The sequence below is a fragment of the Cibotium barometz genome, chromosome 51 (assembly GCF_041138505.1).
Source record: "Cibotium barometz isolate CiBa-2024 chromosome 51, ASM4113850v1, whole genome shotgun sequence".
Lineage (NCBI taxonomy): Eukaryota > Viridiplantae > Streptophyta > Polypodiopsida > Cyatheales > Cibotiaceae > Cibotium > Cibotium barometz.
In genome coordinates, this window is record NC_141096.1 from 11124 (window position 1) to 83212 (window position 72089).

The window sequence follows — 72089 nt, forward strand, 5'->3', positions numbered from 1 at the left end:
AAGTGTTGCTAAGGTGTTTGCTAAGCTATATGAATGCTCAATGTTTGATTTCCATAATCAAGTAAAGAGGGATTAATTCCTAATTTGCTTAATTAGTGTGTGTTAGTCATTGATTATGCAAAGCTTAGTGTTACATTAGAATCCCTGTGGGTTTAGTGAATGATTCCTAGAGTCATTTGTGGTCTTTTAGTTGTGTGTATCTCTATGTCTAATCAAGCTTAGTGTTCCATTAAGTGATTAGTGTGTATAGATGTGTGTGATCTTTTCATCAAGAAGCTTGTCTGCTTAGCTCATTTAGCATTAGAATCCGTAGAGCCTGACAAGCTCTATGTACTCCTTTATGCCCTAATCGGGTTCCATCCCTAGCATTGAACAATAATGTGTTAGTGCTTGAATAGCTATGCTATCAGACGTCCGTCGCGGCGAGCCGCTAACACCCACTAAGCAACCCAAGTTGTCCACACTCCAAGGTTCCAGTGTGACCAAGTATCTTTCTCCATGTCTCCCCATGTATGAGTCGCCTTGACAGTTGACCCACGGCCTTGGTTCAAAGGGTGTCTCTGTATCTATAAGCTTAACAACATATCTACCTCAAGGATCCTTAAAAATATGAGCATTTTGAGCATTAGTGGTTATGTACTTCAAAGCCATATATTGTCCTCTAATTCAAAAGTTGTGTCCACAAATGGATTTGAATTTGATGATTTTTTTCCTAGATCTGGCATTCCTGGGGCTTGTATGTCTCTAGATTGTTGAGACAAAGATGGCCTCGAATCCGATCTTTGTTGAGACGAAGATGGCCTCAAATCGAGCTCAAATCCGGTCTTTGTTGAAAATTGCCTTCCATTGACATCTCACTGTCTGTGTGCGAATTAAGGTCTGAGTATGAATCCTCGCAAATGGTTTCCAAGTTTCCCACTGACCTTGTCTCACTGCCTAGAGTTGAGGCAACATAAGATCTCGCTGAGGAGCCCAAGGTCCTTCCGGATCTTAAGTGCATAAAGGTTTTTTTTTAATAATAATAAATGTGCACGGATGCTCTCAACGAGTGTATGTGTCAGTTTTGCAAGGTACCAGTGTTGGTGCGTGAGGTCGTAGTCTGGATCCACATGCAAGTTGTGTTATGACAATTGTCTCAAATCCTCAAATCATCCCAAGTGATTTTGAACTTTTTCCCAAAAAATTTCTAAGTATGGAAGTTTCCACGTTTAAAACACCCCGTTCTCCCTCATTCGAACTCGGAATCACAAGACCCAAGAGTCCTTTTTGATGTTTTTGGGCATTCTGGAGCTATTGCTAACCTCAAAAATGTCAAAATACACTTAGAATTTGAAAAATAGCCCAAATCATTTCAAACGATTTTGCCCTCTATGAGAGGAGTTTGCACTTTGTTTCACTGGCTAAGCACGATTTTGCTTCCCTTGTGCACCCTTGTCTCAATTGCTATGTGAATTTTAGGACTTAATGCCTATGCCCATGCATAACTTGAAAAATTTTTGGCAGCATAACGGTACAAAAACACACTTGCACTTTATGCATGGAAATTTCAAAAGAATTTTGGTACCATAACAGCGCAAAATTGTAGGTGCGATCACTCCACGGTGTCACTCATGAGTGAGAGCGTAATTATGGCCAAAATGCCAAATATTTTTTGAGCAAGCTCAAGGGTGAAATGTGACACTGTACCTACTACCAAATGCAGTTTAGAGCCATCTACAGGCCTCGGCTAATGCCGGAATACAAGCAATAAATGTGTCCTCCAAAGGCCCTTACCTTTCTCCAGCGGATGTGTACCTACACCTGCAAAATAAGACCACTATGTCAACATACATCCATGCGCATGCTTTTACCTACTCTACTCTAAATACATAAACACAAAAATACATACATACATAAATACTTTTACCTACTCTACTCCTAAATACATAAACACAAAAATGTGAAAAGAAAGAGGATGCAGGAGTAATCTCACCGCCAATGAAGTATGGTAAAATGGCACTCTACTAACTCCATTTCTTCTCTTACCTACTCTAGCCTATCTAGCCTAAACAACGCCCTTGGGATCATACACCCAATGCCCGCACCTAATCCTATCTATCAATTTGCAACCAAATGGAGCTAATGAATTTGGGTAAGCGTACACGCTTGGCACTCGGCTAACCATAGGGTTTTCGATCCCCGACAGCGGCACCAATGGAAGACCCTCAAGTCCCCTGCGTTATAGTCAACGGGAAAGCAAGAGATCTCGACCAATGAGTTTTGCAGCTCTATCGTCCCACGGACTCTAACCCAGATTAGCATACGGAGGCAATCTCACAAGGAGATGATTCCACTAGCGCATACACTTACCTCTTCTCAACACATACATTCTCTAAACACATATACAAAGCATTTCAAGCAAACCTCTCAACATATGATGTATACAAATAAAGTATCACTCTCCTCTCAATCCCAATGCACACTAATCAATCCTTAAGCTACACTATTATGGGATTCACAACCATGTTTCATCTTCTTAAACATGTATCAACACTCAAACCGCACATGAATGGAGAGTGTGCCTTTACTACACATAAACTACATACACATTGGCAAGCATCTTATGCACATAATCCACACTAATGCAAGTAAATCAAATGGCATCAAATGGTCAAGAAAATCAGCACTTTCTATAATCTTTAATTCATGCACTCACTCAAACCCAAGAGCCATTCAAGATTCGCTCAAGCATTAAGGAGAAGAGAACTTGTGTCATTCACTTGAAGCATGCATGCTAGCTGCACATACACACACATAAAGAAAAGACTTAAGCTACATCAATGCATTCACAAGATTAACAAAGAGATTTCAGTAAATGAGAGGGTAAGAAGTGGTTCTATTAAGCATAGCTTCAAGCATGGAATGGCTTGAGCCTTCAACACATTACAATGATGGAGAATAGAGTGGAGATATGGACTCGGGACTCACCAAAATGTAATTGCTTAGCTCTCAATTTTCTCACAAGCTATGGAAGCTCAAAGCTCAAGAGTGCTCTCACAATAGCTCTCAATAGAATGCCCACACAAGTTCCTTCAATAATGAGCACTTTTCACTCTTATACAAGGCTTCCTATGTCCACACTTCACTTACTCTATGGCCAGCCAAAACCCACTAACTTATGGGTTCAAATATTTACAAGTTGGAACTCCAGTGAACCCATAATTATAGAAAATAAATGCCAAAGAATATATACAAATGGTAGGCATAGATGAGATTGACATAAAATCCTAAAAAACTGAGCAAAAATATTCTCGTTCCCACGGGCACATATCATTGCCCATGAGATTCCATGTCCATTGCTCTTGTTCTGGAAACCTCGGAACATAACTCTTTATAGAAGAGGTAAGGATGACATTCTTAGATGTTGCCCTCATGAACATGAGTATTTGTTGATTCTTCAAGAAGCATACATGGGGTAGCAAGTGGTCATTCCTCAAGCAAGACTATGAACAAGAAAGTTCTTCAATCTGGCTATTGGTGTCCTATGATTGTTAAACATGCAACACCTTTTTAAGAGGTTGTGATGAATGTCAACACTGTGATAAACCATAGAGGAAATACATGATGCCTTTGCATTCAAACCTTTGAAAAGTGGGCTCTTGATTCTTTTGGTCCCACTAGTCTAGCAACCAAGAACATATAAGCACACTACATCATAATTGCTATGGATTACATTACCAAGTGGGCATAAGAAAAAGCCACAAGGAAGGCAAATACTATGACAACTACTAGATTTCTTTTCGATAATATCATATCTTGCTTTGGGTGTCCATTTGAGATTGTGAGTGATAATGGTATACATTTTATCAATCATGTTATTAAGAACTCATAGCTACTTTCATGATTTCTCATTATAAGTCAACACCTTATTATCCTCAAGCTAATGGCCAAGCAGAGAGCACCAACAAGGTCTTGATTTGAATCTTGACTAAGATTGTTAATGTTCATTACACAGACTTGTACTTAAAGCTCACTGCAACTTTATGGGCTTATCACGTTGCATAAGAAGTTGCAACTAAATGCATGCTATTTAAGATGATGTATGGGCAAGAAGTAGTAATGCCTTGGGAATTTGTGATTCCAAGTCTTTGGGTCACTATTAGATAAGGTTGGGATGCAGCTAATCCATTGAGTGAATGGTTAGCAATTTCTGAAAGGTTAGGAGAAGAAAGGAAACTAGATGTATCTAGTATTCCCTTATTGAGAAGTATTGCAAGAAGGAATAGTTTGACAACATAAAGGTTAGAGACTGTAAGGTACTTATGTACAAAGTGTGTACCGAGAAGAAAAAGTTAAAATATGTAGGTAAAGGAATCATTGTCTCGAAAATGACACCTCAAAGATTTATTCGTACCACCAATGTGCTTGGTATTTTGAACACTATTATATAGTATGATCTAATGGGCACTTGGTCGAAATATTTCGGTCATGCCTATATGTACAATCAAAGAAAATATGATCTTGGGACATACCTGCATTCACGCGACCAAATGTACCATAGACTAATCAACCAAGAGTGTTAGTATGGCAAAAGTATTTTCTAACCCTAAACCTCAACACTCCATGAATAGTAAACTATATAGTACTAGAAAACTCTCATCGAGAGCCACATGGAGGATGCTTCGTCATTGACTATGCCTAACTCCTCCATTGCTCCACCACCCCCCACTAGACCTTCATCACCATCATCTTCCATCATCATCACACCTACCCATCACCATCATTCCATAAGCCACATCTCTAACTACTGGTTCTAAAGCCTCCACATCCCAATCTTCTCCAAAGAACCAACTTAATACACCATCACCCACCACCTCCACCATCACTACTAGTTTTAGCACTTCACCATCCATAGATCCTCTATAGAACCAACCACCATAGAAAAAAAAACCATCCAAAACCATCTCTATTCTTAAGTGGGTCCCAAATGTTACTCCATTCCCTGTGCTATGCAAGCCACCACTTCAAGGAGGAAACCTCGTCAATGAAAGCACACCAAATGCCCTCAACAAGCCAAAGTTACCTCTCATTGGATACCAAAGAAAATACTTCAAGCACAAGGCTTCTACCAAGGTAACAAAACTATTTGGGTGTCTAAACCTAGGAAGGCTTCACCTTTACAGACCCCATATCCATCATCAACTATCCCACCTACAAGGCTTGACAAAGGCAAGGCCATTATCATTGACTCTTCTCCACACCTATGCCAGAGTAAGTTTGGATCCCAAATGATTTAGAATAACACTAATTAGCTCGAGAATGGGGGAATCAAGTGAAGCTTCTACATCATCGGCAACTCTAAATCCTCTTCTAGAATCTTATGTAACCTAGACCTCAACCGACTCACAATTACTAGTACCTCCAGGCTTAGAACCACTGCTATAACCTTTATTACAAATTCACTCTTATGAGAGTAACTTACCACCCTTACACCTTGATGTCAGTAGTGTCAACCTCAATCTTAGACTCATCTACTAGTATCTAGTTGGTGGGTGTAAGCATGTTAACATGATACACTTTTTATGCTAACAAGCATATGCATGCAAACATAGACTATTCACACATCTCCCCCCAATTTTGAAAAAAGATAATTGATTTGCACATTTCTCATGTCAGTAGACATTCTTTTTTGCATGCCCCATGATGATGTGCTGTACCTTGAACTTTTACATTTTGAACTAGATGGTGCACTTGAAAGTTAAGCCATCATGAAGAGGAAGGAGAGGGGAGGGGTGGGGTTGCCAGGGAGTGGTGTTGCAACTCAAAGGCATGGGGCCAAGCAATGTACAAGAGCAAAGAGTGATCCAGAGGCTAGCAGTCCGAAGCCATCTCCAAAGAAAGCATCTCGGATAGGTACCAAGATGAAGGGTAGTGTGGGGAAGACCAGAGCAGTCTCTTCTACATGCTCTATTATGTAGTTCGCAAGCTCTCTCTCTCTCTCTCTCTCTCTCTCTCTCTCTCTCTCTCTCTCCATGTCTCTCTATGTTATATGGCATGCATGCATCTAACTGTGTTTAAGAACAATGTGTTGAATAAGCAATTTATTTGCATATCGTTGTCAATTTCATATGTGCTCATGCAAGGTTTGGAGTTGCATGTCTTCATTCGAAGGCACCAAAGTTTTTTTTCTGTCTCAAAGTAGGATGTGCCTCATGAAAGAAGATTTTATGAATGAATTCAAATGTCTCCCTCGGACATAGGCCAAATATCACCACATGGGCCTCCGAACTTTAGCCTTCTGTTTTTATATATACTAAGATTTATTATACTCATAATTGAGAGGCGTTACTTAATTTCTAAGGACTATGCAAAGCAATATAAATAGCCAAAGAAGTTAGCTGGAAAAAAAAAATCATTTCATTAGTTGGGGGAACATTCAAAGTGAAAAGGGAAGGGCAAAAAAAAAAAAAATTTGAAACCTTCATTTAAAAAAAAGTACATCCTCTCTCTCTCTCTCTCTCTCTCTCCACCCCCTTTTCTCTCTCTCTCTCTCTCTCTCTCTCTCTCTACAAGGCCAACAGGCGGACTGTTTTGAACAAATGCTTTAGTTACTCTGTTAGCAAAGTGCGATGAGCTTCAGAAAGCAGAGGCGTTACTTGACATGCATAACAACAACTATATTGTCCCATGGAAGAGCCAACAGCCTATGAACTGTTTCGAACCAATGCAGTGCGTGCATCCTCAAAGCCTGTGCTTCGATTGGAGCCATGGCGTAAAGCTTGTCCTTCCAACTAAAGTGACCTATGCCTATGCTTCGATTGGAGCCATGGCGATGATAGAGAGAGAGGCAAGAGGGCCAGAGAGAGAGAAGCTAGAGAGAGGAGAGGCTAGAGAGGAAAGTAGAGAGAGAGAGGCTAGAGAGAGAGAGCTCTAGAGAGAGAGAGAGAGAGAGAGAGAGAGAGAGAAACACCATTCAATTTATTTTTTTTCTTTTGTTGGTGTGGGTTAGCGTAAGTTAGAAGGGTTACGATGGGGGGTAGAAACAGCTTGATCCGCTGGCGGATTAAAAATTTGCCACCGTAGGAATTTTACTTGCAGCGCGAGTAAAATTTCTACGATGGCGGATTTTAATCCGCCACCAGGATCAAGAGCTAGGAAAAAAAGAGCGAGTATGTAGTACGTAAGTATGTCTGCTAAAACACTTGATCTTGCATTAAATCACAATTAAAAAGCAAAAAGCAAGCTTTTTGTTTTAAGCGAATAAAACAATTCTAAAAACGCAAGTTTCTGCTTTAAGCTTGTGTTTATTGTTTCTATTTTTAAATGTCAGTTATGGCAGCCTTTAAGGCAACCACGCCCCTCCAAGAAACCACCAGACATAACATTAGGTGGACAAAAGGTGCAGATTCGCAAGTCTTCATAGTGGAAAAAATGCCATTGTCAGCTGAGCAAATTGATGTTTCGCCTCCACGGAATCAGACTTTTCTTCTTGTGGAGCCTGGGGAATCAGAGTTGAGGCATGAGTTGAGGGCCTTACAGAAAAGAGTAGACGAACTGGAGGCAGACAGACGGCAAAGAAATGAAGAACTTTACAGGCCGCTATTTGCTACCAGAGAATTAGCAATTGTCAGTTTGCTGATGCGTCAGAGAGATAGGCTTGATGAACTTGTCTCCAAAGAGATAGAGGCTAAGGCAAATGAAGTGCAGAAAGATCTCAAATTCACAAATCGCAAGGAACGCAAGGAGGCCAAAAAAGCTTTTCTGAAGCAGTTTGGAGGAGAGCACACAATGTCGTACTTTCAACTCGCTAGAGCCAGCGAGAACAGTGACAAACAAGCGTTCTTTGAGGTCCTTGCAGCTGCAGAGCAAAAGTTTTTGGATGAATATGAATATGAGGGATTCAAGTATGATGAATCTATCAATGTAAGGGACAGTATGCGAGCACTAAGGTCTGCAAAAAAAATTCAAGGATCAAAATGCAGGTCATCTTTTTTACTACAACTACAGGGAGAAAGGGAGAGAGTCTGTGCAACAACAACGCAGGGCATGGAAGGTGCAAGCTTCTATCTTGTTAGACTTGCAGATTGTTGTGAACAAAGATTGGCTATTAGGAGATCATTTTAAAACCCTTGGGAATCCTAAAAGGGGGACTTTGGCACTAGAAATAGCAAAAAGAATTCAAGAGCTGGAGAATGAATCAGGATTCAACATAAATGAATTGGCTGAACAAATGCCTTAAGACTGTTCATTTGGTGCTTTTCAACAAAAATGTACATCTTGTACATACTTGCATGTCAATCATCAGCGTCAAGGTTCATTGACAGGTGTATGTAGCCTGGTCTTCTTGTGTACCAATTATGCAGATGCATGGTCTCCTTACACTGATATATTGGTCTTCTTGTGTACAAATTAATCATGTGCTTAGACTCCTCACATTGATATATATATCAGTTACTTGAAATGTATGTAGCTTGTTAAGTACAGTTTTTATTCAGTTCCCAATGAAATTAAAAATTTGTGTGAGGCTCTTGATTTTGTCAGCATGGACTCGGTCTACAAGACCTCGCAGCATACCCCCTAACCATTTTAAGTCATGGGCTTTGTCCCCTCGTTCCAATAATCAGTTCAGTCAATTTAAGTTATTGGTTTTTAAAAGTTTCAATAGTAATGTCATAGTAGCTTCAATTAACTAGCGTGTTATCAGCTATATTCAAGAGTCACTGTTGAATGGTTGTGTCAAAGTACATGGTTTTGTCAAGGCTTTCCATTGTGTGATTTTTTATTTCTGATTCCTAAGGTGCCAGGTTTTTTAGTGTAACAGTGAACATGATCATATGGCATTAATGTGTAATTTAAAGTGTGTTGTATTAAATTACAAGCTAATTGTCACAGAGATTAATAAGTGAAAGATAAACTTTTTGCTTAATCAAAATCATGTGTTGGTGGTGTTTTTGGAAGTGACCGATGTCTGGTTGTAAGGGTACTTGGAAGTTAGAATTGGGCATTTTTTGTTAATCACAACTGGTATGCTTCTATTAATCTCATCTTCAGTACGTGTATTCATTATTTGCACACTTTTGTGGATCCAAGAGTAGCAGTGCCATGGCATTATAGCTTTTACAGGTGTCGATTTCTTGAAGCTATCACAAGCAACCATTTTGAATAAAATAAGCCGCATGACAAACAAGTGCCTATCTAAGAAGCCTCCAGGGCCCGGGGCTTCGCAAAGATGATCTCAATGTTACAAAAAGATACTAATGGTCTGCATAGGTAAGCATGTGACAGTAGGGCACCCCCATCCTGTTTATGGTTTTGTTGGCACTGCCTGGACAATGGAGTGCGTTGTATTGATTCAACTTTGGCCTGCCGAGGGAGGTATTAGCGTTGGTACATTTTTTGGTTCTTTGAGATGGCACTCTCTCACTGGATGATGAGAGTTTCCATAATGGTGCCTCGATCTACTGTCTTTCTTGAGACTGGGACACGTCTCCTAGTTCTAGAGTCCTTGCATGATTTTACTGCGTACTGATTTTACTGGGCATGGATGGTTGGACAAGAGGGTAGCTCTGTAGAAAGAAGAGAGCTCCTCTACCTGGCCTTAAGGCTGTCTAAGTGTGCTTGCTGTCTGTGGACTCGATGTTGACAAAGAATGCTGCTAGCCCCTGCATCTCTCTCTCTTGCCACTGCAGCGGCAATGCAGGGGCAGGGCGGCTCTCAAGATTGGTAACTTCGATGTCCCGCAATGCGAATGCAGACATGACCTTGCAGAGATTGGTGGGCCCATTGGGCAGCGCAAGGGCGATGGTGGTCTTGCAAGGGATAAGCGGGTCTGGCGGGGATGAGGGCCATCGTGCCAGTTGTAGAAAGCGCGTGATGTTATGTGAGTGGTAGATACTACCCTTGTCGCCTCCTGACAGGCTGCTCATGTCTTTGGCCTTCACACAATTCGTTCTGGCATTCAAGATGCAAGATGGGCTCGATGGAACGAGAAGGGCGGCATTCGTGGTGTCTTCTTCTTCTTTGGCTCAGAGTCTCACAACAATGTGAGAGGGCTTGTGGATGGCCAATAAACCGGCGGAGATCTGAGATAGAGGCGCTGGGGTGGGCGAGAACGTAGTGATTTACAACTATGTGAAGACGATGGAGGTCGTAATTGTGATGTCACATTTCTTGTGGGATTTCGCCTGACTCAGGCACTAGAGGAAGCCATAGCTTGGGGTAGTATAGGAAGAGAATGTGGGTGCAAGACAGCCATTTAGAAGGCTATGGAGGATTTGGAAGAAAGGAATACGAATGAGAACAAACAGGAACAGCGAGGAGCTTGATCTGGACAAGTAGGGAATCTGATGAGAAATGATCTTGATATACAATGTGCTCAGTGCTCACTGTGTTTACGCCCACTTTGTGGATCCCCTTTCCCCGAAAACGCACATCCCTTCGAGTAAAATCACTATGCTGTTGCTAATTATGGCCACATGAGCAGCAGCACTTCTGAGGAGGAGGAGGATGGCTTTGTTTGCCATTGCTGCAGCAGAAGCTTTGGATCACGGGATGCCCCCACTTCGCACCTACTTCGACGTTGCGGATTTCTGAACCACAACACCCTCCATAACCACCTTCGTTCCAAACTTCACCATGCCGCAGACATACTTTGCCCCCCATGCGATTCTGGCTTCGTCACACCTGCTTCGCCGTTGCGAATTTCTGAACCACAACACCCTCCATAATGAAAAGATTTAGGGGGAGAGGGGAGAGCAAGAGCACACACAAGCTATCTACTTCCTCACTCAACAAGTAGAGAAGGCACAAGAGGTGGAAGGCTGAAATCTGTTTTCTTCTCCTTCTCACAAATGCATAATACAAAGAGATAAGAGTACATACTATATAGAAAGTACTCTACTACTAAAACACACACGGGCCATAGTGTGAACCCGACCATATGAGCTGGCGCTATAACTATGCCGTGATATTTGGCACATGAAGTACATCGGAGAGATACTTCATTTTTCCATCCTGCATACATAAGGGCACTTTGCCAACATTAGCTATGGGGTGCGCTGTATCATCCCCAGTCTCCACATACCCTGGTCTTTCCAAATTCTGCATATCTCTAAACCATTCACCATGGCTAGTCATATGGTTAGAGGCATTAGAGTCTACATACCATACATCTGAACCACTTGCAGATGCATCCGTGCCCACTGAATTTAGCATATGCTGCACAACAAACAGCTGCTCACTTTTATCTTCATCCTACTTGCTGGACGATGCATAGTTACCTTGCTGTAACTTGCCATTCTTCATATCATTCTGCTTTTTATAGCAGTCCTTTGACATGTGACCAAGCTTGCCACAATAATAGCATTCAATGCTATTTCCTGCATTTTGCCTTTGCCATGCACCTCGACCTCTTTGGCTCCCCCTGCCTCTAGACTGGCCTCTTCCACCTATGTGAGACTGAGAATCATTAGACTGTTGTTGTCCTTGATTCTGATTTCCTGATCTCCCTGAATTATTACCTCCTCGGCCACCTAACCGACCTCTGCCTCTACCTCTACCTGTATTTGAGTAGAAGGCCTGTTCCGTGCTCTTACTTGATGAGCCTTCATTTAGCCTCATCTCCTCACTGATCAGCAATGCAACCAGATCCTGAAAGTTAGGAAAATTTTCCCTAACACCAATAGAAGTCTGAAACGGCTTGTAATCACGTCCAAGCCCGTTCAAAGCAACGGAAACCATGTCATCATCATCTGTAGTGACTCCAATAGAGCCTAGGGAATCCACAACCCCCTTTATCTTCAGGGCATACTCATTTATGCTCAGGTTATTCTTCTTCACATTATGCAGCTCTTGCTTCAACTGCATCTTTCGTGCCTTGGTATTCGTGCTATACATGTTCACCAAGGTATCCCACGCCTCCTTAGGCGTCTCTGCATCCTGTATGTGGCCAATCATAGAGTCTGCAACACTAATTGAAAGCCAGTACATGACTTTCCTTGTCTTTTCATTCCATGCCTTATACTCCTTCAGCTCTTCTGTGGTCGGTGCATCTCCAAGCTCTGGTTCTTTCTCATCACCTGTGATGAAATCCCAGTAGCCCTTTCCCATAAGGAAATTAGTCATCCTAAATCTCCATGCCTGGAAATTATTCTGGTCCAGCTTCTCACTCACAATCTGAGAGATACTTTCAGACATTATGACCTGCACCAAACCAAATATGCACAGCAACTTTTGCTTGCAACCTGTGAAAACAGCTCACTTCTGTAATGAGCTCTGTAGCGATACTTGTTCCCAATCAGACTGTCACGGAATGTGACTAGAATGCATATATATGTATGTGGCAACACCTGTAGCACATGACACAGCAAATTTGTACTGCAACTCTGCACAGAACCAAAATTCGGGCATACACAGGCCGAATTCGTATTTTCACAGACTGTCTGCGAAAACCTTGCAAAGGCAAAACGGGCCCCGAAACGCGCCCGAAACGCAAATCTGGCCGCGAAAGATCTGTTCGGTCCTATGGTCACATACAGGATGCAGACTCTCCTACAACAGCGTGGAAGAACCTGGTCAAAATGTTTGAGATAAACACCAAAGCAAGGAAGTTGCAGCTAAAGTCAGAGTTGAATAACATCAAGCGTAATAACCTGTCCATTAATGACTATGCCTTAAAGATCAAGAGCATTGTTGAAGCTCTTGGGTCTATTAAGGTGACTATTGATGATGATGATTTGGTTGGTGCCTGCTTGGATGGTCTCGGTGATCAGTACAAATAGTTCAGGACATCCATCAACACAAGGGAGAACATCCCTTGTTTTACAGATCTGATTTCAATGCTTATTCTAGAGGAGAAGAACAAGGGTCTTGATACATCTTCTTCTCAGAGTAAGAACAGTTCAGAACAGGCCTTCTACTTCAACTCTAGTAGAGGTAGAGGTCGTGACAAAGGTCAAGGTGGTGGCCGATTTGGACAGAATCAGGGACATAATCAGTCTTATGATTCGCAGCAACAGCAGGCACACTCAGGTGGTAGAGGCCAGCACTCTCGAGGCAGGGGGAGCCAAAGAGGACGTGGCAGAGGTTCCAGACAGGATACATGTTACAGCAGTAATTCAGGTTACAGCAGTAACATTGAATGTTATAACTATGGTGAGAAAGGACATATCTCAAGAGAATATCCAAAGAAGAAGGCTGATAACAGAAATCATGGCAAAAGGCAGCAGAATAACTATGCGTCTTCTAGCAGACATGGTGAAGACAAATGTGAGCACTTATTTGTTATGCAGCACATGATGAATACAGTAACTGCAGATTATCCACAAAGAATGATGTATGGTATGTGGATTCGGGTGCCTCTAACCACATGACTTCTCGTGGAGAGTGGTTTAGAGAGCTGAAGGACCCAGAAACACTAGGTTATGTGGAAACAGGTGATGACACGGCTCATCCGATCGCTCACATTGGGCAAGTACCGCTGTCTATGCAGGATGGCAAAATGAAGTATTTGCAGAATGTACTTCACGTGCCCAATATAACAAAGAATTTGGTTTCAGTTGGGCAGATGATTGAGCAGGGTTTGCAGGTTCGCTTTAATCCTGATGGCTGCTATGTAGAGGACTACAAAGATGATTGCAGAGTTGTTGCAAAGGGAAAACGAGTGGGCAGAATGTTTACACTGGATGTGAACATGCCTGAGGTGAAAGCTACTATGTTTGCACAAGGTGTAGGAGTTGTGGCTGATGTAGACATTTGGCATAAGCGCATTGGCCATGTGAATGAGCAACGTTTAAGGTCTATGCAGTCAAAAGAGATTATTATAGGTTTGCCCAGATTTAAAGTGGGAGGTATGCACAAGGTATGTGAAGCATGCCAATTTGGAAAGCAGACAAAGAATGTTTTTCCACATGAGAAAAACATATGCAAGAAGCCACTTAAGGTAGTGCATTCAGATGTATGGGGCCGAGGAAGACTACGTCTATGCGTGGATGCAAGTATTATGTTTCCTTTATTGATGATCACACTTAAGGTAGTGCATTCAGATGTATGGGGCCGAGGAAGACTACGTCTATGTGTGGATGCAAGTATTATGTTTCCTTTATTGATGATCACACTAGCTCGGGGGGTGCACTACTAGAAAACCTTACGTATCACGTGCGTTCAAGAGGTAATAAAAGAATCCCTCAACTAAATTTTTTTACCTAATTAAACAACCCCTCTTAACTTATGAACTAACGGATTTTTTTCAAAAATTGAATTAAAAACCCCCTCCTGTTAATTTAATCCTGTTAAATTTTCTTAATTTATTTTATTGAAAAACCTCTCTTGTTGATCTCACGTGGTACACTAAATTTTCTAAGGTGCACCCCCCGAGCACACTAGGAAAGTGTGGGTTTACTTTATGAAGGAGAAGAGTGAGGTGTTCACTTACTTCAAGAATTTTTGGTCCATGGCTGAAAAGGAAACAGGTTTGCAGATTAAGCATCTGAGGTCAGATGGAGGGGGAGAGTATTTCTCCAATGAGTTCAGTGACTACTTACAGAAAAATCGGATTCAGAGGCAGTTTACATGTAGGTACACTCCGCAGCAAAATGGTGTTGCTGAGAGGAAGAACATGCATATTGCAGAGATTGCAGGTGCATTGATGTCTGAGAGAAACTTGCCTCATTACTATTGGGCTGAAGCAGTTCATACTGCGGTTTCATTATGAACAGGACCCCCACAGCAGCTGTACATGAAGTTACGCCAGAGGAAAGGTTTACAAATAGAAAACCAGATTTGTCACATCTGAAAGTTTTTGGATGTGTATTTGTGGGCTACTCCCTTGAGCAAAAGGGATACAGGTGTTACAACCCTGTTACACGAGAGTTGAGAGTAAGCAGGGATGTTGTTTTTGATGAGATGAGTAGCTGGTACAATGATGTAAGAGATGGTGTTGGGACTGAAGTTAAAGAGCAAGTGGTTGCGCAGAAAACAGGCCAGCAATCATAGACTTTGAGTGGACCGAGAGAGTCGCCAAGTCAAGGGTCTAGTGAAAGACCATGGAGTGGCAGATTACGTGGAAAAGTCTTTCCACCAAGTACGCCACATGTTTCATGGAGAGGCAAAGAGAAGGTAGATGAGCCCCTATGTATGCGTGATGCATCTTCAGGGTATTCGCATGTTGATGTAGATTCAGATGGCTCTGAACAGAGCCTTGATGAGGAGTTTGGTATTCCAGCTGTTAGAACACTAGGAGTGAAGAAAGCTAATGAGGCTGTTAAACCGCCTCGCAACGATCCAGGTCCGCGTAGGTCAAATAGGACCAGGAATTCTGTACAGAGATTGACGTATGATGGCTATGTTGCTCATCACAGAGCATATATGGCAAAAGTGGTACATGATGTAGAGCCCACACACTTTGAGGATGCAGTTGGTAATGTGCATTGGGAGAATGCAATGGATGAGGAGATGGCTGCGCTTGATGTGAATGAAACATGGGATTTGGTGCCATTGCCTGAGGGCAAAAATGCCATTGGATGTAAATGGGTCTATAAGGTAAAGCACAAGGCTGATGGGAGCCACAAAGTAGTAAGGTCTCCATGCTTTGAATTGTGAAGCGGCACCATCCGACCACACCCAATGATGATGCAAACAAAGTCCTTGTTTCTTCAGCCACGTATCGTGAAGCATAAAACAATGTTGCACAAATAATGTATCATGTTGCTTGTCATCTGATATGTAAAAATGCAGTGTCTTCTCAACATCACCTGTTGCTTTTCTTACATAGGTAATGTGCACCAATATTGTGACTTGGGTCGACCACCAATGCATGGATTGAATCTCGTTCTGAATTTTGAAAGTGTAATTTTCTGCAAAGTCAATGACTGAAACAACAACATTGCTAGGAAAATTGAGCAAGCATTGAAAGGTACAAGGCAAGGCTGGTTGCCAAAGGATATGCTCAGACATATGGGATTGACTATGAGGAGACATTTAGTCCTGTTGCCAAGATGGCAACTGTGAGAGCTGTTATTGCGGTGGCTGCGGCTAAGGGATGGACTTTGCATCAGATGGATGTAAAGAATGCCTTCTTGCACGGTGAGTTGCAAGAAGAGGTCTATTTGGATCAGCCACCTGGCTATGAGGATGTGGGTCACCCAGATTATGTATGCAGGCTGCGTAAAGCCTTGTATGGATTGAAGACTGGGGATGAAGAAGGCTTTCTATCGAGAGCATCTTCTTCACACCACAGATGATGGTTTCATAGTACGACCCAGCTACATGGACACACATCTATCACATGGGCTCAGGTGTGTCATTGGCCAGATCCGCACCTCTTCACACCATCTTGAGATAGAGACAGGCCGATACAGAGGAGTACCACCCGAGGAGAGGGTCTGCCAGGTATGTCACTTTGAGCCAGAGACAGAGGAGCACTACATATGCAGTTGTACGACATACTATGAGGTCAGAGGACGCTTTCACTCCTTATTCAGAGAGGGCTTTGGGCCACTGGCCAGAGTCATGGATTACTGTGATCAGAGATGTCTGAAGCTTTATCTCCTGGAGATACGCAGACTCAGAGAGACCCTCCTCAGGGGCAGAGGACCCATTGAGAGAGGACCTACTCAGAGACAGATCGCGGATTTCTTCATGACCCCCACTCAGCAACATGACAGACAGGGGACACTACCTGATAGACATGGGACATTACTTGATAGAGCTATCCAGCTAGGGCGATCCAGACGGCCCAGGCTACAAGGATCCTCCCATCACAGGAGATGCTTACATAGGAGGATCAGGATCATTATTGATCAACATCGAGCACGACCTGTCACGCCTCTTGGCATGGAGGACATTGACATCCTACGGCAGAGACCCATGTTTGATATCTTGCGATGATCTGCTGTACACGATGTCCTAGCCCTGATCCCCTACCCTTCCTGTGTATTGATGTATTCGATAGTATCTAGCTCTCATTCCCCTCACTCTACTACCCCTTTCATTTACCTTCTGATGTATTGCAGATCCAGATCTTTGTTCATTTTTTACTTTCTAGGCATAGCATTCTTCAGACAGAGTATCAGATTCTTTTGGGATGTAACTTTTTGGTCTCATAGGTCATTTTGGCCTTTTGAAGATGTTTAATATAACATTTCATTTCATTTCATTTCTCTCTTCCTCTCTAGGGCTTTGGAGGCGGAGACAAAGCCAGAATCACAATATGTCTGCGGCATGGTGAAGTTTGGAACGAAGGTGGTTATGTGTTGAGATATCAAGCTCAACTAGCACCGACACCGACACTGGTCAGTCGTCTGGGTGACTGTTCCGCACTTATATCACTGGCGCGTTTGGTGGATGACACGCTTGCAGCTTTGCCAGTGATTGACAGCCTGTTCTACTTTATGTACTAGAGTCATGGCATAGTTATAGCGCCAGCTCATATGGTCGGGTTCACACTATGGCCCGTGTGTGTTTTAGTAGTAGAGTACTTTCTATATAGTATGTACTCTTATCTCTTTGTATTATGCATTTGTGAGAAGGAGAAGAAAACAGATTTCAGCCTTCCACCTCTTGTGCCTTCTCTACTTGTTGAGTGAGGAAGTAGATAGCTTGTGTGTGCTCTTGCTCTCCCCTCTCCCCCTAAATCTTTTCATGGTATCAGAGCGCCGGTTCTTCGCGGAGGAGCTCGAGCAACAAGCAAGGCAAGCAAGGAAAGCGGTACACGGGTAAGAGGTACTTAGTCTCTTGCTCTATTTGATTTTGGAGCAACACCATTGCAGGTAGCTGGCAGCAGTGAGAGACAAGGAGGTCTCTGTTTGAGGTTTCCTTCTGGGAGGAGGAATACATAAAAGGGAGTTGTGAGGTCCCATAGGACCGAACTGATCTTTCGCGGCCAGATTTGCATTTCGGGCGCGTTTCAGGGCCCGTTTTGCCTCTGCAAGGTTTTCGCAGACAGTCTGTGAAAATACGAATTCGGCCTGTGTATGCCCGAATTTTGGTTCTGTGCAGAGTTGCAGTACAAATTTGCTGTGTCATGTGCTACAGGTGTTGCCACATACATGTATATGCATTCTAGTCACATTCCGTGACAGTCTAATTGGGAACAAGTATCGCTACAGAGCTCATTACAGAAGTGAGCTGTTTTCACAGGTTGCAAGCAAAAGTTGCTGTGCATATTTGGTTTGGTGCAGGTCATAATGTCTGAAAGTATCTCTCAGATTGTGAGTGAGAAGCTGGACAAGAATAATTTCCAGGCATGGAGATTTAGGATGACTAATTTCCTTATGGGAAAGGGCTACTGGGATTTCATCACAGGTGATGAGAAAGAACCAGAGCTTGGAGATGCACCGACCGCAGAAGAGCTGAAGGAGTATAAGGCATGGAATGAAAAGACAAGGAAAGTCATGTACTGGCTTTCAATTAGTGTTGCAGACTCTATGATTGGCCACATACAGGATGCAGAGACGCCTAAGGAAGCGTGGGATACCTTGGTGAACATGTATAGCACGAATACCAAGGCACGAAAGATGCAGTTGAAGCAGGAGCTGCATAATGTGAAGAAGAATAACCTGAGCATAAATGAGTATGCCCTGAAGATAAAGGGGATTGTGGATTCCCTAGGCTCTATTGGAGTCACTACAGATGATGATGATATGGTTTCCGTTGCTTTGAACGGGCTTGGACGTGATTACAAGCCATTTCAGACTTCTATTGGTGTTAGGGAAAATTTTCCTAACTTTCAGGATCTGGTTGCATTGCTGATCAGTGAGGAGATGAGGCTAAATGAAGGCTCATCAAGTAAGAGCACGGAACAGGCCTTCTACTCAAATACAGGTAGAGGTAGAGGCAGAGGTCGGTTAGGTGGCCGAGGAGGTAATAATTCAGGGAGATCAGGAAATCAGAATCAAGGACAACAACAGTCTAATGATTCTCAGTCTAACATAGGTGGAAGAGGCCAGTCTAGAGGCAGGGGGAGCCAAAGAGGTCGAGGTGGATGGCAAAGGCAAAATGCAGGAAATAGCATTGAATGCTATTATTGTGGCAAGCTTGGTCACATGTCAAAGGACTGCTATAAAAAGCAGAATGATATGAAGAATGGCAAGTTACAGCAAGGTAACTATGCATCGTCCAGCAAGCAGGATGAAGATAAAAGTGAGCAGCTGTTTGTTGTGCAGCATATGCTAAATTCAGTGGGCACGGATGCATCTGCAAGTGGTTCAGATGTATGGTATGTAGACTCTGGTGCCTCTAACCATATGACTAGCCATGGTGAATGGTTTAGAGATATGCAGAATTTGGAAAGACCAGGGTATGTGGAGACTGGGGATGATACAGCGCACCCCATAGCTCATGTTGGCAAAGTGCCCTTATGTATGCAGGATGGAAAAATGAAGTATCTCTCCGATGTACTTCATGTGCCAAATATCACAAAGAATTTGGTTTCTGTTGGACAGATGATTGAGCATGGTTTACAGGTGAGGTTCAATCCTCAAGGTTGCTATGTGGAAGACTTTAGCAACAAATGCCGCTTGGTTGCAAAGGGCAAAAGAAATGGCAGAATGTTTACGTTGGATGTCAGCATGCCTGAGGTAAAGGCTGCTATGTTTGCACATGGTGCAGGTGTGATTGCAGATATTGACATCTGGCACAAACGCATTGGACATGCTAATGTGCAGCGATTGAAGTCTATGCAGACTTCTGGAATTGTTACAGGTCTGCCTAAGTTTAAGGTGGATGGTATGAACAGAGTTTGTGAAGCATGCCAGCTTGGAAAGCAGTCAAAGCATGCATTTCCTAAGGATAGGAATGTGAGTATGAAGCCACTTGATGTGGTACATTCTGATGTGTGGGGGCCTACAAAGTCGGCATCAATTAGAGGATGCCACTATTATGTCTCATTCATTGATGACCACACGAGAAAGGTGTGGGTCTACTTTATGAAGGAGAAGAGTGAAGTGTTCACTCATTTTCAGAGCTTCAAAGCTATGGTTGAGAAGCAGACAGGTAGGTACATAAAATGCCTAAGGTCTGATGGTGGAGGAGAATATTTCTCCAATGCGTTCAGTGATTACTTGACTGAACATGGCATAAAGAGGCAGTTTACATGCAGGTATACTCCGCAACAAAATGGTGTTGCAGAAAGAAAGAATAGGCACATTGCAGAAGTTGCACGTGTACTAATGGCTGAGAAGAGTATGCCTCATTACTTTTGGGCTGAAGCAGTTGCGACTGCAGTTTACATAATGAATAGGACCCCCACTGCAGCAGTTCATGGCATGACGCCTGAACAAAAGTTTTCTGGTAGAAAACCAGATTTGTCACACTTGAAAGTGTTTGGGTGCATTGCATATGTGCATGTTCCGGATGAGGTACGAACCAAACTGGATCCGAAGGCTGAGAAGTGTATCTTTATTGGCTATTCCCTTGAGCAGAAAGGGTATAGATGTTATAACCCTGTCACGCGTGAGATGAGAGTGAGCAGGGATGTGGTATTTGATGAGATGAGCAGTTGGTATGCATCTACCAAAGATGCTGTTGGGGCTGATGTGCAGGAAAATGTGGTTGCTCAGAATGCTGAGCAGCAGCAATCACAGGTGCTTAGTGGACCGAGAGAGTCCGCTAGCAGTGAGTCTACTGGTAGACCATGGGAGGCTGAGACAAAATGGTAGTCCTGCTAATGCAGGAAATTTAGCAGATACACAGGTATCTCGGAAAGGAAAAGAGAAAGTTGTGGATCAGCCTTTTATGCCTGACCTTTCAGCAGGTTACTCACATGTTGATGGTGAGTCTAGTGGCTCCGAACAGAGCCTAGATGAAGAATTTGGGATTCCAGCGATTCGCACACCTGGCGTGCGAAAATCAGCCATGAAGACACCGAGGAGTGATCCAGGTGTACGCAGGTCTGAGAGGGTCAGACACCCAGTTCAGAGGCTGACATATGATGGATATGCAGCCCATCATTATGCTTATATGGTTAGAGTTGTGCAGGACAGCGAGCCCACATGTTTTGAGGATGCATTAGGGCATAAGAATTGGGAAGATGCCATGGATGAAGAGATGGCCGCCCTAGATGCAAATATGACTTGGGATTTGGTGCCATCGCCAGAGGAAAAGAAGGCAATTGGTTGTAAGTGGGTATACAAGGTAAAGCACAACGCAGATGGATCTGTGAGCAGGTATAAGGGTAGGCTGGTTGCCAAAGGTTATGCATAGACCTACGGCATTGACTATGAGGAGACTTTCAGCCCGGTTGCCTAGATGGCAACTGTGAGAGCCGTGATAGCAGTGGCTGCGTCAAAGCAATGGTCTTTACATCAGATGGATGTGAAGAATGCATTCTTGCATGGAGATTTGCAGGAAGAGGTATATATGCTGCAGCCACCTGGTTATGAGGATGTGGGTCACCCCGAGTTTGTTTGCAGGTTGAAGAAAGCCTTGTATGGCTTAAAACAGGCACCCAGAGCATGGTTGGACAAGATTGTTGAGTATCTTGTCACTATTGGCTTTCATGTAGCCAATGCAGATTTCTCACTGTATGTGAGACACACTCATAGAGGAGTGGTGCTTATTGTCATCTATGTAGATGACTTGATCATTACGGGGGACCATGATGCAGAGATTGATGATGTGAAGATTCTTCTTAAGCAGAAGTTTGTCATGAAGGATCTGGGGGAGCTCAGATATTTCTTGGGCATTGAGGTGATTAGGTCACCACAAGGCATTTGGTTACTGCAGCGGCAGTATGGCTTGGACATGTTGTCCAAGTATGGTATGACAGGCTGTAAGCCTATTTCAGTGCCATTGGATCAGAATGGCAAGTTGAGTGCGGACACAGGTGAGATCATGGAGGATCCTACTATGTACAGGCGCATAGTGGGTAGCTTGATCTACATGACTATTACGAGGCCAGATTTGAGTTATGCTGTGGGATTGGTGAGCCAGTTTATGCAGGCTCCACGGAAGCCACATTTGGATGCAGCTAGACGCATACTTAGGTATGTGAAGTCTACATTGCATTGTGGACTCTTTTATGAGGCTGGGGCAGAGATACATGTACATGGGTACACAGATGCTGATTGGGCTGGTAGCATTTCAGACAGGAGATCTACCAGTGGCTTCATGTTTTCATTTGGGAGTGCTGCTGTGACTTGGAGCAGCAAGAAGCAGCCTACGGTTGCTTTATCTAGTACAGAGGCCGAGTACAGGGGTGCTGCTATGGCAGCTTGTGAGGTAGCTTGGTTGCAGAAGCTACTAACAGATTTGGGTCTATCAGTGGATAGACAGGTTGTCATTTATTGTGACAACATCAGCAGTATACAGTTGGCCAAGAACCCAGTCTATCATGCTCGCACAAAGCATATAGAGGTCCACTATCACTTTGTTAGAGAGAAGGTCTTGTCAGGTGACATTGACCTTGTTTATGTCAGCACACAGGATCAGGTGGCTGACATTTTCACCAAAGCATTGGGTACGGAGAAGCTCCATCGATTTAGAGCTTCACTTGGAGTACAGGAGTTGGATTTGAGCTTGAGGGGGAGTGTTGAGATATCAAGCTCAACTAGCACCGACACCGACACTGGTCAGTCGTCTGGGTGACCGTTCCGCACTTATATCACTGGCGCGTTTGGTGGATGACACGCTTGCAGCTTTGCCAGTGATTGACAGCCTGTTCTACTTTATGTACTAGAGTCATGGCATAGTTATAGCGCCAGCTCATATGGTCGGGTTCACACTATGGCCCGTGTGTGTTTTAGTAGTAGAGTACTTTCTATATAGTATGTACTCTTATCTCTTTGTATTATGCATTTGTGAGAAGGAGAAGAAAACAGATTTCAGTCTTCCACCTCTTGTGCCTTCTCTACTTGTTGAGTGAGGAAGTACCCCTCTCCCCCTAAATCTTTTCATTATGGAGGGTGTTGTGGTTCAGAAATTCGCAACGGCGAAGAGGGTGTGACGAAGCCAGAATCGCATGGGGGGCAAAGTATGTCTGCGGCATGGTGAAGTTTGGAACGAAGGTGGTTATGGAGGGTGTTGTGGTTCAGAAATCCGCAACGTCGAAGTAGGTGCGAAGTGGGGGCGTCCCGTGATCCAAAGCTTCTGCTGCAGCAATGGCAAACAAAGCCATCCTCCTCCTCCTCAGAAGTGCTGCTGCTCATGTGGCCATAATTAGCAACAGCATAGTGATTTTACTCGAAGGGATGTGCGTTTTCGGGGAAAGGGGATCCACAAAGTGGGCGTAAACACAATGAGCACTGAGCACATTGTATATCAAGATCATTTCTCATCAGATTCCCTACTTGTCCAGATCAAGCTCCTCGCTGTTCCTGTTTGTTCTCATTCGTATTCCTTTCTTCCAAATCCTCCATAGCCTTCTAAATGGCTGTCTTGCACCCACATTCTCCTCCTATACTACCCCAAGCTATGGCTTCCTCTAGTGCCTGAGTCAGGCGAAATCCCACAAGAAATGTGACATCACAATTACGACCTCCATCGTCTTCACATAGTTGTAAATCACTACGTTCTCGCCCACCCCAGCGCCTCTATCTCAGATCTCCGCCGGTTTATTGGCCATCCACAAGCCCTCTCACATTGTTGTGAGACTCTGAGCCAAAGAAGAAGAAGACACCACGAATGCCGCCCTTCTCGTTCCATCGAGCCCATCTTGCATCTTGAATGCCAGAACGAATTGTGTGAAGGCCAAAGACATGAGCAGCCTGTCAGGAGGCGACAAGGGTAGTATCTACCACTCACATAACATCACGCGCTTTCTACAACTGGCACGATGGCCCTCATCCCCGCCAGACCCGCTTATCCCTTGCAAGACCACCATCGCCTTTGCGCTGCCCAATGGGCCCACCAATCTCTGCAAGGTCATGTCTGCATTCGCATTGCGGGACATCGAAGTTACCAATCTTGAGAGCCGCCCTGCCCCTGCATTGCCGCTGCAGTGGCAAGAGAGAGAGATGCAGGGGCTAGCAGCATTCTTTGTCAACATCGAGTCCACAGACAGCAAGCACACTTAGACAGCCTTAAGGCCAGGTAGAGGAGCTCTCTTCTTTCTACAGAGCTACCCTCTTGTCCAACCATCCATGCCCAGTAAAATCAGTACGCAGTAAAATCATGCAAGGACTCTAGAACTAGGAGACGTGTCCCAGTCTCAAGAAAGACAGTAGATCGAGGCACCATTATGGAAACTCTCATCATCCAGTGAGAGAGTGCCATCTCAAAGAACCAAAAAATGTACCAACGCTAATACCTCCCTCGGCAGGCCAAAGTTGAATCAATACAACGCACTCCATTGTCCAGGCAGTGCCAACAAAACCATAAACAGGATGGGGGTGCCCTACTGTCACATGCTTACCTATGCAGACCATTAGTATCTTTTTGTAACATTGAGATCATCTTTGCGAAGCCCCGGGCCCTGGAGGCTTCTTAGATAGGCACTTGTTTGTCATGCGGCTAATTTTATTCAAAATGGTTGCTTGTGATAGCTTCAAGAAATCGACACCTGTAAAAGCTATAATGCCATGGCACTGCTACTCTTGGATCCACAAAAGTGTGCAAATAATGAATACACGTACTGAAGATGAGATTAATAGAAGCATACCAGTTGTGATTAACAAAAAATGCCCAATTCTAACTTCCAAGTACCCTTACAACCAGACATCGGTCACTTCCAAAAACACCACCAACACATGATTTTGATTAAGCAAAAAGTTTATCTTTCACTTATTAATCTCTGTGACAATTAGCTTGTAATTTAATACAACACACTTTAAATTACACATTAATGCCATATGATCATGTTCACTGTTACACTAAAAAACCTGGCACCTTAGGAATCAGAAATAAAAAATCACACAATGGAAAGCCTTGACAAAACCATGTACTTTGACACAACCATTCAACGGTGACTCTTGAATATAGCTGATAACACGCTAGTTAATTGAAGCTACTATGACATTACTATTAAAACTTTTAAAAACCAATAACTTAAATTGACTGAACTGATTATTGGAACGAGGGGACAAAGCCCATGACTTAAAATGGTTAGGGGGTATGCTGCGAGGTCTTGTAGACCGAGTCCATGCTGACAAAATCAAGAGCCTCACACAAATTTTTAATTTCATTGGGAACTGAATAAAAACTGTACTTAACAAGCTACATACATTTCAAGTAACTGATATATATATCAATGTGAGGAGTCTAAGCACATGATTAATTTGTACACAAGAAGACCAATATATCAGTGTAAGGAGACCATGCATCTGCATAATTGGTACACAAGAAGACCAGGCTACATACACCTGTCAATGAACCTTGACGCTGATGATTGACATGCAAGTATGTACAAGATGTACATTTTTGTTGAAAAGCACCAAATGAACAGTCTTAAGGCATTTGTTCAGCCAATTCATTTATGTTGAATCCTGATTCATTCTCCAGCTCTTGAATTCTTTTTGCTATTTCTAGTGCCAAAGTCCCCCTTTTAGGATTCCCAAGGGTTTTAAAATGATCTCCTAATAGCCAATCTTTGTTCACAACAATCTGCAAGTCTAACAAGACAGAAGCTTGCACCTTCCATGCCCTGCGTTGTTGTTACACAGACTCTCTCCCTTTCTCCCTGTAGTTGTAGTCAAAAAGATGACCTGCATTTTGATCCTTGAATTTTTTTTGCAGACCTTAGTGCTCGCATACTGTCCCTTACATTGATAGATTCATCATACTTGAATCCCTCATATTCATATTCATCCAAAAACTTTTGCTCTGCAGCTGCAAGGACCTCAAAGAACGCTTGTTTGTCACTGTTCTCGCTGGCTCTAGCGAGTTGAAAGTACGACATTGTGTGCTCTCCTCCAAACTGCTTCAGAAAAGCTTTTTTGGCCTCCTTGCGTTCCTTGCGATTTGTGAATTTGAGATCTTTCTGCACTTCGTTTGCCTTAGCCTCTATCTCTTTGGAGACAAGTTCATCAAGCCTATCTCTCTGACGCATCAGCAAACTGACAATTGCTAATTCTCTGGTAGCAAATAGCGGCCTGTAAAGTTCTTCATTTCTTTGCCGTCTGTCTGCCTCCAGTTCGTCTACTCTTTTCTGTAAGGCCCTCAACTCATGCCTCAACTCTGATTCCCCAGGCTCCACAAGAAGAAAAGTCTGATTCTGTGGAGGCGAAACATCAATTTGCTCAGCTGACAATGGCATTTTTTCCACTATGAAGACTTGCGAATCTGCACCTTTTGTCCACCTAATGTTATGTCTGGTGGTTTCTTGGAGGGGCGTGGTTGCCTTAAAGGCTGCCATAACTGACATTTAAAAATAGAAACAATAAACACAAGCTTAAAGCAGAAACTTGCGTTTTTAGAATTGTTTTATTCGCTTAAAACAAAAAGCTTGCTTTTTGCTTTTTAATTGTGATTTAATGCAAGATCAAGTGTTTTAGCAGACATACTTGCTCAACAGAAACTTGCGTTTTTAGAATTGTTTTATTCGCTTAAAACAAAAAGCTTCCTTTTTGCTTTTTAATTGTGATTTAATGCAAGATCAAGTGTTTTAGCAGACATACTTGCTCAACAGATGATGAGAGGTTGATAAGCTTGCCGACTGCAGACGATCGGAGAAAGGTCTGTAAATGGACATCATAAAGATAAGTTGTGCAGGTAGATAGGCTGATAAACGAGGCCTTTACAAATAATCTATGCAAACGAAATGGATAATCAAGACAAGGAGAAGGAATGCAAGATGAATTGAATTTCGCCAAATATTGCAGACATACCTGTTTTCTGACAGACAATAAGAGGTGGATGAGCAAGCTAATAGAGACTATGGGAGGTAGAAGATCGCAGAGGAGAGCTCCTTGTGCAGAAGAACTGGAGGGACCGCCATTGCTAAGTTGTCTGTCTTTTTATCCTGCAGTTGATCGGAGAAAGGTCTGTAAACGGACATCATAAAGCCAGAGAGTGATAAGTTTAGGACATGAAGACGCATGAAGACAGGCATCAGCCTCTCAAATTGCAGATACCTGCTTTACGCTGTTGATTGAGCGTGTGTGCAGGTAGATACTGAAAGAGTGCACAGAGCGGAAGCAGAGTGGCACTAGAATGTGCTGAACAGAGAGTGCAAGAGAGAGAGAGATATGGAGCAAACTATGCTGAATATACTGAACCAAAACAGTCCCAAGCAAGAGACAGTGATAGTCTCATAAGTGAGGGAGCAAACAAGTACAAGACTCTATGAAAAATGAGAGGCCAGCACCCACTATTTATAGTGGGGAAGAGCTGGCCGACTGGAGCATAGAAACAGGCCGACTGGAGCTGTTGGACATGGCTCCCTAGAAAAATGCCAGAATGGCTGGGAAAAATCCCAGAAAAATACTAAAAAAGGGGTGGCCAGCCCACAAGCAAGGGCCATGCAAAAGGGGACCAAATGGGCACCATACAGAGCAGAAACTGGGGATGAAAGTGCTAACACCCCCTCTCAGCACCAGATGCTGAACAAACTCCGAGAATCCGAAGATGAGGAGCCAAGGAAGCCTGAGAAACCGGCTTGGTGAACAAATCTGCAGCATTCTCTGCGGAAGGACAATACTCCAAACGCAAATCTCCAGCAAGAACCCGTTCACGAACATAGTGATACTGAATCTCAATGTGTTTCGTACGAGCATGAAACACAGGGTTCTTGGCGATGGCGGTGCAACTCTGATTGTCACACCAAAGAAGAGTAGATCCGGTAGGAGGACAGCCAAGCTCCTCCAATAATCTCCGCAACCATATCGCCTCACATGCAGCATAGCAAACTGCACGGTACTCCGCCTCGGTAGAGGAAAGCGCCACAGTAGGCTGCTTTTTACTGCTCCAAGAAATGGCTCCAGACCCAAGTGAAAAAACACAACCAGTGGTCGAACGCCGTGTATCTGGATCTCCAGCCCAGTCTGAGTCAGACCATCCAACAAGAGTGCGTCCTTGGCCATAAAAGATGCCAAAATCCAGAGTGCCACGTAAGTACCGAAGAACTCTGAGAGCACACCGCCAATGCTGCTGACGGGGTTTGGATGAGAAGGAACTCAATAAACTGACTGCGAAGCATATGTCCAATCGGGAGTAGGTCAACCATACCAAACAACCGACGAGAACCCGATACTGTCCTTGATCAGTCCCTGGAGAAGTATCAAGTGAAGAAAGCTTCTCACCAATATCCAAAGGAGAAGATACTGGTTTGCATCCAGTCATCTGAAATCTGTCGAGAATCTCCCGAGTGTACTACTGCTGAGAGAAGAAAATGCCCTTCGAGGTCTGCCAAATCTCAAAGCCAAGAAAATAGTGCAAGAGGCCCAGATCCGTCATCTCAAACTCTGTCTCCAAAGCATCCATAACAGAACGGATCCGCACAGAATAAGAACCTGTAAAGATGAGGTCATCAACATAGACCACAATGATAACAATCAACCCCCTCTCAAGGAGGATATAAAGGTTCGAATCTGCATGAGAACGGCGCAGGCCGAGCTTCTGAAAGAACTCATCAATCCGCTGGTACCAAGCCCGCGGAGCCTGCTTTAGACCATATAAAGCCTTCTTCAGCCGGTACACATGATCCTGTTTGCCCGGAACAACAAATCCTGGCGGCTGATCAACATAAACCTCCTGTGTAAGCTCTCCATTCAAGAAAGCCGACTTGACGTCCATCTGGAAAACGGGCCATCTATGATGTCCTGCAAGTGCAAGAACGGTGCGAATGGTAGTCATTCGGGCCGTTGGAGCGAAAGTCTCATCGAAGTCGACACCAGGGCGCTGAGCATAACCCTTGGCAACCAACCTCGCCTTGTGCTTGTCCAAGCTGCCATCAGCTCGGAACTTTGATTTGAAAATCCAACGCACACCAATCACCTTGCGCTGCAGAGGCCGAGGCACCAAAATCCAAGTGCCATTCCGTTCGATAGCATCCAGCTCTGTCTGCATAGCATGACGCCAAGACTCATGTGAAAGAGCCTCGTCTACAGAAGTGGGATCAGAAGGACCATTAATGATTGTAGACATAAGAGCATAATTAACAAACATGTTGCCCTCATGAATTTGTTTCCCTGTAACTCTGGAAGAACGCCGAAGAGAACCAGGCGAAGGAGCAGAAGGAAGCTCACGTAACCCAGAGTCACGAACTGTCTGATAATACCAACCAGGTACAGATCTGCTCGAACTCGCCGGAGGAGGAGCAGGGTCATCATCATCTGACTGAGAATCCTCAGCTGGAGGTGTAACAGTAACAGCGGGAGCAGGAGGAGGAGTAGTAGGAGGAGGTGCAGGAAGAAGAAGCTCACCACCCCCCTCTGAAGATGTAGGAGTCTCGTCGAACACCACATCACGGCTCACAACAACTTTACCGGCTTGAGGATCATAAAGACGATATGCCTTGGACACAGTGCTGTATCCGAGAAAAGTCATGCGTTGAGACTTCGAGTCCAACTTGGAGCGGTGCTCCTTAGGCACATGAATATACGCGGTACATCCAAATATCCGGAAATGAACAACGGAGGGCTTCTCACCATGGAAAGCCTCATATGGAGTTTTGTCGGGAAGAGCAGCAGTAGGAGACCTATTCTGAATGTAGACAGCAGTGGAAGCTGCCTCAGCCCAGAAACGTCGAGGTAATGAAGAATGCTCAAGCATAGCACGGGCCATCTCCATAATGGTCCTATTCTTCCTCTCGGCAACTCCATTCTGAGATGGAGTATATGCAGTAGTAAGCTGTCTCCGAATGCCATGTGTCTTGCAATATTGCTGAAACTCCTGGGATGTAAACTCACCCCCTCCATCGGTCCTGAGAGCCTTGACCGAGTGACCGGTCTCTTTTTCCACCTCGGCTTTCCAATCACAGAAGTGATGAAAAGTCTCATCCTTGGTCTTCAGAAAGAAAACCCAAGTATATCTGGTAAAATCATCCACCATCACGAGCATGTACAACGCCTTACTCAAAGACGCGGTACTCATAGGACCACATAAGTCTGCATGAATGAGAGCAAGTGATGTCGAAGATCTGTGTGTCGCCTCCTTCGGAAAGGCGGCTCGGTGCTGCTTCCCCTGTAAACAAGAGGAACAAGGAGAAGATGGAGCCTTGATGGTTGGTAATCCATCAACCAACCCATCCTTCGAAGCTCGCTGCAGAAGCTGATAGCTCAAATGGCCAAACCGAGCATGCCAAAGAGCAGAAGAAGCACCAGAGGAAAGCAGAGCAGTCAGTTTGTAGAGACCACTATCTTGGACTCCCTGAGCCAAGATGCTACCAGTCGCTTTATCACGAATGGTAATCTCATAACGAGAAAAGATCACCTCCGCACCCTGAGCTGTAAGAGCACTCATTGACCAAAGGTTAAAAGCCAAATCTGGAATATACAGAACATCAGAGAAGTACCTCTTGTCCTCTTCAGAACGGAAGATGGGGATAGTGCCATGACCATGCACTGGCACAGAAGAAGAATCACCCAGAGTGATCTCGCCTGATCTGGCAGTGAAGTCCTCGAACCAATCTCGATGGGGTGTCATATGAGCAGTAGCACCGCTATCAACAATCCAAGACCGTGACTGAGAAGTCACAAGAGCAAGTATACGCCGAGTACCTGCTAAGAGAAGAATTCCATCATCCTTCTTGGGTTGAGACACCGCCGTTGAGAAGAAAACGCAGAGGAGAAGGTGCTGAAAACAGGGCTGAATCTGGGGCAGCAGAAAGGTTGCTAAACCTAGAGCGATGATACCATGAAAGAGTGCACAGAGCGGAAGCAGAGTGGCACTAGAATGTGCTGAACAGAGAGTGCAAGAGAGAGAGAGATATGGAGCAAACTATGCTGAATATACTGAACCAAAACAGTCCCAAGCAAGAGACAGTGATAGTCTCATAAGTGAGGGAGCAAACAAGTACAAGACTCTATGAAAAATGAGAGGCCAGCACCCACTATTTATAGTGGGGAAGAGCTGGCCGACTGGAGCATAGAAACAGGCCGACTGGAGCTGTTGGACATGGCTCCCTAGAAAAATGCCAGAATGGCTGGGAAAAATCCCAGAAAAATACTAAAAAAGGGGTGGCCAGCCCACAAGCAAGGGCCATGCAAAAGGGGACCAAATGGGCACCATACAGAGCAGAAACTGGGGATGAAAGTGCTAACAGATACCACCTTCAAAAAACTTTGTCCATGGATGGCCGGTCTTCTCTAAATCATTGAACTTTGTGATACAAGTGCATATCATGTTAGCAATTTTGCATAGCATGATGCACGCCAAATCAGGGATCCCTTTGAGCTGTTCAATTACCCCATTCAAAGTGTCTACCATATATTTTTTAGTTGGCTGGCGGCCTCTGGCAGGAGATGGCAGTGTTGGGTAGTTCAGCCATGTGTTCCTCTCCCTGTTAGTATACCTCTAAAAACTCTCCCAATTCCTTCTGCGCTTGATTGGGCAGAAGGTAGGATCAATCCTCAGTGCTTGAGGTGCCGCCAAGTAGTGGTACTTGTTCTTTGGAAACTTCTTTAACCAGATCACTCTCCAATTTAATTGATTGTTTTCTATCTCTGTCACTTTGTACTCTGTCACAGGGATATTCTGATAGCCGCCGAGCTCATTTGTAGGGCACTCCAGCCTGTACTTGGCTTTCATCAACTGTACCTCTTGTTTGAGCAGAGGGAATGGGAGGGTCGGCATATGATAATCCTTATGTATTTCTTCAGCTATGAGATAGGTGATGCAAGCTGATTTCAGTATTCTTCTCTCCCATTCCATGCATTCCCTGATGATTACATCGTTTTGGCGGGCTATTCTGTCTCTGAGCTCTTGCTCTAAATATGTCTCTCTTGGATCAGCCATTGAGTACCCTGCCAACAGAGTAGTCTACCTACTCTTCTTCTTGAGTTGCAGCCTCACTGCTTCCGCTTGGCCCTGGCATATCAATGTCGAGAGGCTCCATGTAGATAGGCAATTCAGGAGCTATTATTGGTGGCTGGCTTGGCCTTGTTAGCTGTTGGTTCTCAAGATCCACAAGCATATTTCTTAACTTTGTTAGCTCTGCCTTGAGCTCCGCTACTTCTTTATCCTTCTTCTCCATTTGTTTGGTATGTTTGTTCATCATTAACCCTTTTGTCATCTTGTGCATATCTATTGTCTTTTTTAGCTCTTTGATCTTCTCATCTTGAGCGCTTCCGGGCATTGGCATGCCAGCTAGAGGATTTGCCAAAAATTCATTCATAGTTGTCTCCGCTTGTATTGCCCTCTGATTGCTTAGTGCTTGGGCTTTAGTCACCATGCTGAGCTGCAGCTCTTTGTCTTTGAGCTTCTCTTCATATTACTTTGTGACTCTTTCCAATGCTTGATCTTTGTCAATGAGTTGCCTTGACAGTCCCATGACTTTGCCTTTTTCCAAATCTAACTTGGCCTTGACAGTCCCATGACTTTGCCTCTTTCCAAATCTAACTTGGCCTCCAGCTCAATTGCCTTCTGCCTGTACTTGGTTAATTCTGCTGTCATCTCCTCCATTTACTTTATCCTGCTCTCATTAGGACTTGTTTGGGGTCTTCTTGGGCCCTTTTATTTGGACACTTAGTGAAATGCTTAAAATGCTAATCAAGCTTTGACCAAGCTAGTGGCCTAGGCCTGAAAATGCATTTTTCCTTTTCTACAAAAAAAAAAATAGGCCTAAAGGTAATCTAATCATTAGATCTTCTGTCCTTGGGAAGGAATATGGACCTAAATGCCTTTTTGTCTTGTAGTGAAGTACCTTTCACAAAGAATGTTTGAAAATTTTCGTCACTTTGTTCCCTCCCTTTTTGGAGGTGCTGCAGATCCCACTCTCTCTCTACACTCTCTCTCTAAAACGCGTTTAGGGTGTTTTACTTGGGTAAGGGCTTCTTTTTCTCTCTCTAGGAGCCATGGCCTGCAGATCTGGACCTCCTACTCCATCATCCTCTCCACCAGCTCTCATGGAAGAGCTCACCATCCCCTCTTGTGAAGGTACAGATCTACACATCCTTGCAAGCTGAAGCTCTCCATCTCCATCACTAGCAAGCTCTCCATATCTATCATCCTCTCCACCAGCTCTCATGGAAGAGCTCACCATCCCCTCCTGTGAAGGTACAGATCTACACATCCTTGCAAGCTGAAGCTCTCCATCTCCATCACTAGCAAGCTCTCCATATCTATCTCCTCAAGGCCTCCATTTCTCTATATCCATCTGCATCTCCTCCACCTCCATCTCCATCACCATCTCCATCTTCATCTCCATCACCATCCACATTTCCATCCTCCACCTCCATCCTCCATCTCCATCATCTCCATCACCATCCACATTTCCATCTCTGTATCCATCTACATCTCCATCTCCATCACCATCCACATTTCCATCTCTGTATCCATCTACATCTCCATCTCCATTTGCTAGGTACAATGGCTCTACGGGACATCACCAACAAGCAATCAAAGTTTCGCTTGCACGTGGACTTAGACGAGGAGTATGCCACAATGCGAAGTAATCGAACGAAGGGATGTATTCCTGCTGAGGTGCTACGACTTCAAGGTGCAAAAGCCATTGATCTTTGGACTGATGGAAGCATTTATCCCCTTGATCCACAGACTGGTGCACCTCCCCCTTTTCGTAATATCACGCAGGTCGTACGCTTCTTGGGTGATGGTTATAATGGTTTCTTAGGGTACTGTCAGAGGCTCTATTCTTTGTACTTGCAGGAACTCTCAAATCAAAATCACCTCAGGAAGCTTCTAAAATTATGCAAGGCAGAAAAGGAAGAATGTGCGTCAACTTTCATGGCCACAAAAGAACATATGCTGGCTCGAGTCAAGGATCTAGAGAAGGAGGATGCAGAGCAGAAGATGAAGCTTGATAAAGGTGTGGAAAGGAGGGATCGAGCTATAGAGAACTATCTCCGTCTTCGAAACTCAACTCGGAACCTTCGCCGACGTGTCGATCATTTCACTCACCTCCCCGTGGGATATAATGCAAGGCAGCGAAAGCGCAAGCCTCTGAGTCTTCTTTCCAAAGATGGGGGGGCTCGCAAGCGACGTGTGCGTCAAACAAGGTAATCACAGCTTCAAAACTAGCATTACATTCCTTTTTCATATAGTTATGTCATTGACTCTGAACTATGTGATGTCCAGGGAATGTGCTAAAGCAATATTAGGTTGTTCCAATACTGAGGAGTCTATCCTTGAGCACATTATTCCAGAGCAGAAAGTAATCAATATGATAACCAATCCAGTAAATGGTGCGTTGCGTGACAGGATTCAAAAGTATTTTCTCAAGGAATTCGAGCAGATTGTCAGTCCCATTGACATGCTCACTGTGTGCGACACAGCAGGTATCAGTGATAAGGGATACAGGGCTTTGTATACTTGCATCACAGCACGTCTACGAGGCAAAGGAATGACACGATCTATACTTCCAACACCATACAGTATAGTTATGGCAAGGAAGTCAGCAAACAACAATATTGCCGACTTGCTAGGCGGCTACAGATGGGTGGATGGTAGCATGCCAATGTCAAATTCAAAAGATTTTGCTTACAACAAGTTTAACAATGTTTACGTCGAGGTGGAGGCGCTTCAACGAGCTATGATTCAGTTTTATGATATGACATTAGAGGAGACGGATGGAAAGGCTATATTTGTCCTCAAATTGGATGAATGTCAGGTTGTAAAGGGCCAAAGGGTGGAACGTACAAGTCTGACACTCATGAGCAGGGCATTGAAGCGAAAGAGCTTAGACGGCGAAGATGAAACAGGTGATGCGGAGAATAACTTGCACACAAAGCGACGCAAGCAAGATTACTTTGGAGTGCAGTCTGAGAAGAACATATGGTGGCAGGCGGCATGGACCCTTCCGCACGAGGACCATGACAGTCTAAGGTGGTACTTCACCCGTACAGGTATTCAAGGAGTGATACACAGGCAATCAAATGGTGAAGTCTTGCATGTGCCTGGCACTGGTCACTTTGAAATAGAGTGGCACCTTGGTGGTGATCTCAAGACCCTCAAATGCATGTTGGGAACTAAAAGCGGTGCTAACACTTTGTTTCCATGCATCTTTTGTTGTCATCCAAGGATGCCAAGTGTCGCAGTGGGGAAGGCCAAACAAGCAACCAAGGTGAAAGGTCGTAAGCAGGCAAGTGCAAAGGGCTCAAATCAATTACAAAAAGGGAAGGGTATGCACGTCTGGCTCAATGGAATTATGAGCTGCAATCAAAGCAAGGCACCATCTCGCGCAGAGGAGGATGCTACTTGGAACCCTATTCTTTCAATTCCACTGTCGCGAGTACATGTGTGTACCTTGCACGCAAGACTTAGAATTTTGGACAAATTGTTGATGCTCCACATCAATTATGCTTGGAACATGGAGCCAGAGTCACGGCGAGAACAGGGCATCCAAGAGCTTGAAGTTGTTTTATCATCCGTGGGGCTTCACGCAGGTGCTGTCACCCTCTCTAAGGATCGCAAAAACCCATCAAGTACCCAAGATAACCCTAATAAGATATGTATGGGTGGTGCAAAAGCAAGACACCTGCTCTCAAACTATGGTGAGGCTCAAAGCCATACACATTTTGAATTATGGAAGCAGATTTGTGATGTAACAACCTATCGAGGCAATGAGGCGACACTAGGATTGAAGCGTGCACATGTGTGGGAAGCTTGTGATGAGATGATGAGGCTTCTTGAGCGCCCGTATCTTGATGAAGCAGAGATAGCTACATTCAAAACTTCGATTGACAGATTCACAGAAGAAATGATCGATGCTTGGGGGGAAACTCATATAACACACTACATGCATATTCTCTATGCGCACAGTTCCTTCTTTCTAGATGAATATGGGTCTCTTGCACTCTGGAGCAACCAAGGCATGGAACGATCACATTACCAAGCCAAGGCGGCCTATTTTAAGAACACGGGTCATGGTGGTGGCAAGGTTCGCAGCAATGCGTTTCAGGAAATGTTCAATTGGTTTTACCGTGCACTTACTGGGAGAAAGGCCCAAAAGCGAGCCGGAAATTTGTCTTTGAGGCGCAAAATCATGAAGGTGTTAGGTGCAAGGCGAAAGAGAAGGGTGCAATGCGTCAATGGCACGTGAAAGAGCGAGGCAATGGCACAGTGGTCGACTAAGAAATGGCCGTGTGTGGTTACCCACCCAATAATTCTTGTTCGTCACTTTTTGGCGCGTTCATTTTGTAAATTGACTTTTTTGTAATTTTGGCCTCCTATAAATATCAATGAGTTTTATAGTCATTTTTAAAAGTCTTGACTTGTGAGCTCTCTCTCTTCCTCTCCCCTTGACTCTCTCGCGCGCGCTCTCTCTCTCTCTCTCTCGCTCGTGCAGTAATATCTCACGCACATGGAGCCCCCAAATGATCCTCCCTCCAATACGCAGGATGACATTTTCAAAGACCTTGGGCCCTTACCGGTGGCACATAGAACTGCAATCCCAAACATTTACCCACAAGCCCAAGTGGATCTGGAAGCTGAGCGTGTGAGGCTTGAGCGAGAGGCCCAAGAGGCCCAAGAAGCCCAAGAAGCGAAGAGATTACACAAAGAAGCAGAGGACATGGAGGCAGCTGAGAGAGCAAGAAAAGAAGCCGAAGAGACGGTCAGAACTCAAGAGGACGAGGCAGCAAAGAAAGCACAGGAGGATGAGGCTGCCAAGAAGGAGGAAGAAGACGAGGCAGTTAGGAAGGCGGAGGCAGATAAGAAGGCTGTAGAAGAAGCTCAGGCCGCCGCAAGCAACAAGAGAAGAATAGCATTCTTTGCTGCGGAGGAGGATTGGCTTAACAGAAAAGCTCACGGATTTGTTGCTGACCTGCGAATGGCCGGATACGAAGATGACACAATTTTGGAAGCGGCCATACAAAGTCTTCGAGCAGAATATACAAAGAGGAGAAATGAAGACACAGTAGAAAGGGAGCACCTGCCGAGCAATAGGATTGTCAATGCAATGCTAGACAGAGTCTTGGCTCGTGCACTTGGTAAAGGAAAGAGAAAACTCTCAGCTGAGGAAGTAGAAAATAAGAGACAGAAGCTTGAACGAGAAGCCAGGGCAGCAAACACACGGAGGCTTCGTGAGGAAAAAGACAGGAAAGATGAAGAGGAGCGAGTAAGGAAGGAGGCAGAGCAGCGAGCAGCTCCGAAGACTCCATCTGCAAAGACAAAGAAAACTCCAACACCTGCAAAGGCTAAGAAGGGGAAAACCATTCCTAAACGCTCAAAACTCCCTTCCGATAACTTCCAAGAGCAGCGACAGAAGTTTAAAAATGACACGCCATCTTGGACTCGCCACGCGCAAGCACCACCGCCCCCAACAACGCAGAAGAAGCAAAGGTGGAGACCAGGGACAGTTGCCCTTAGAGAAATTCGCAAATATCAAAAGACCTGCACACCAATTATTCCAAAGGCACCTTTTGGGCGTCTCGTCAAAGAGATTATCCACGACCAGCGCCGGGATGTCAATCGTGTGCAAGCGGCGGCACTAGGCGCTCTGCAACAAGGTGCCGAGAATATTTTGGTTTCGCTTTTCCAAGACGCGGTTTTGTGCATGGTGCATGCAAAACGTGTCACTTTGAAGCCATCTGATCTTCATCTAGCTAGGCGTATCCGTGGAGAGGAAGCTCTCTTTCACTAGATAGGGGAAGCCTTGTAATGCAACAAACCGTGTTTTGTAATCTCAATTTGATTAATGAAAAACCATGTCTATTTTCAAAAAAGTTATTTTCTATTGCAAGTGATTGTTGTCTTGTCAAGGTAATTGTAGTCTTTTGCATGTAATTGTTGTCGCTATGTACATTCGACCTCATGTGAACGCTCGTCTGCCACTGCCCGTCCGACTTTGGCTCGACTCGACGGGCCAATTTCTCCCGCGTATGGCCCCAGAAGGGTATATCAGCTGTGCGGGGTGCGCCGGGGCCGAGGGGGGGGGCCGGTGGTCGCTCCGTGGAGCCTGTGTGCCACGGAGCGACTTTTGGCTGTTTGACTATATCAGCTGTGCGGGGTGCGCCGGGGCCGAGGGGGGGGGCCGGTGGTCGCTCCGTGGAGCCTGTGTGCCACGGAGCGACTTTTGGCTGTTCTTGGTCAAACAGCCAAAAGTCGCTCCGTGGCACACAGGCTCCACGGAGCGACCACCGGCCCCCCCCCTCGGCCCCGGCGCACCCCGCACAGCTGATATACCCTTCTGGGGCCATACGCGGGAGAAATTGGCCCGTCGAGTCGAGCCAAAGTCGGACGGGCAGTGGCAGACGAGCGTTCGCAAAAATTGATTGAAACATCATAACAGGACACGACAACAACATATAAACACATCAAGAAGATAAAACTTAAAATCAGCTCGAAAAACATCTTGATGTCATTAATTGTTTGATTTTCACAGACGAGCGTTCACAAAAATTGATTGAAACATCATGACAGGACACGACAACAACATATAAACACATCAAGAAGATAAAACTTAAAATCAGCTCGAAAAACATCTTGATGTCATTAATTGTTTGATTTTCACAGAAGGCAAATGATTACATTGGATCTAGCCAACTCGCTTGATGAGCTTGGTGAAAGCCTCGTGGGTGAGAGTCTTTACTGATGGTTTGTCACCAATGCGTTCGGCTATCTCTTTGGCATCAGTGATGCCTTGTCCAAGGCTAAGGCCACAAAATCCTAGGAAAGACCCTGCACCTTTATCACCAAAGCTATAGATAGCTGCTTCCCTATTTACAAGAATACATTTATGGGCATTTTGGGCTATAGGGGCTTCAGACAGGACGGCGCTTAGGGCTCTGCACTTCAAAAATTCAGCTTGCGCATCATTTGAAAAGTCGTTGTGAATTACGCGAAGCATCTCGGCATTGAAGCTCGGGATGTAGTGCCATAGCGCAGCATCTTTCCCCTCCACCTCCTTTCGTGCTCCACCCTTTCGGCTTGCGAACCAGTCCATTTCTCTTGCGGTCTACAAAGTAGATAGAAGAATGAGTTGACTTCAAAAAATTACAAATTAAGAAGGGAAGAAATTGGGTGTACTACCTCAGTGGCATCATCATGATCCGCAAGGTCTGCATCACTAATATTGATGCTCCCGAGGCTGACAGAATCCGAAATGGCAAGCGGCTTGTGAGGGGCAAAGCTAGTTTCTGGCACACTCTCGTAGAAATCCTTGCACTGGGATATTTGTACAAGAGTCTCTGCCACAAGGGACTCTATTGAGACATGACTTTCCGGGAGCGCAAGCACCTTTGTGACATCTGCGGAACTGAAGTCAATGTGGATGTCATCATCTTTGGACGGCTGTTGTGTGTCTCGCATGCCCGCGTACATAGCAATGACTGAGAGAGTTTCATCCTGGTGTAGCCCAAGGACATGGGCGATGTCATCCAAAAATAAGAACTCTACACCTTCTACTATGATGGGGTGTAGAGTTTGCACTTCGAGCTCTGGAACTTCATCCATGACATCGTCCCCTTCGATGTCCCGTTTCACAGCCTCAGCTTGCGGCTCTTCCGCCAGAGTCACAAGTGCAAGAGATGCTTCTTGCACTGGGGTGACAATCTCTTCCTTTGGGTCAGCTTCCTTGATCAAGAGATAAGGTGTGGCTTTCTTTGGAGGAGTGGCCTTCCTCTTTCCCTTGCTTTTCTCTGTTCCCTCTAAGATCAGGAGGGCAAGAGTCATGTCCCACCTCAAAAAACTTGTGCCAATGTTGCCCATTCCAAGACCTACGAGGTTATCTTCTTCCTCCTCCCTTAGATATGCGCTACTAAGGCCTTTGAGGAATCTTGCAAGCCTAAACCTGAAATTTTTGTCCGCTTTGTAGGTATGCTTGATAAGATCCACAGGCACCCAAGTTCCCTCCTCGTCTTCAAAGTTGACACAATATTCAGCCATGTATGTGTCCATGTAGCTAGTGAACGCCCCAAACACGTCATTATGGAGTTCGGCGGTGCCTTCCATGTCAATAGATGTCTGAAAGATGGGTGCAAGCTTCTCGATCAAGTGATCGAGGTCAAGCTTGTGCAATTGAGATAGGAGAGCTTGGGCGGGGGTGGCCATGCTTGAGTAGCGAAGAAGGCGAGGGGACCGCAAAGATGCCGAGAGTGAGGAGATGAACTCAAAGTGGCCAAAAGTGACTTATAAAGAGGTCTTTAAAAATTTTTTTATGTTTAAAAACTCACTTAAAACCTCCAAAAAAATAAAAACACGCGACAAAACTTAAAAGTGCACAAAATTGAACGCAAATTGCGAGTAGCCAAAATTGTTTTGAATTAATCTCTCAAAATCTGTTACATAGCTTGCTTGATATGGATACATCTGGGGAAGGGAATGCTTTTACAAAAGTAAGATGCCTCTTTCCTCTTACGTAGAGGTGTGTTATCAATCACAAATGAAAAGTCACCTTTCAGTGCAAACCTAAGGCCTAAGTACTCCCTTAGGTTCGCCATATTCCAATCAGCATTTACTACGATATCCCACACATCAGCTTGCGTGCTAACATGTACATCAAGCTGTTCTGCATCGTTGATGTCCGAATCGAGTGCTTGCCATTCGCCTCCAGTCAGCTTCCAACGTCTGTAAGGAAAGATAATAGAGAGTTGTTGCTTTCCAAGCTGGTACCGAACGACCATCTTCTCCGACACCACCATGCACTTTATCTTGTCACCCTGATGTTGAATAACCTTCAAATCCCACGAAGGTGGCAAAAAGGCACTCATTACCGTGCCTCCCTTTGCAATCCACATTGTAGGAGTCCGGTGAACATCAGCCTCCTTGAACAAAAACACAAACAAATGTAAAGGCATGAAGAACGTGAGAGTCGCACGATGTGACCCATAGGTGCACTTCATTGCATTGCACACATCAATCTCAATCCGACGTCTGGTTAGTGCAACCAAAGTATTGTCGGGCTTTGGCCAATCATGGTCCATGAGACTTGGTGTAGGGAGCCTCCGTAGAGTCCCAGAACCATCTCTTGACGTGGGTACAATATACTCTGCATGAAAGAAGAAAACTGAGCGCTCTAAAAGCTCTGATGTTGAACAACCAGTATATAGTAGCTTGCCGATTTCAAAGTGATGCGCCTCAAAGGTTCCAGAAAGGGCCTCTAAAGGCTCCCATTCCACAAATGTCGACGGAAAGATGTCTGCACAGAACATTACAAGAACACACTTGAAAAAATCAAGCTTCCGTAACATGAAATGATATTAGCATGTCTCAGTGCAGCCCATAAAACAAGAAGCACAAATAAAACTTACAATTTGCAGGAAAGCGTTTGTGATTGGCATTGTCGACACGGAGTTGCGATGCCTTGTAGACGTGTTGGATCATCACCTGCTTGCTTCCGTCAGCCCCCTGCTTGAGATCCACTATGCGACCCTTCCAATGGTGTGACTTTAACCCTATGTATCTGCGAGAGACTTTGTGGGCTCCCTTTGTGCTTGGACGCATCGTCACCCACATTCCTTTTGCAAAGGTGCTTGTAACCCACAAGCCAGTGTCGTCTTGTTCGTTGCTGCTGCTAAAGGACTCCACCCTTGAACGAGGTCGGCGACTCATTGTGCTTGGCTAACCGACTAAGCTAAATGCTATGAAGTTGTAGGTGTGTGAGAAGATCTCTGCAACCTAATGCTAGCAGAGCATATAAGCTAGCAAGAGGAGTCAAGAATGTGTATAAGCTAGCAAGAGGAGAGTGAAGAATGTGTGCAAGCAAGAGAGGATGGACTTGATGGGGAAAAAAGGACTGTTTTCCAAGCTTTCCATAGCCAAGAAGATCTCTGCAACCTAATGCTAGCAGAGCATATAAGCTGGCAAGAGGAGTCAAGAATGTGTATAAGCTAGCAAGAGGAGAGTGAAGAATGTGTGCAAGCAAGAGAGGATGGACTTGATGGGGGAAAAAGTGGACTGTTTTCCAAGCTTTCCATAGCCAAGAAGGCACAGAAAGATAGATCTAACTTTAGGAGGGAAGGGAAAGGCAGAATGGGGAGGGAGGAGGCCAAAAAAGATTCTTTTAGTTAGAGAGAGACTCAAAACCGAATTGCTAGTTTTAGAGAGAGGAAGAGGGAGTGGGGAGAGGGAAAAGTAGCTTTAAATGAGGGATAATGATGGGGGGGCGTTTCTGGCCCTAGCCCACTTTTTGAGGTGGGGTCATTTATGCCAGTTTGAGCTGTCTTTATTAAAAAAAGGTGGGAAATCTGATTTTATTGAAAGATTTTGCATTTTCAGCCCAATTTCTTTTAAAAAAAAACGTATGATTCAAGTTTGACCCCTACATATTAGGGGCAGGGAAACCCAACATTTTTCTCCACATGGCCTTCTCCCATTGCACCATTCCTTAATGACTGTCATTAGGCTTGGGGCAAATTAAAGGGCCCAAGAAGACCCCAAACAAGTCCTAATGCTTCTTTCTTCTCAAAATACTCAATGTTGGCCTGGTGGATCTTTAACTGTTGCACCATCTCAGAGTTTACTTCTGTCAGAGAAACTATCTCCTTTGACTGTTCAACCATATCCAGGTTAAATTCATGTAACAATCTCTCTCTCTCTCTCTGGTTGTTCTGATGATCTGCCTCATCTCTTTTTGTACATGCTTAGCTGTCCTTATGGCATCCCATGGATTTGCTCTAGTTGAAGGACCAGCTCTATTGAACTCGTCTTCGTCTTCAGTATCCTCTGAATCTTCTTCCTCCTCTAAGCTTTCATGGATCTGCTCCACTTCTTTCTCTTTTTCAGCTTCTTGCTCTTTTTCATCCTCTTGTTGCTTCTCTTGTTCTTTTTCCGCTTCCTGCTGCTTCTCAGCTTCATCTTCTTTTCTTTCCTCCCCCTTCTTTTCATCCTCTTTAGATGTCTTTTCTTCATCCACATCCATCCGACTTTGTTCTTGTGTTGGAGGGATATCCGGCAAATCCATCTTGTCGTCTTCAGGGATGGGATTAATAGTCACAGTTTCTAAAACAGGTGGAGGAGAAGATGGTGGTTCATTCTCGGGTGCTGTCTTCACAACTTTTGGAGTGGTTTCCGGTGCAGTAGGTACTACTGTGGGAGGTACCTTAGGCACTAGGGGCACTGTAGGCACTGTAGGCACTACCTCTGGGACTGGTTCAGGCACTGGAGTTACAGTCGGTGGTACTTCAGGAGCTGGAACTGCTGCAGCAGGAACTACTACCACTGTAGGTGGTACATCAGCTTTAGCTTTCTTCCTCTGCTCTTGCTTCTCTTGTTCACCTCCCTTCCTCTTTCCTGGATTTAACCTCCTTTCTTCAAACTCCCTCTCTTTTTCCAGCCTTATCCGTTCAGCTTTCTTTTCTTCTTTTGTCTTCAAAGTAGTTCTTGCTGGTGGCGGAGGTACATGTGCTCTCTTAGCAGCTTCAGCTTCCCTTTCCTCTTTAGTCTTGTGGATTCTCTCCCACTCTTTTCTTGCAGCAGGTGCTGCTGGCTTCTCTACTTCAGGATCTGATGACACTTCTTCTTTTGAGTCTTCCGGGGCAGATGTGGAACTCTCTTCATCTTTAGAAGAAGATGGCTCATTTCTTTTCTTTGTTCTTTCTTCCCTCTGTGATGCTTCTTCTTCTTTATCAGTTTTTGAGTCCCTCCTCTGAGCTCTCTTCAATTGCTCTTCTTGTTTTCTTGGCTTTTCTAGCATGAGCCTCTCCTATCTTCTTTGGTGAAAGCACAACTTTTGGAGCAGAGGTTTGACATTGGCTTGCATACTCAGCAAAGCTTGGTGCTGGCGGCAAATGATCTATCATGCTATCTGCATGGTATATGAGCCTTGTTAGAGCTAGTCCGCAATTCAAATGCTTATCAGCAGATTTTGTAGCGTATCCCAACAGCTCTCTATAGGCCAGCTCTATGAAGTTCCATGAATGATGAGAGGTTGACTTTGTTCCGCTCAAGCTGAAGGCTCTTGCAACAGATCTGTGCGGTTGTGTATACCTTACCGGCTTACCATGCTTGAACTGCTGTGTAAACAATCGGAGTGGGAATTCCACTTCTCTTTCTATCATATCCTTGAACGTGTACTCTTGTCCTGGCAGTTGTATAAAAGTACTTTTCACATCATGACTGGTTCCCCTTTTTGACAAAAGCTGGTTGCCCCTTGGAAGCTTCAAAGCCTCCGCAATCATGTCTTCAGTGATCTTTACTTCCAACAGCTCTCCATTGGCATTTTCAACTTTAGCTTTCCCTTCATCATCCAAAGAGGTTAGTAGTTGATGGCATCTTTTCACATCAATTCCGCACGGAGGCATTTTAAAGTGATGCTGAAGCCCCATCTTTTGAAAACAGCTCATTGCTCCTGAATGATTGTGCAGCTTTTTGAGCTCATCAGGTACTAAGATAACTGACCACACTTTCTCTGCATCATCCTTGAAGTATCCTGTGAAAATTCCAGTGTCGAAAGTGTGTAGATCATCATTGTCGATATAAGAATGATCATTCTTCAGGATCTGCCCGATTTTGAATGGCGGCACATATTCCCAATTGATCATCTCCTCTCTTTTCTTCCGTGTCGGCTTCCTTGAGGAGGATGCCATTGTCTGCATTGTTCAATCCAGCATGTAGAAAGAATTAGCTAATTTTCATAAATGGTGCATCTGTCAACACCTTCGACTATGCAACTTGAATGATGCATAGCTTGTAGTGCAAAATCCAGAATGCGATGCGGTTTTGGAATGAAATCATGCAGAAGATGACTCGGACACTCCCATGTATTTAGATGCTTGACTACCGACAGCCCATCTAATTGAAGACTATAGTGATTCTTCGTGATGCAGCACTTTTTCACTACTTTTTCATCACTAATCCTCTCTTGTATGCATTAAGTCCGTTTTCATCCAAAAAATCCTTATCATGAAGTATTTTGGCTTATATTAGCGTTTTTGACGCTTTTTGGCCATTTTCATCCTTTAGATGATTTTTTCAGCTATCTTCATCGCATCTCGCCAAGCCCCTGTGCTAGCCAACAGTATAGACATGTCTATCCGTTGCGTAGAAGTCAATGAGACGCTCATGTAGCAAGTTATAGATCCACAATCGGACACTCGGATTAGGAGATATCGCCTGCGGTAGTTTTTGGCGAGTCCTTAAGCACTTATGAGTAATTTTAACTCATTTTAGAAGCTTTTAAGAGCGGCTTTGTCAACTGTGTGATTTCTCGTCAATCTAGCAGATTTCAGAGCCTGTTTGGGGTTACCTGCACCTGTTTGTTAGTTGTTAGTCACCCACCTCCCATTCCTGGTATTTAGAAGCCCCGTTAGTTCATTGTAAGCCAGTGAATGGCTTGATTTAGCCGCTGCTTATCAATTTGGCTACTTTGACGCTCCGACTTCAACTTTCCTTGCCGTTTTAGAACTTTTAGGTACTCCAGCCATGATTCAGCCATTAGGACATATTCCCAACTACTCTAGCATCACTACAGCAAGATGTCGAGCCGGTTAGAGCATTTTTGAGACGAGGAGGCCTATTTTTGCCGTTTCGGAGCCGTTTTCACTAATTTGGTCATATTTCGGTCATTAAAAACCCAAATTGAGATTCGACTTCACCTGTGTGTTCCCTAAGACTCCGTCTACCCAGTCATCACTATGTCCAGGCCAGATGAGCTCTCCTTGTAATTGACGACCATAAGCATTCTTCTTGAGCATATGTTTTTTCTTCATGGTTGTATTGCCCTGCACCTGTAGAACAAGTTTGCATGGTTTTGGTTCAAAGCATATCTCATTTTGACCCCATTACAACTGATTTTGAGCCTGAATTCAGAGTTTGAGCCCATTTTTTCTAAGTTTGTGATTTTTTGGCATTCAAACTTGGTAGCACCTAGCCCATAGCCTCTAATGATGATGCCCAGCATGGTGGTCCACTCTCAACCTGTCTGTCAGATAGGTCCTTATATCGGCGATTATAAGGCTCCCACATAGATGCATGTTTTGATTAGACCAGCTTGTTCCCCACATGTTCAAAAGCCCTTGTGTGAAGTTTGATCACCTTTGAAGCTAAACTTTGCATATTGTACATGTTATGACCATTTGCCCTTTGCAAAAATTGCCATTTATACTTTTATCGTGTCTTTTTGAAGTCCAATTGGGTTGATACCTTGGGCATAGACATTAGAGATGATGTAGAACAAGTGTGCCATGTCAGCTGCTGCCACTATGAAGAACTTTTATAATCGGCGATTATAAGGACTGTGCATGATGACATGTTTTGAACTTGCTGGTATGTTCTGCTATGTCCCTTGAGCCCCCCATATGGTTCTTGCTTGATTTGGTTAAATATTGAGTTAGATATGCATGATTTTCATTTTAGGTTTTCTCGCACAGTGACATTTCCTACTGCATGCTCTTCTGGTCATACACACATACATACACATGGTTCACATGCATGGACATCACCTCTTATATGCCAAGAACATACCTGGTAAGTGGTGTAGCTGCTGGACAAGTGTGTGCTGTGTACGGAAGCTCACAAGAACGGCTTGCTCTAGGTCACAAAGCTCTCTCTCTCTCTCACAAATGACTAATGACAAAGTATATGTGCCCATGTGTCTATATGCCCCTACCCTTCCGACTAATGCATGTGATTTTTATGCACAGTTAGTCTCAGTGAACATCTTAGATACTTCCTGGTTCAGACGACTCGTGAATCGGAGTCCCGGTGACCCTGTTAGCCCTGTTTGGCCGTTCTGCAGGCGTGGCTCGTAAGTGAATTTTTCAAAGTTGTCAATTTGAGCCATGGCTTGTCCCACTTCTTCGCCCAAGCATGTAGATCCGACGTTTAAGAAAACTAGAAGAAAAATAAAGATAAATAACAATAAATACTAAAAAATACCAATCTAACACTCAAAAATAAAATTGATTGCTAGTAATGCAATCCAAATCCAAGAAAATTACACGGTTCAAATCTCGGCTCGTTTCGACAAGATTGGAGCTCGAAATTGACTTATTTGCTACGAACTACTAATAAAACTGCTACTATATGTACATATATACAACACACACCTAGGGGTTCACATTCGGTATTGTCCTCTAACACTTTGGACTTGTTTGGGCAGACTCACACAAGAGTTTTGCAAAAAATAACGCAATCAAACGAAAATACGCTTAAATACGCTATTAGCACTTAGTAAAAACATTGCCCAAACGACTGTGTTCTTAACGAACGTCTTGAAGAGTTTCTGATCTCTTTTGGATGTCCCTCCCCCACACCTATAGCAGTATCCGTCCCCAGATGCTGGATGGAAATTTTGTGTGCAGGAGTGTTCCTGCTGACAGCTTTGAGCTGTTTTGTGCTTGGGTAAGAAAGAGCTGTTTCGCGACTAGGCGTGCCTTGTACCTACTTATCGAACCATCTGCATTGTGCTTTACCTTGTACACCCACTTACATCCAATTGCCTTCTTTTCATCAGGTAGTGGTGTCAACTCCCATGTACCACTATCATCCAATGCATTCATCTCCTCATCCATGGCTTCAATTCAATGTTTAGTTCCAACCGCCTCATTGAAACAAGTGGGTTCTTCACTCTGCACCACAATTGCCATGTACATAAAATGATGTGCAGCAAAACTATCATATTTCAGCCTTTCAACTGGAAACTTTACACGTGTGGACCTGCGCACTCCAGGAGTTTGCAACTTTGGTATGCCAAACTCCTCATCAAGACTCTCTCCACCACTAGAGTCATAATCAGCCATAGACTGACCTGCGAAAATATCAAAAACAACCATGGGCTGATCCATATTATTCTTCCCTTTTGCTGAATTTACATTTCTTCTAGTGCTTTCAATTGATACATTTGGTGAGGCACTTGGTGACCTCAACCTACCCGACCATGGGTTAACCTTTGTAGGAGTCTACGCACTAGCTTTTGGTCCACTTATCTCTGTTGATTCTTGCTGCACTTCCTTTGCATGCTTGTCTTCTTTCTCACCATCAACATCCATAATTTTCTTGCCACCATACCAGCTATTTAGATCATCAAACACTACATCCCTGCTTACTCTGATTTGATGCGTAACAGGGTTATAAGAGCGATACCCCTTTTGCTCAAGTGTGTACCCAATGAACATGCATTTCTCTACTTTTGGATCCAACTTAGATCTCAGCTCATCTAGTCTGTGTACATAGGCAATACATCCAAACACTTTAAGGTGTGACAAATCTGGCTTCTTCCCTGTAAACTTCTCTTCAGGTGTCATGCCATGTATCGCAGCAATGGGAGTTCTGTTCATAATATAAACGACTGCCTCTGCCCAATAGTATTCAGGCATCTCTTTTTCATTCATGAATGCACGAGCTACTTCAGCAATATGCATGTTCTTCCTTTCTACTACTCCATTTTGTTGTGGGGTGTAGCGACATGTAAACTGCCTCTTAATGCCCTGTTCATACAAAAATTTGCTAAACTCATTTGAGAAGTATTCTCCCCCACCATCTGATCTTAGGCATTTAATGTGCATTCTTGTCTCCTTTTCAACCATCCTCTTGAAATGTTTAAAGTACTCAAACACCTCACTTTTAACCTTCATACAATACAACCACACTTTCCTGTTGTGGTCATCAATGAATGTGACATAGTAACTGCTGCCTGCAATAGATGTTGACTTTGTGGGTCCCCATACATCTGAGTGAATAATCTCTAGTAGGCTTCCACTTACATTCCTTTCCTTTGCAAATGCATGCCTTGACTGCTTCCCAAACTGGCATGCTTCACACACTTTCTGCATATCAGTAGTCTTGAAGTTGGGCAACCCTATCACAATACCTTGCGTTTGCATAGATTTCAGCCTTTGTGGATTTACATGTCTAATCCTCTTATGCCATATGTCAACATCTGCAATTACACCTGCACCTTGTGCATACATAGCCATACCTTTCCTTGGCATGTTTACACTTAGGGTAAATATTCTTCCCACTCTGTTGCCCTTAGCAACCAATCTGTACTTATCTTTAAAGTCTTCCGTAAAACAGCCATGTTCATTGAAGCATACTTGCAATCCCTGCTCAACCATTTGGCCAACTGAAACCAAGTTCTTTGTTATAGTTGGCACATGCAATACATCAGCCATGTACTTCTCCTTTCCATCATGCATAGACAAGGGAACATTTCCCACATGCTCAATTGGATGCATAGTATCATCACCTGCTTCTACATAACCTAGTTTACTTGGCTCTTTCATTTTGTTGAACCAATTTTAATGATACCTCATGTGGTTTGAAGCACTTGAATCAACATACCAAACATCTTTAGTACCTGCATCATGTGTAACGGCACTCATCATGTGCTACATTACAAATAAGCGCCCATCATTATGCTGGTTTGATGATGAGGCATAGTTCCCTTTTGTGGCCTGCTATTTCTTCTATCATTGGACTTGTTATGAAAGCACTCATGTGCATAATGCCCTGTTTTGCCACATATCCAGCAAGCATCTGAATTACTATTATCTCTTTGTTGCCATCCACCTCGGCCTCTAAAGCTCCCCCTTCCTCTCTAGTTTCCTCTTCCTCTTTCACGGCCTGCATTTTCTGCATAATTCTAATTTTGTGATGGTTACCAAATCTGCCACCACCGCCACGTCCTCTTTGAGACCTCCCCCTTCCTCTTCCTGAGTTTGAATAGAAAGCCTGTGATGACTGCTCTCCAGACCCTTTTCCTACATTAGGTCCTTGCATCCTCATTTCCTCTGTTATCATGAGAGAAACGAGATCCTCAAAGTCCAGAAAGTTTTCACAGACATAAATAGATGTAGCAAATGGCTTCCACTTCTCATCATTCAAGCCATTCAATACTGCAGACACTAAATCGTCATCATCTGGGGGTGCACCAATTGATCCCAAAGCACTTCAATTGACACCCAATTGGACTCAATTATTGTCAATTGAGCGTAATTGCATCCAATTGGGTTGAATTATTATCAATTGAGCCCAATTGGATGTAATTGATATCAATTGGATGACAATTTTTTTTAGGTGCCGGTAATGGCGCCGGTATGGGCGCGCCGCGCTGGTATAGGCGTCGAAAATTATTTACCGGCACTTATACCGGCGCCATTACCGGTGCCCTGTAAAAAATTGAAAATTAAAATCCGAGAGTCTTTTGCCCCTGTTTTCTGCCGCGCGCGCATCTTTGCACACACACGCGCACACACACACATGCGCGCATACATACACACACACACATGCGCGCATACATACACAGACACACGCGCACACACACACACACACACACACACACATCTTTCCCTTCCCCTCTCTCTCTCCCCTCTTCTTCCCCTTTCTCCACCTCCCCTTCCCTTTCTCTCTCACACACACACACACATACACACACTCACACACACATGCTACATGTTTCTCATATCTTCTATGGTGTTTGTGTGTGTGTGTGTGTAGATCTTGTTGAAGCTTGAGGAGCGCTCTTCTATCGACGGCGGCGATGCAATCTCTCCAATCCACCCGGTAGGTCTTCGTGCCCTTCCCCTATTTCTTGTATTCTCTACCCACACACACATATGCACCCATATATACACAATGCACACACACAATGTACACACAATGTACACACACACACACACAATGTGCACACACAATGCACACACACACACACAATGCGCATACACACACAATGCACATATACACACACACACATGTACCTCTATACACACACACACACAATGCATACAAACATGCATTAGCGCTAATGCATATGCACATGCATTAGCGCTAATGCATATGCTTTAGCTTTAGGTATATGCATACACATAGGCATAGCTTATACGGATACGCATAGTGCATATGCTTTAGCTTTAGGCATACGCATATGTATAGTGCATACGCTTTAGCTTTAGGCATATGCATACAAATAGTGCATACGCGTATGCCTAAAGCTAGTAGTGCACATAGCACATACGCTTTAGGTACATACGCTTTAGGCATACACATAGTGCATACTCGCATTAGCTTTAGGCATAGGCTTTAGCATTAGCGCATATGCTTTACGCATAGGAATACGCATACGCATAGCGCTTTTAGGCATAAGAATAGCGCTTTTAGGCATACGCATATGCATAGCACTTTTAGGCATGGAAGCTTTAGGCATAGGTTTTAGGCATAGCGTTTTAGGCATAGGCTTTAGGCATAGCACTTTAGGCATAGGCTTTAGGCATACGCATACGCATTAGCTTTAGGCATATGCATAGGCATACGCATAACGCTTTAGCTTTAGGCATACGTATAGCGCTTTAGACATAGCATTTTAGGCATAGATTTTAGGCATAGATTTTAGGCATAGGTTTTAAACATAGCGCTTTAGGCATAAGCTTTAGGCATAGCGCTTTAGGCATAGGCATATGTGACATCAATTAGCTTTAGGCATAAGCCGTAAGCGCTACATGTAGCGCATACGGCTCGACCAGAAGCCGTATGCGCTACATGTAGCGCATACGGCTCGACCATAAGCCGTAAGCGCTACATGTAGTGCGCATACGGCCCGACCATAAGCCGTAAGCGCTACATGTAGCGCATACGGTAGCGCTTACGGCTCGACCATAAGCCATATGCGCGCTACATGTAGCGCATACGGCTCGACCATAAGCCGTATGCGCTACATGTAGCACATACGGCTCAATCATAAGCTGTAAGCGCTACTTGTAGCACTTACGGCTCGGCCATAAGCCGTAAGTGCTACATGAAATGCTATGGCCCGACCATAAGCCGTATGCGCGCTACATGTAGCGCATACAGCCCGACCATAAGCCATAAGCGCTACATATAGCGTATACGGCCCGACCATAGGCCGTAAGCGCTACATGTAGCGCGCATACGGTCCGACCATAAGCCGTAAGCGCTACATGTAGCGCATACGGCTCGATCATAAGCCGTAAGCGCTACATGTAGCGCGCATACGGCCCGACCATAGGCCGCAAGCGCTACGTGTAGCGCTTACGACCTATGGTTGAGCCGTAAGCGCTACATGTAGCGCTTACGGCTCAACCATAAGCCGTAAGCGCTACATGTAGTGCGCATACGGCCCAACCATAAGCCGTATGCACTACATGTAGTGCATACGGCTCGACCAAAAGCCGTAAGCGCTACATGTAGCGCATATGGCTCGACCATAAGCCATATGTGCGCTACATGTAGTGCATACGGCTCGACCATAAGCCGTATGCGCTACATGTAGCGTATGCGGCTTATGGTCGAGCCGTATACGCTACAAGTAGCGCTTACGGCTTATGGTTGGGCCGTAAGCGCTACATGTAGCACGCATGCGGCTTATGGTCGGGCCGTAAGCGCTACATGTAGCACGCATACAGCTTATGGTCGGGCCGTATGCGCACTACATATAGCGCTTATGGCTTACGGTCGAGCCGTAAGCGCTACATGTAGCGCTTACGGCCCGACCATAGGCCGTTAGCGCTTCATGTAGCGCATATCGCTCGACCTTAAGCCGTAAGCGCTACATGTAGCGCGCATATGGCCCGACCATAAGTCGTAAGTGCTATATGTAGCGCATACGGCTTGACCATAAGTCGTAAGTGCTACATGCAGCGCATACGGCCCGAACATAGGCCGTAAGCGCTACATGTAGCGTGCATACGGCCTGACCATAGGCCGTAAGCACTACATGTAGCATGCATACGGCCTGACCATAAGCCGTAAGCGCTACATGTAGTCATGTAGTGCATACGGCTCGACCATAAGCCGTAAGCGCTACATGTAGTGTGCATACGGTCCGACCATAGGCCGTAAGCGCTACGTGTAGCGCTTACAGCCTATGGTCAGGCCATAAGCACTACATGTAGCGCTTACGGCTCGACCATAAGCCGTAAGCGCTACATGTAGTGCGCATACGGCCCGACCATAAGCCGTATTGGTCGAGCCGTAAGCGCTACATGTAGTGCGCATACGGCCCGACCATAAGCCGTATGCGCTACATGTAGCGCATACGGCTCAACCATAAGCCGTATGCGCGCTACATGTAGCGCATACGGCCCGACCATAAGCCGTATGCGCTACATGTAGCGCATACGGCTCGACCATAAGCCGTATGCACGCTACATGTAACGCATACGGCTTATGGTCGAGCCGTATGCGCTACATGTAGCGCGCATACGGCCCGACCATAAGCCGTAAGCGCTACATGTAGCGCTTATGGCCCGACCATAAGCCGTATGCGCGCTACATGTAGCACATAGCGCTTTTAGCGCATAACGTTTTAACACTTTAGCGCTTTAATGCATACGCATTAGGCATACACATACCAAGGTAAGAGTAAGACATGGAAAGATATTCCAAGGTAAGAGGTTTCATGACAAAGAGTTTTATTTTATGCACCGCTTTTACTGCTTGATTTATTTTATTTCAAGGGTTTTGGATTCTCTCATATGCTCCTAAAACAAAGGAGACTCTGCCCAATTTTGGGCAGAATTTTTATGGCGAGAAGTGTTATGGTGAGACCATAATGCTTTAGGCTTTAGCGCATACGCATACACATACGTATATACATACACATACGCATACGCATAGTGCTTTAAGCATATAGCGCTTTAAGCATTAACATTTAGGCATTAGCGTTATTGCAAAGCGCATTAGCATATCGGCATTAGGCATTAGCGTTAGCATATGGAGCATAGGCATAGCGCATAGCGTTTATACATTAGGCATTAGCGTTAGCGCATAGCGTTTAGGCAAGAGGCATTAGGCATTATGCATTACGTATTACGCATTAAACATAGCATTACGCTTTAGACATAGGTTAACTCAATGTACATTAGGCATTGGGCGTTAGAGCATAGCATTTAGGCATTAGCGTTAGCGCATAGCATTTAGACCTTAGCATTAGCGTTAGCTCATAGAATTTAGGCATAAGTCATTAGGCATAGCGCATAGCGTTTATACATTAGGCATACGCATTAGCGCATAGCGCATTAGACATACACATTACATATCGTGATTTACGTATTATGTTTAGTGCATAACGGATAGCAAAATTGAATATTTACCATAAATTTTATACAAAACTTGTTAAGAAGTCATTTTTTTACATTTTTAACGTCATAAATGAGTTCAGAAAGGCCAAAAACATTAAAAACAACTGGTCACATGACTATGAAAAAAATAAAAATAAAAATAAAAAAATTAGGTGTCGGTATGAGCGCCGGTATGGACGCCGGTATGGGCGCCGGTATAAGCGCCGGAAATTATATATTTCCGGCGCTTATACCGACGTCCATACCGGCGCCTATACCGGCGTTGTGAGACCGGCGCGCATACCGGCGCCTATACCGACGACGAGAAATTTTACAGCTAAGTCATTTGGCGCCGGTATAGGCGCCGGTAAAGCCCGATTCTCTTGTAGTGTCATCTAAACAGATTTATACTCAAGTCTTCGTTTTATTGCAACTCCTACTAATGTATCGTTAGATAGTGGACGTGAAAATGTAGTTTGAATTGTGTCTATGTTCGTTGGTACATTTATTATGTTGCCTGTTATAATGTATTGTTCATAGTGCATATGTTGATGGATTTATGCAAATAATGCATGTGGGGCTGCTAATATTTCTTCAACACTGTTTAATTTTACGATTGTAGGATTTTCTTTTGTTCATACAAATGTTAAGTAGGTTTGTGCAAGGTGGTATTTAGCTTTTGTTAGCTTCTCTATAGCATTTTGACTCAGAGTTAAAATTGATCCCAAGTTCTTTTAACACACAAATAACTCTCACACTTATTTTAAATCGAAGATTTGCTCAAAATACCAAAGATTTACAATAGCAACATGTATAGATTGGGATGTATTGTATTTCCTTTTTGTATTTACATATTTATTTCAATATCTTACTATCAATTTTTCTTTTACAATTATCCCATGTTAGATTTAAGGAATCTCCCTTACTAATGAGCACATTAAAAATAAATAAAAAGTATTAGTACCTACTCGAGGAGAGAATTATCCATTTCTTGCGTCCACTTTAGTCTCTTTAGGCCAGCAAGCATATAGCACTATCTGATTTTACTAAATTTTAAAGCTATCCATGTCATTTAGCGATTTATTAAATGGCTTTTCCATTTACATGTCATTTTAAAGAAGTTCAAAAAATAGAATAATTGCAATTGTCTCTCTTTCGTGTCCTTCTCTCTCTCAGTTCATGTCCTTCTCTCTGTCTCTCTCTGTAATGCGTACAAGGTGCCTACAATCTCTGCTTTCCCCATGCACAGTCTCTTCTTTCCCCCCTTGTTTCCTTGCTCACACGTTCTCCTTCATTCCCAATTTTCCTGTGATCTTTCTTTGATTAGGCTATCCGGGTAAAGATCTGCTGCTCTGCAGGTGGCCAGTACAATGTATCAGCTACAAAGTTTTGGGTTATCCGTGACAGGCGTGGCAAGAGGGGAGGACTCCGGAATGACTTATCGTGGAGGGAATTCTTCAGGGATCATGTATTGGGACAATAATAGCAGCAAGCAAAGCCCTAGGCAGCCCGACTTCAAGCACAAGGTCACCAAAGAGCCTTTGTGGATGGATAGCTGCGACAATCCATCTTGGGTCAGAGAGGAGCTCCTCTACCGTGGGTTAGGCGCAGAGCAACAACACACTAGAAGGATGAATTATCCTCTTTCACCCTCCCTTATATGGGCATGCAATAAGAATAAAGATCTACAGAGAGGCACCAGGATACGTAATGAGCTTCAGGAAAGAGGTTTAGTTGACAAGAATAGTTACTATGTATGCAAAGTGCGGTGAGCTTCAGAAAGCACAAGCATTACTATACGCGAGAAGGAAAGGGCCAATAGGCTCTGGACTATTTCGAACAAATGCAGCATAAGGGCATCCTTACAATTGAAGTGACCTATGCGTGAATCCTCAAAGCCTGTGCTGTGATTGGAGCCATTGACAAGGGGAAGGAAGTCCATGATGAGATATCAAGGCAGGGGCTGTTGGAGCATAATATTGTGCTGGGTGGCGCACTCGTGGTCATGTATGCCACGTGTGGAGCTCTTCGCCAGGCACAAAGTGTCATGCAAAGTGCGGTGAGCTTCAGAAAGCACAAGCATTACTTGACATGCATAACATGCACGTTCCTGAAAGGTGAATTGGGGCATGTTCCTAGATTCATCTAGGTATATAACAGCAGCATTAATAGCAGGCTATGTGCGAGAAGGGAAGGGCCAACAGGCTATGGACTGTTTCGAACAAATGCAGCATAAGGGCATTCTTCCAATTGAAATGACCTATGCGTGCATCCTCAAAGCCTGTGCTGCGATTGGAGTCATTGACAAGGGGAAGGAATTCCATGATGAGATATCAAGGCAGGGGCTGTTGGAGCATAATATTGTGTTGGGTGGTGCAGTCGTGCTCATGTATGCCAAGTGTGGTGCTCTTCGCCAAGCGCAAACTGTCCTAGAGAAGATCCCTTCTCATAACGTTGTGTCCTGGTGGACTGCTCTGATTGCAGGATATGCTCAAAATGGGCAAGGCCAATAGGCTCTGAACTGTTTCAAACAAATGCAACATAAGTGCATCCTTGAAACTAAAGTGACCTATGCGTGCATCCTCAAAGCCTGTGCTGCAATTGGAGCCATTGACAAGGGGAAGGAAGTCCATGATGAGATATCGATGCAGGGGCTGTTGGAGAATGATATTGTGCTGGGTAATGCTTTCGTGCACATGTATGCCAAGTGTGGCACTCTTTGCCAGGCGCAAAGTGTCCTAGAGAAACTCCCTTCTCGCAACGTTGTGTCCTCGAATGCTCTGATTGCCAGATATGCAAGGCCAACAGGTTCTAGACTATTTCAAACAAATGCAGTGCAATGGCATCCTTCCAAATGAATTGACCTATGCATGCATCCTCAAAGCCTATGCTGCGATTGGAGCCATTGACAAGGGGAAGGAAGTCCATGATGAGATATCAAGGCAGGGGCTGTTGGAGCATCATATTGTGCTGGGTAATGCTGTCGTGCACATGTATGCCAAGTGTGGCGCTCTTCGCCACACAGGCGCAAAGTGTCCTAGATAATCTCCCTTCTCGCAACGTTGTGTCCTGGAATGCTCTGATTGCGGGATCAAAACGGGCAAGGCCAACAGGTTCTGGACTATTTCAAACAAATGCAGTGCAAGGGCATCCTCCCAAATGAATTGACCTATGCATGCATCCTCAAAGCTTGTGCTGCGATTGGAGCCATTCACAAGGGGAAGGTAGTCCATGATGAGATATCGAGGCAGGGGCTGTTGGAGCATCATATTGTGCTAGGTGGTGCTCTCGTGGACATGTATGCGAAGTGTGGCGCTCTTCGCCAGGCGCAAAGTGTCTTAGAGAAGCTCCCTTCTTGCAACATTGTGTCCTGGACTGCTCTGATTGCAGGATATGCTCAAAACGGGCAAGGCCAACAGGGTCTGGAGTGTTTCAAACAAATGCAGTGCAAGGGCATCCTTCCAGATGAAGTGACATTCTGTTGCCTATTGAATCTGTGTAGTCATCTAAGTCTAGTGGACAAGGGCCAAGAACTGTTTGATAGTATGGAAGCCATGTATGGTTTGAAGCCCAACATAAAGACTTTCACCTGCATGGCTGACCTCCTTGGACATGCTGGGCACCTAGTGAAGGCAGTTGAAGTTATAGAAGGGATGCCTTTTTCTGCTGGCTCTCCCATGTGGCATTGCCTCTTGGGTGCTTGTAGGAAATGGGTAGATGTCAACGTGGGGACTTGGGCATTTGAACAGGCAGTAGAGCTAGATAAATGCGATGGGGCAGCTTACGTTTTAATGGTGAATATATATGCAGCAGCTAGCAAGCCAGAGAAGGCCAAAGACATTGAAGCCAGGAGAATAAGGAACAAAGCATGGAAGCTTCCAAGGCGTAGTTCATGGACTGATCCAAATAATATGGTGCATGAATTTTGTGTTGGTGGTGATATAAAGCATGCACAAAGCAAAGAGATCGACTTGAAGCTAGAGGATATGGAACATAAAATGTTGAAGGTAGGGTGCTTCCCAAATTTGAGTTGGGTGTCACGAGACATGTGTAATGCTTCAAAGGCACAATTCCACTCCAGCACTCCACTAGGATCTTTACTCCAGCGCTGCATTAGCAGTCTTAGGTTTGTGCGTGTCCCATGTTTTTCTCATTTTTTTCTACTTTCCACTCATTCGACATAGCCAGGATTTCTGTTTCAAACTTCAATAGAATATGGATTCCCTCTTCTCTGCAAAATATGTTCTCTTAGAGCCAAGTGCTACTTGCATCACCAGGAAGTTTGCGATGCAGACTGTTTTTACTAGAGGTTGTTTATGTTAATTTAACTACCTTTATTGATGCTTGTCAGTTGTAACAAATCCAACATGGACCATGATGCAAAAGCTAAGATAGCAGCAAAGCTCAAACCTAGTACTGCTGTGAAGATTGTGGAGCCTGCAACACAGAAAAAGCTTGCTGTGAAGCTGTATTCAAAGCCTCCTTCAGTGAGGAAGGCACCAACACCCAGAAAATCCCCTGCTCCTAAGAAGGGTCTTGGCGCCCAAGAAGGCTGCTTTTGGCTCCAGTGGCATCCTCCTAGCTCAAGGGCAAGTTCCCTAGCGATTATGGGTGGCATACAATACCTTGAAGGCAATGGCAGGGCCAAAGCGACGCAAATCAATTTGAGGCAAAGGTAAACTTGCTATCATGACCTTGAGGGAAATAAACAACCAAGGATCCTACCTGAGCATAGGTGGGCTATGAAACCAGTGCAGGCATGCCAACTCTAAGCGTCAATAGGGCATAAAGTTGGTAGCTGTGGGCAACAAAGTCAACAACCACTAGCAATGAAGAAAGTTGTGAAATAATAGTTGAGTCTACAACAAAAACTTGGCAAACATTGCAAAGTTGGCAGGAGCTGACTACACACACGTTAGCAATCACAGACTTTGAGTGGAAAAAGAGAGTCACCAAGTCAGGGAGCTGCACAACAAACATTGCAGGGGCTTTACAATTTGTAGATGATTGTGGGCATCCAAGAGGCGGAACACACACAAACTTTGTGGCACAAAATTGGCAGCTTTCAGTAGATGAAGTAATTGCATATTGAAGCAGTTCAATATCTTGAGTGAGACAAGCTCAAATAGGTGCGTGTGTGTGCCCCAATCTTAAGCAATAGTGGAGTGGCTGTTCGACTAAAGAACAGCAGCAGAATAAGCAATATGAAGAGCATCTGCCATCAATAAATGACCTCACACATCGACAAGTAGTAAAATGGAAGGAAGCACAACAACAAGCGGTCATTGCAGTAGCATGTCATATTTAGGCAACCCGCCAAGGACGGAAGGCAGGTCCCCTGCACTTGTTGGTGTTTCTTGCTCTGCACTTATTGCAGAATATACCCAACAGGGTAAGAGTCAAGATGATCTCAATTGTTTCGAAAAGATGTAGCATGAAGGTCCGACTCCAAATATAGTGACCTTTGTTTGCGCCTTGAAAGCCTGCGACACCGTAGGAGCAATTGACAAAGGGGAACAAATTCATGATGAGATCATTAGACAGGGGTGGCTGGGGAGAAATGTTGTGGTTGGCTGTGCTTAAATGTTGTTCTCTTGCAAAAGCACAACAAGTGCTTGAGGAGCTCCCTATCCACGATGTAATGCCTCAATTGCAGGATATGCCCAATAGAGCCACGGTGAGAAAGTGCTTATATGTTTTGAACTGATGCAGGACAAGGCCCTATCCTTCATGAGATTGCAAGACAGGGGTTTCTTGAAAACAAACGAATTACCATAGAGCATTATCTGTTTTTTCTGAATTTTTAAAGGTACCCACATCACCCAGCATTTTGTTAAACACGTTATCAAACTACGAGAAAGTCTCTGTGTTACGCTCAGTTGTAAACAAGCAAACTTGAAAAATATTACGATTTCCTAAATCAGGCTTCACTCGTTTTGCGTAGGGGCTTCTGTAAAACACTTTTCCATTCCAGCCGAAAAAGCATAGAGCGCTGTCTGATTTTACTGAATTTTAAAACTATCTTCATTTTTTTACAATTCACACAATGACTTTCTCCATTTGCACGACATTCTGAAAAAGCCCAAAAAAATTAACAAACTGCGAGATAAACTAGAAGAAAATCTGTGTGTTATGCTCAGTTGCAAGAGACAATGTGTTTGTTATGCTCAGTTGCAGACTTTCTGTGTACATGTTCTACTTCTGTTTCCTGATTGTACGCAATAGATTTAGTGAATCATGCTTGTATATGTGTATAGTAGTTTTACCTCTGTAATAAGTTCCTATGCTTGCATGGGAGTCATGATTTTCACAGTTGGTGCTATAAGTTTTTAAACTACAAGAAATACATCCAAAAGAGACAGCTCTTTGACCCCTTTTGACACAGAGAAAAACCTTTGATATGTTGACAAAGGTAAAGCATAGAAAATTTCGAGAAGAAATTTCCATGCTCTGTTTCTTATTCTCATGGTTTCAATGGTTGCTGACTTTTCTCTAACATACATCATTGGATCAGGAAACTTGCTCTCATGCTGCATTTGTTTAAAGCAGTCTAAAGCATTTTCAGTGTATCTCTCTCGGACATAAACATCTATCAACATAGCCCATCTGTCAACATTGCTGCTGCTCTTATGCATGTATGGTAACTTTTTGCAGCTCAACACATTTCATGTGCATGACCACTAGAGCAAGCCCTAGGTGAAGCCACAAACGCACACTCGTGTCCTCTTTCTTGTTGCTGATTAACGTACACAATTTCTTACATGCGCGTCAATAATAAACATACTCTCAACAGTGCTTAAAAGTATACCTAATTGCTCTAATGTCATGTTGTAGATGAAATTCGATTTCGAATTGATGATGTATGTTCTCACTTTTGCATACAAACAAATGGCGATTCTGTGTCGAGAGGACAGAGAAGTTATCATAAAATGGCTAAGACTTCGATTATTTTCGCAAAAAAAATCATTGGAACAACCATGGGAGTTGGAGGACGCGAGCAATCGAATATTTGCAACAGCACCGTTCCACATAATCATAATTGATATGAATTGTACAAACACATCTTGGGAAAAAAACATACTACTTCTAGTAGCACGTGAAAAGCTGAAGCTAGTTGACGGTTACGAGATCCCAACAACACCATCGAAACATCTCTCTCCCACAATTGAGAGAACGCATGAACATTCTTTCCTGATTTATTCCCCAAAAAAAACTACCAAAATTCATGACGACACAATGAATTAACGTCCTACTAACACAATAAGTTAATTTGCCACTGACATAAACATTGCTCCTACAACATAAAATAAACAACCTATCTTTAAAGGTTGATAGTTTGATAATACAATTCATGTACTTAGCTTCATTCAATCGAAGCCATGATTCAACTTATAGTATTTCACATTTGAAAATTTGCTTGCTAGTTTGTTTCTCTCTTTCATTTCAATCATTATGTGATGCAAGTAAGTACAGTTGCTCTCTAAGAAAAACCAATGACAATAGGTTCCTTGTTTTACAGAAAAAATTTGCAAGTCATGTCTTCGTCCAAGACAACCACATCAGGAAGTACATCCTCTTCAACGAAAGATTTCTCCAGCAAATCAAATTAATCGGCCACAAGTTCTTTTGCAAGAAGCACACCAGTCAATTCCGAGGAGCTCGATAGAGTAGACTTGATAGACCTCTATTTCATTAGACGGTACAATCGAACACCGACACCATCGAGTTCACCATCCAAACATACGACCTCAAGTTCCTCCACTCAAGGGATAAGCTCAACAACCTCCTCTTCTAATTCTACACCCTCGGCATCACCAGCACACAAGAAACAAAATGCCAACAACGAAGACACTAATGACACTGCAACATCTAAATAGGCCAAAGGAAAAGACATTATGTTCATTTTTATTTAAAGTGATTGTTTAATAATTGATGAAAGTTAAATTACAATACCTATTGATAGTGAAAAAATGTTCAGTTTTCCTTCAACTCATTGTTTCATAGTACAGGAACAATGAAGTATATTGCTTGAAATTCAATGGTGCACATGAGTGCTCTAACCAATAATATTTAAGCATGTGATTAATCATGAATATTCATAAAGTTCACAATGTGTGTAGATAACCAATAATATTTAAGCATGTGATTAATCATGAATATTCATACAGTTCCCAATGTGTGTAGACTACCAATGTATAAATATGCTATGTTCTAGCATTAAATGCTCACACTTTGCTTTGATTAATTTACTAATAATTTAGCGTATGCCATTCCCTTTTGTTCAAGTTATTCGTTCCCGTTCCAAATAAACATTCCTTCCCCAAATTCCCTTGTGACTTTAAGCAACTAATCACAATAAGAACAAAAGGCCCCTCTTTGCACAACTTGCTATGTTTTGTGACATCTCCCTTACTCTTGCCAACATAAAAAAAAAGAACACAACTCACTAACCTCGAGTACATATCTAGCTAATATTAATGTAACAAGTATTAATCACACGCGTAAATATCACTGACAAATTCTTGAAACACTTTGATTTGTTGTTGTTAGCATTCTCTATTATACAGTTCAAAAGCAAGATAGGTGCACATTGATTATTGTTACCATTTTTCGTTATAGAGTTCAAAAACATGAAAAGTACACCTTGATGACTTGTTTATGTCCGCTGGCCGCATACTAGTTTGAGTTATTCAGTGTCTCTTGTGTATTTATTTCTATTGGAAGTGGCCTTTTACGGTTTACAATTGTCGGCATTGGTACTATAGGTTCATAATTTCCATTTTTTTTGGTGTTATTATTGTTATCACTTTTGCTTTTACAATTATTCCATGTTAGTTTTTCTTTTTTCAAAAGTTTTTGAAGGTGATATTGCACTGTAGTAGCATTTATATGTAATTTTTTGTACATGTTGAGAAATTTTCTACAGATATCGATTTGTTTTGAATTATGTGTTTCTTTATCTATGTCAAGAAGCGGCTTATCCATTCAATTGCATCCACTTTAGTCTCTTTTGAGTTGTTCATTTGTTGCTTGTCATAAGTACTGTCTATGGTTATTGAAAGTGACCTTTTGCAATTTATGATTGCACTTTAGGCTCATCATTGTCTATTTGTCCTAATGCTATCGTTGTATGCAAGTGGATTTTGTGATCTGTGTCAATACCTTTTACTTCTACCATGACTCTTGCATTGACTTTCGACCATATTGTGATATTAAGGTTAAATTTGTGTACCAGCCAAAAGATCATTGGAAAATCACCCTAGAGGCCTCCTTCTATCAATAGTATATTCTTCTACCATTATTAATCCATGTAACATTTGCAAAAATCTGGTGTCAAGTGAATTTACAAAGTACTAAGTGCTGCTTCTTCACTCTTTCTTATAGTAGCCTAAAAATATTAAATTGTACAAAAATGCATTTCCTTTATAATTATGAATAGTCATGTGGCTTGTAAGATACAATCACCTACTGTGTAGTTGTAATCACTCACTTGCTGTAGTTGTAGTGCACTTCAAGCATAGTCTAGATGATTCTTAGGTTGCTCTATGGGTGTAATAGCAGTCTTTTGTTTCGATCTTGAGTCTTTCAAAATGTCTTCCTTACTTTGTCTATTTCTCAATAATGAAATTCCTATTTGTTTTGGTCTTCAACCTTCTAAGATGTCTTCTTCACTTAGTTTGTTTCTCAATAATAGAGTCCTTATTTTCCTTGCTTGTTTTTTTAGAGTTTGTAAAGTTACACCATGATGATTTGTCTCTATAGAGTTTGAGCATGCATGTAAGGGCCTTTCCCCACCCTCTTCTAATCTAGACCTTGTATATTTTTGAATCTCTACTAAGTAAATCTCCCGGATTTAGCTACTGCTCGTTGTATTCCGAAAAGCAGAATAACACTTGGAAATTGATTCTTTATGTAAGATTTTTTGGAAATCAGTCTACATTTTTGATCTCACGAGCTATCTCAAATTTTTTTTTATAAATAAAGCCCATCCTGCGTACTTCTTGTCTCTTAAATTTATTTTTTTTGTGGCACTCTAGACGCATAGTTTAGTCACCTAAATTCATGGACAAAAGCTCTGGGAATCTCGTCTTTTCTAGCTCGGTGTTCGAAAATATTTAAGCGGTGGGAAGCATTGTAAATTTGGCGCACCATTGGCTCTCGAGGGATTCAGTTTAAGTTCCGTATGATGGTAGCACGTGAGTGTAAGGGAGGGGGGTATTTGAAGAGAGGGGAGTGTAAGGGAGGGGGGTATTTGAAGAGAGAGGAGGTAATTTTTATAAGGTATGGTCCATACATAGGGGGTTTTTTTCCGTATATAGGAGGTATTTTCACATTTTTGGCACACGTAGGTGATGTCTTCTCATTACTACTAGTGAATCCCTCGGGTATTGGCTACATGGTTGGTTTTTAGTTGAGCATGCAATTGATTGAAGAGGAGGGTACCACCCTTGGGAATCACCTCATTTTGTAGAGGACTTGATTCTTACAGCGTGTAAGGAGAGAAGTTATGGCAAACATTGATATTTACTTGTACTATTTAAAGGGGCCTTTTTTCTTTTTTTCAAAACAATGAAATCTATATTTAAGAGAGAAAAAAGGAGGGGGTATTTACATAGAGAGTGAGCTCACACGGGTGGGTATATTAAGAGGAAAAAGGGGTGAGTACAAAAAAGGGTCAAAAAGGGGTGGGTACAAAAAGAGACCACATAGGGGAGACGGCTGAAATCTGTGATAAGTATAAAAAAGGGATCTCTAAAAAGGGGCGAGTGTTGAAAGGCCGTCAGTAATCTCTGACTTTCTACTAATGATGTGCAAGCAAATTTCTTCATCCACAAAATTCCATGCAAGGATTTTGTTGAGTCTACAAAAGATACGCCACCAGCTGCCTTGAAGTTCCTCCCAAGCAAGAGCAGCCTATAGAAGATAGGCCTCATCATGATATTCTTCATATGCATTTTCCCAGGTAGGTTTTTCATTCCTGTAACCCTACATCCACTGGTCAAACCAAAATTAGAGTTCATGAGTCTTTACTAAGTAAGCCTGTCATCTTAGCATCCTTCCCACTTTAGCTTTGGAGATTTAAAAGCATTCCAGGTAGCACTTTATTAAAAATAGTGAGGGGGTTAATATTTTGATATGCCATAGTTAGTGAACACCTGCCTTTCCAAAGGGACCAGATAAACATATCTCTTACAATAACAAACATATCTTTGTCATGTGTTGAGTTATCCCCTAAAAGAATTTTTGTCCATCTTATTTTACTAGGATGACAAGAAGACACAATATGAGCAATATTCCTTCCCAGCATCTTGGCCTTTTACAGTATATAAAAGTGTGTTGTATGGTTTCCTCTGCACCACAAAATTTGCAAGGTGAAAGACAACCTAAATTTTTTTTGTACTTAGCACCAATCCATAATCCCTTGTGTAACCATTTGAGAACATTGATTTTTTGGATGGGGCCTTGCCAAATGTTAGTGAATTTGTAGCTCCAGGTGAAATCCGAGTTTCTAGTGTCGCAGATTTTGTTGAACAGGGTCCAGTTAACTGTTGAACATAAATGTGGAAGGGGATGAAAGGGGGAACCAGAGGTCTAAACAAAGGCATGTATGTTGAATGAGACAATAGGATTCAATTACATACTCTGATGACTATCCCATAGATATGTCTTGATAAGGACTAGCATAATCTATTTGGGGTTGAGTTTATATTTCTCCTTGAGATCCTCTTTAGAGGTCCACTTGTTTTCCTATTTGTTACAAATGTCCTGCCAGTAGCAAATGCCTTTTTTATTAATTTTGAAGGCCTATTTGATACATTCCTGAGAGATGTGAGCTGAGGAGAAGGTCAATGGAAACCAGATTGAGTCCAAAGCACTGTCATTAGATTGTCTTCTATCAAACCCAATCCACTTGATGAGTGGTTTGAATCTTTGCCAAGCATTCCAAAGGGATTTCTAGAGCTTTGAACCCTTGGTTTTGAGAGTTATATTTCCCATGATGGCTGTTGAGAAGGGCAGGTGGTCCCACTTAGGGAAATGCTGAATTCTAAGCTTAGGCACATTTCTGAGAAGGAGGGTGGCCCAATTGGCATCAGGATGTGAGAGGGCCTTGTGTATCCACTTGGTAGCTAATTCATCTGAATAGTCTCTGAGGTTGGGGATGCCAAGTCCTCCTTCTTCTTTGCTTTTAGTGCATTTATCCCAAGAAATTTTAGGGATTTTTCCCACCCAGAGAAAAAATCTGAGTGTTGAATCTATTTGGGAGAGGCTACATGAGGAAGGGGCCTAGCAAGATAGCATGTAGGTTAAGGCTCCTGTGAGATAATGTTTGATGACTAGAATTCTTCCTGCCATTGAGAGAAGGGAATCCCTCCATCTATTGAATTTGGAAAGGAACCCCTCCATCTATTGAATTTGGAAAGGAACTTAGGAATGAACCAATCCCATCTTTGAGCATTGCTTACTGAAAAACCCATGGGGATCCCAAGAAGCCTAAAGGGTGCTCCTTTTGGAAGAAGCTTACAACAAATAGCTTCTGGAGTAGTGATCGGCGTCCCTTTGCTAGAGTGGTAACTGACTTTGGAGTAGTTTATCTTGGACCCTGAGGCTAGGCAGAAGGTGTTAAGGCACCTTATGAGAGCTTGAATTACTGAGGAAGAGTTAGAAATAAGAAGGTTTGTACCATCAACAAAGAGCTCATTGATGAGGGTTTTGTGAGAATGGGGAGCTGGGAGGGAGATACCTTGCAAGGTTCCTTTGGAGACTTCTAGATCCACTAGCCTTCCGAATGCATCAGCAACAATTACAAAGAGAAGAGGGGCAAGTGGACAACCCTGCCTACTGGATCTCTGGATCTCAAAAAAGGAAAACATGTTGTTGTTGACATTGATTACAGATCTGGCTCCTGAAAGCAATCATTGAGATGAACTTGGGGCCAAATCCAGCACTGCTTAATTGGGTGATGAGAAAAACCCAGTCAATTCTATCATATGCCTTGTCAAAGTCAATTTTGATGAAGGCATAGTCTTGTTTTGATTCTTCTGCACATTCAATGCCTTCCCATAAAGAGATAATGATGAAGAGTTTTTGTTCAAGTCTTATAAATTGATCCGTTAGGGGTGAGAGTCTAAGGGCCAGAGCCTTAGCATTGATCTTGTAGGAAACATTGAGAATGGTTAAGGGTCTCCAGTTAAAAATGGAGGATCTACCACCATTTTTGGGGATGAGTTTGATGACTCCAAAGTTTATGGTGGGATCTAGTTGTTGGGATAAAAAGGCTTCCTACTCTGAGAAGGGGAGGGCCAACCCATGACCAAAATTCTTTGTAGAATTCTACAGGAAAGCCATCAGGACCCAGGGATTTTCAATTCTTCATGTTAGCAGCAACATTCTCTAGCTCTGAGAGAGTGATCTCCTTGTTTAAAGATAGGGAGATATAGCCAGGGATTATTTTCTTCCTTGCTGCTGCTGAGCAGAGATTGTGGCATCATCATCTGTGGAGAGGTTGTGACTGCCAAGGAGGCTATGAAAGTGTTGTTCTACCATTTTGATATTTTGTTTTTGGGTTAAGCCAGTGCCTGCAGAGAAGGACAACAGTGGGACCCTGTCACTTTGGGCCTTGACTTTAAGCGCTTTGAAGGTGTTCTTGTTGGGCTTATCAGCCTAACAACACCAATTATCCCTTAATTGAGCAGAAATTTTGGTAAAATTTCAACCAATTGGTGAATCCTTAGAGCTTCCTTTTTTTTTTTAAAGTTCACTGCTAGCCTTAGAATCACCTATGGCAATTTTGTCCTGCAGGGCTTTGATGTATTTTTGTAAGGAGTTGACTTTGTCCCTTCTGGCTTTGGCTACTTGGATGCCACACTTGATGAGAATCTTCCTAGTGTCTTCGATGACACCATTCCAGAAAGAAAATGGATCCCACAGGTTTTGATCTGGATTTGCCCAAATCTCTAGGATTTTCCTCTTGACCCATGTGAGTTGCAATAACGAGGTGTTGCACTTAAAGTTAAAATTATTCTCATGAGAGAGAATCATCCACATTGCCTCAACTCAATTGTGATCCGAAAGAAGGCAAGTTTACGGAGTAGGGAATGGCCATAGGGCCCTATGGCCATTCCCTACTCCGTTCAATGTTCAACCTAATAATCTCTGAGCGTTGTAGGGATAGGGAGGGGACATCCAAGGAATACTGAAGGGGTGGTAGTGCTAGCCCACTTAGACCAAACCATATTGCAACCGGGCGTACCAACATGCCTCATCCCCGTTCGCTGCTAACTATTGAGAAGACTCTAACACCAATTCGACATAATATCTGTGTCTAGAGACTGTGCAAGAAAGAAACAGATCTAGTGAAGGCCTCTACCACGATTGGTGGCACCCCCACGAACAATCTTGTGTGGTACCGACGGCTTACTATGAATCAATATGGTTATCATCGTGACCAGAGGCTTCTCCATCGGTCTACACCCATCATATATTGGCTCTCCTGCGTGACTACGATGCTCCTAATAGTAGGATATGATCATGATGTCATGCCCAAGATGGTCTTGACTGTTTTGAATGCATACAGCATGAGGTCGTCCCTCCAAGTGTACTAAGCTCTCTGATCTTGAAAACCCATGCCGTTAAGAAGATGAAACAAATTCATGATGAGATTACTAGGTCCTCTTGTGGGAAAAAGCATATGTGATGGTCAGTGCTCTTTTGGAAATGTATGCCATGCGCAATGCTCTGTCAAAGGCACAACAATTTTTTGGAAATGCTTTTGTTGAAAAGGGTTAAAAAATTCATGATGTGAACAAGGGAATCTAGAAAATAATATTGTGTGTGGAAATTTTCTTGGGAAAGTTTACGATGCGATTGCTAGGTGTATTTCTCAATCCAGTGGTCATCAACACCATGTGTGCTTGGGAACACTCTCAGAACACTCTTGTGATTATGTATGCTGTGAGAAAGATGAAGCATGCATACCCTCAGCACTCAACAAGCAAGACAAGAATAGAGTGAATCACCACCCAGCCACCGGCTATAAATGTACACCCGCTAATATTCTGTCCACACCTACCTAGACACCACTCCCTCCGTTTGGAAGAGTTTTTGTTTGGAAGAGTTTTTGTCCGTGAAAACAAAGGTAGGAAAGCGAGTCTTGAGAGGACTAAGATCCTCCAAAATAGACCCTTCTTCCGGTCTATCTTTCCACTTAACTAGACATTGTTGTCTAATCCTATGATGAGCATGTGCTTCTTATGAAAATCTAGAATGCGCTCTGGCTTGTGTGGTACCATCAAGGAATGGTTGGAGGCTTTGCTAGGACAAAGCACATTCATAACATTGATGAATGGATACATAGCCTAGCAATCATACGTCAAGGCACTTTCACTCGTAGTGTACCTCAAAAAACATATGGTGTAGTCCTTGGTCACATACAGTCATACCATATCGTTGAGAAACTAAGAAAAACACCATAACACTAATGAATGGTGGATACATAGCCTAGCAATCATACATCAAGTGCACTTTCACTCATAATGTACCTCAAAAAATATATGGTATAGTCCTTGCTCACATATAGTCATACCATATCCTTGAGCAACTATAAGAAAAACACCATAAATGACCATCGAGCCTCAGATGGTCCACAATGCTATATTGCTTATGCACTTTGATTAGAAGTACATAAACAAGCTAGAAGACATTTTCTAATGACACTCGTAGAGAAGTTTGCACTTATCAAATTGCTTCTCCATCATATCCTTAGAGCCATTTCCCTCGAAAGCTTGAGATTTGTCTATCCAACTCTCATAATGGTTAAACCACATTCCTTAGCTTGTATTCCCCATAAACTCATCTTATTGGAGTTTCTCTTTCTCAACTCGAAATGTGTTGGATCAACATATATGGAAAGCACATCTTCCCATAGAACAAAGAATACAACGAAGTTCAATCTAGGTATCCTCAATACCAATTATAAGTCTTGAAATTCTGCTAAAATCCTCTTGCTTGGAAGTTGATCACTTTTGTTAGAGAGAGACGTAAGCAAAAGAGCAAATAATTGCAACAATTCTTGGTGCTATCATTAACATAATCTCGCAATTGAGATCAACTCATTGCCTATGTCAACTTCTCTGAACTATCATGCCTGAGACATCTCCTTACTAAACACTAGGGTCCCATACCACCTACTATGCATGCCATAGCAAGGAAATGATATAGCATGTATATTCACTAGTATTATACTAGATCCTTAAAGGTGGATGCCCATTGATATAGAATAACACGTGTGAGCATATTGCTATAAGGATATGCATCACCCAACTTCTTGTGGTAGACATGCTGCCATGGCCGTATAAAAGTCCCTCATACGGTCTACCACTACAAGCATACACACATCCTATGTGGATCTTGTGCATCAATATTAGTTATTCCCTAGGAAAATAACGAAACAAGACACTATGAAGTCTTACTTTACACCCTTATTGCAAATTCACTTAAACCACTCGTAGTATCTCTTGAGTCCTATCAAAGAGAAATCACGTGGCAAAACTGGTGTGTACATTACTAAAGACTATCCCCACCAATAGAGGACCCATTAATGCAACACCGAGATCCATGTCTTACTAGCCATGTCATTGCATTGATAAGGACTATCCCCAACAACAGAGAAATCCTCAATGTGACACCTATATCCATGACACTATTATCAATACCCGTCAAGGTAATGAATCTCACTTGGTCTAACCATCGAGTACAAATCTTTCATGCTAATATCCAAAAACTTGGGACTAGAGTTGGTAAAAGACACCAAAGAGTCATATACTCTATGAGTGAGCTAAGGTGTACAATACCACACCCTAACCTTGTTGCATAAGAGCGACACCGCACCACTCTTAGAAAAAATAAGAAACTATGGAGAAAATTCTATTTGACTCGAGCAAGAATTATTCACCACTCTCAATTTCTAGCGAATAGACTTCAAGGGTCTTGTCAACCATCCATACCAACAAATCCTGACATGGAAACATGAAATCAAATGCTTCTCATTAAGTAATAGATATAATGGAGCTATACCTGCTTGTAAAGCTTGCTCTTTCATCAATAGGAAACAAATCACTTGCATAGAAACAACAAACATTCCATTCAAATGCCATAAATAATGTGTATGCACATATATAAACTCGGAAACTAAAAGTGTTTAACACTTGCAAGCAAAGAATTGATTGCAAAAAACTTGGCCACCATTATCTTCCAATGCAAGGCACAAACACAAAATAGTTTTTGTATGCATATCTACAACTCAACAAATATGCAAGGTCAAATCCTCAAAGATAACAACAGAAAACCGTATTGTGCTACCATTAGATAGTAGACAAATCAAACAAATGGAACATGACTCTCATTAAAACTATAACTTATGGTTAAGCCAAGTCACTCCACAAGGTCTATATGGTTATCCTCATATGCAATGGCAAAGGTTAGCCTTTCACCAAAGTAATAGAGCACAACAACCATACATCGAGTACCAAACAAAAGTTTTCACAAAATTTTCCAACTTGCAAATACATGAACAAAAACTCGAATGCTAGAAAAATCCTCACTCTCTCTAGGCATATTCTATGTTATGCTCATGAAACCTTGTCCACCTAATCACGTTAAAGACAACTTATGAAACCTTATCCACCTAAGCACTTAAAAACAACATACCGTCATATGAATCCATATCAATAACCATACAGTCAAAATGAATAGTAACCTCCCTAATTCTTGTTGCAAAGTTCACAATCTTTATACAGTTCTATAACCATAGCTTGGACACGAATTGCAAGAGGATAGACATTTGTAACCACCCTTAGTACTCATGGAAACAACTGCTATGTTCCAGACAATTTAAAGTGAAACAAAACCTCCACTATTGGAACCAAATAAAAACAAAGATGGATCAGCTTATCCCATCCCAAGTCCTATACCCTTAAAATATGGACAGCCAAATCACCATCCCAACAAAGCAAGAGATTCATTGTGCAGTACTTCACAACACCCAAGACTCACAACAAGAAATAGACTTTTTGTACTAAAATTGACCATGAAAGGGTAACATGCTACTTGATCGATCCAAGGCAAAAACATGTAGAGAAAATATTGAAAGATGCATGCTTGCAAGACCTTTCT

At 43.3% G+C, this 72089-nt stretch overlaps 1 protein-coding gene, 1 long non-coding RNA gene and 2 pseudogenes across 2 annotated transcripts; 2 read left to right on the plus strand and 2 right to left on the minus strand.

Annotated features, from left to right (window-relative positions):
* The first annotated feature begins 15941 nt into the window (after nt 1-15941).
* On the plus strand, nt 15942-17036 carry LOC147609158 (uncharacterized). The gene has a single exon (XM_086787451.1). It carries the CDS (start codon nt 16171-16173, stop codon nt 16861-16863), a length of 693 nt encoding a protein of 230 aa, XP_086643577.1. The 5' UTR covers nt 15942-16170; the 3' UTR covers nt 16864-17036.
* Nucleotides 17037-25914: 8878 nt separating this feature from the next.
* LOC147609159 (uncharacterized) lies at nt 25915-26984 on the minus strand. Its single transcript, XR_015264220.1, has 3 exons — nt 26736-26984; nt 26526-26585; nt 25915-26265 (listed from the first exon to the last, which is right to left on the minus strand). It is a non-coding gene; the product is annotated as an uncharacterized LOC147609159 (long non-coding RNA).
* A 4120-nt stretch (nt 26985-31104) lies between these two features.
* On the minus strand, nt 31105-32322 carry LOC147609160 (uncharacterized; annotated as a pseudogene).
* A 22626-nt stretch (nt 32323-54948) lies between these two features.
* On the plus strand, nt 54949-59838 carry LOC147609161 (pentatricopeptide repeat-containing protein At2g33680-like; annotated as a pseudogene).
* Nucleotides 59839-72089: the final 12251 nt, after the last annotated feature.

What these genes read in the sequence shown, in the direction of transcription:
- LOC147609158 (XM_086787451.1), top strand. Translation starts at nt 16,171, where the DNA reads ATGAAGAAGGCTTTCTATCGAGAGCATCTTCTTCACACCACAGATGAT.